Source organism: Triticum aestivum, chromosome 4D (assembly GCF_018294505.1).
Source record: "Triticum aestivum cultivar Chinese Spring chromosome 4D, IWGSC CS RefSeq v2.1, whole genome shotgun sequence".
Lineage (NCBI taxonomy): Eukaryota > Viridiplantae > Streptophyta > Magnoliopsida > Poales > Poaceae > Triticum > Triticum aestivum.
Genome location: NC_057805.1, coordinates 323691362 through 323763101, shown reverse-complemented (window position 1 = coordinate 323763101; position 71740 = coordinate 323691362). Strand labels below are relative to the sequence as shown.

The window sequence follows — 71740 nt, the reverse complement described above, 5'->3', positions numbered from 1 at the left end:
GGTCTTGATGGGCGTTTTAGAGAGAGTTAGAGTGAGCTGGGTGGGTCGATGGGCTGCAGCCTGTGGTGTGTTGTTGTCGGGTGCACCGTGCATGCTATAACGCTATGACGTTATTGTGTTTAGCGAGATTTAGCGGTGCTATAGTGCACTTAGAGCATCTCTAGCAGATCCACTAAAAGCCCTCCGGCTTAGAAAATTCCGGCCAATATGCGGTTTTTGCCTTCCATACATCCCGAACAGGCACCGTATATCAGCTCGGTTCGAAAAAAAATATCGAGGGATCCAGATATGTGCCCCCTCCGCCGACGGTACCGGGGGCATTTAGGGCTACCGCCCCCCCCCCCCCCCCCGCGCGCGCGCGTTCCCCTCCGCCGGTAGGCGTAGCCAATGTCGGCGAGCAGTTTCTCGCTCCTCTCTACTTTTTCTCCGTCTCCGGTAGATCGATGGTCGACGGATCCAGCCGCGGTCGTGGCCCGAGTGAAAGTCGTGGCAGCCACGTCCGTGCGCTGTTGAGCAAGCATGCCTGCCACGACACAGAAGCTGGAAGCTCCACCCGCGCCATGGTGATGGTCTCCAGCTCCAGCGACGATGAGCACGAGGCACGACGCAGTGGAGATCAACGCAGGATGGTACCACACCCGACTCTACTGGAGCGGCAGGCGAGACATGTGGGCCGACATCTTGCCCCACATCAAGAGGTGCTGCGGCGCCGCCGCCGAATACGTTACCAGCGCGCGGCGGCGAACTACGAAAGAAGGTGCTCAGGGCCTCCTCGAAGCCGCCAAGAAGGAGCACAAGCTCGCGTGGGCGCTGCGCAAGTCTGTCGTCAAGCACTACCTCAACTATGATGAGTGAGCACGGCGGCGAGAAATTTTAACAAACTAGGGTTAGGGTTAGGTCTCCATTAGTATGTAATCCTTTCGTATGTTAGTATGAACTCTGCTTGATGAACTCGTTTTCGCTTGTGAATTGTGTTCGTGATGAACTGCTGCATGATCTCACTAAAAAAATCGCGTGAAATAGGTTTTTGAATTATCCAGTGCCATTTTGTGTATCTGTTCTGCGTGACGAATTTGCAACACGTAAAACCAGTTTTACGGTTTGGGATTTTTAGGAGATCTGCCCATTAGGGAGACGTTATAGCGACGCTATAACAGCGAAATAGGGCGCTAATTTTTCCTTTGCTAAAACACATTTTCCATCGAGAGGCGCCTTCTGCACAGCGAAAACGCCTTCCGTATTCCGGTTCATCCAAGCAACACAAGACATACGAGCTCCTGTCGAGCCCTTCCCCCGCAGCCAGCGTCGGAGTAGACGGGAATGGCTTCCCGCCTCATAACCAGATCAACGGCCGCGGCCCTCCTCTCCCACCTCCGCTCCAGGACGCCGAATCCTACCCACCACCTCCCCACACATGGAGCTGCCATGTCCTCCCTTCTGGGACCCACTCACGGCCTTCGTGCCACCGTCGGATCACGCCCCCTCCTCGAGCCGACTCGGTGGTTCTCTTCGCCGGCGCCGGTGGTGGAGGCGCCGAGGACGGTTGACGGCCTGACTGTGGACTCTATTGCCGACAAGGGCTGGACGATCCTCGCCGACGCCGAGAGCGACTGGCGCAGCCACGCCGCCGCCGTCGCGCAGTCCATCAGGCTTATTAAGAAGCGTCTCAAGGTCCAATCTTGTACGATACTTGTTGCTCTCTGTCTTTCGTACTCGAAATCGATCAGGGCGTCGAGTGTTATTGATTTCTAGGGCTGGGATGTGCATCTGATGTGCTTGTTTCTCTCGGGCATATCGACAAACACCTACCGTTCGTTCTCAGGTGCACGCGTATGTGTGTGGGCTTGTGCAGCGATCTCTGTTCACGCACATTTTTGCATAGTTCCAGGCAGAGTGGCGCAGGATCAGGTGTTGGAATATGTTTATGTGGACTTACACATTTTTGCATAGTTGCTGGTAGAGTGGCGGTGGATTTTTTGGATAAAGGGCGATTTTATTAACTCAAAAATGTAGCATCAAGTGGATACAAAGCATTATGAGCAACACCCGGCCTCTGCCGTTCGTTCTCAGGTGCACGCGTATGTGTGTGTGCTTGTGCAGCGATCTCTGTTCAAGCACATTTTTGCATAGTTCCAGGCAGAGTGGCGGTGGATAGGTGTTGGAATGTGTTTGTGTGGACTTACCGCTGTAAACTTCTTGAATTGGGTTTTAATTTCGCAGTGGAAATGGTTACTGGAGAGGTCGAAGCAGTTGGCTGTGGTATTGGAGAAGCCAGACCTTTGGGAGGATCCAGTTTTTGCTGGGAATGTTAGTCGTGAACAAGGCGAGCTCATGGGCAAGATTAAGTCAGTGAACCAATTTGAGCAACAATTGATGGAGCACATCGACATGTTGAGGCTTGCACGTGAAGAGGGTGACAATGAACTCGAGACGGTGAATACATTGCTTCTTTTACATAATTACATTGTATTGAGCTCCAAACACACTTACATGGATCTTTGCTGGAACCCTTCATGGTGCAAGCTAGCTGCTTATTTTATAGCCCGGTTAACTGTCCTGTGCAGGAATCCATGAGAGCATTGGCCGATATGAGAAGAGATGCAAAGGAGAAAGAACTCAATGCATTGCTTTCTGGAGATAATGACGTTTACCCTTGCTTCATTGAGGTATGTTCTTCACATTATCTTAAGCAATTCCTATTTCTTAGTGCAGTGCTCACTCTATAACTCTGTAGACTGTACATTAGCCCGAAAAATTGGAACAGTAATGTTTCTTTTAAGCTTCATAGTGATGTTATTTGTGGCATTCCTTGCATGATCCCATAACCAGGTCCAAGCAGGAGCCGGAGGTGTTGAGAGCATGGATTGGGCTGCCATGGTTATGAACATGTACAGATCATGGGCTCAGCGACGAGGATACAGAGTCACTGTAATAGAAGAAATTCCTGGTGAACTAGCAGGAATCAAGGTTTGCTTGTTTTATTTTTTCATTGCTTCCCATCACTCAATCCAGTCAGTTCACCACTTAATGCATAATTAGTGCCAGTTTTATCCATTTCTAGAGATGAAAACGAATGTGAAATCAAGCCATGTGCACATTAAGCTCTCATTTATTTTTACAATCTCTTAACTTTTCATTTGAGGACGATTTTAGCAAACTGTTGATCTTATACCGAATACCTGCTATTCCAGAGGGCTACTATCAAAGTTGATGGTGAGTATGCATTTGGATATGCCAAATCTGAAATAGGAGTTCACAGATTAGTGCGGATTTCTCCATTTGACAGTGGAAAGCGGCGGCACACTTCCTTTGCTGCTGTTGCTGTAATACCTATTCTTGGTGAGGCCTCTAGCCGATACCAGATAAACGAATCAGATCTTCGGATTGAACGCTTCCGTTCTGGTGGACCTGGCGGCCAGCATGCCAACACCACAGAAAGTGCTGTTAGAATTGTGCACATCCCAACTGGTACAACGGCAACTTGTCAAAATGAAAGGTAGTTTTGATGCATTTAGAATTCAAATATTTAATCATAGCTCAAGAAAAATATATTTATAAATCTGTTGAATATAACCAGCACTGTTATCATATGCTCCCTCTGTCGGGAATTACTTGTTGTAGAAATGGATGTATCTAGACGTATTTTAGTTCTAGATACATCCATTTTTATTCATTTCTGCGACAAGTAATTCGGGACGGAGGGAGTATCTCTTAACTGGTAATCAATAGGGACTTCCTGAATCCTTTGCTTGAGTAGAACATATGTGTACTGACTTGTTTAAGAAAAATGCAGGTCACAACATATGAATAGGGCATCAGCAATGGCGGTGCTTCAATCTAGGTTGGACCAGCTTGAGATTACCCGTCAAGCGCAGATGAATGCAGAGCACACACAATCACTCTCTGAAATAAGCTGGGGAAACCAAATAAGATCGTATGTGCTACAGGTGAGGCTTCCATCTTTTGAGATTAATAAGATTAGGTTAACTTCTTTGGCAAGGATAAACTTAGAACTTTAGCTTGCATTATCTACTCCTCTGCATTCATCAGCCCTTTTACATTGTTTGCGTCATCACATGCTGTTGATTGAGAATCAAGAAAGAAGCTGCACCGTACAAACTTTGCCATGCAGCTACATTGCTCAGTATGTGTTTTACTTCAATTTTCTGCCATGAAGCTTTATAGTAAATAGAAAAAAATGCGAAAAATATCATAGCGTTTGGCTATTAAAATAGTGAAACGAGTTAGCATAGAGTGTAGATAGATGTTCCTGAATGTAAAATCGTAAGCTTGTGGCATATTTTTATCATTGTTCTTCAGATCAAACTCATATGTTTTCCTTTTTTGTAGCCATACCGTATGGTGAAAGATCTCCGGACAAACTATGAAGTGTCTGATCCCGATTCAGTCCTGGAAGGCGACCTGGACGATTTCATACTGAGCTTTTTGTCATTATCATTGAATAAAGCTGATGAAAGTGTCTGAACACAAACCATGTTTATCATGTATTGTTAGCACCAGCAGACTGTGACAGTGCCCAACTGACAGTAAGAGGGGCTATTATTTTCTTTACTACACTGACAAATACAACGGACATCTTGAGTGGCGAAAGGTGCGGAATAATTGTCAAACGCAAAAATCAGAGCTAGTTTCCTAGTACGAATGTTTTAGTCTATATCCTGGTAGTTAGGGTAGGTAATGTAGCGGAAATGTGGTTGATTAGAGAGGCAATATAATGAAACTATGATTGATTGTTGGCCTATATTTTCATTTTATATTGCTGTTGCGAAGGGTGATCGAACAGTCTTTATTCCAGTTCTACATGAGTCATTCCCCTGCAAATATTGTGTTACAATTGCAAGGAGGTGCTGCTAGTGATCTGACTTGAAACAAAATTTGATTTGTCAGGTTCGGTGTCTGGGATAAGGTGCCATTTTTTTTTGCTCATGTTCAGATGCATGGAGGCGACCATATACAGTATTTTCTTGTACTGTACTTCATAGTATCAGTAGTTCCAGTATTCATCCTGCCACTCTGCTTACCAATGTAGCTTTTCCTTTTTTGCATTGCCGTCTGAAATAAGCTGCAAGCTTTCTGTTGCTCTCGCTGGAGGTGAAGAATGAAGCATGCGTACGAGTGAGCACAGCAGCATCCATTTGAATGCTACTAACATGACTTACATTTCACAATGGTGGCGGTGGCTACAGCTACATCTTACATAGTCTTAGACAAAATCTTGTCTGTAAAGTAGGACGTGTTGCATGTTCTGATCTCTTCACGTTCATATCCAAACCAATCCAAGGATCGAGTTGATCATTAGACACTAGGGCTTGGCGGCCCTGAACTCTGGGTGCAGGAGGCGGCCGATCTGCTCGTCGTCGGCGTCCAGCGGCCGCCCGGTGTCGTTCCTGACGCGCCGCACGGCCGTGGTGTTGAGCGACTCGTGCTGGAACCCGTAGAGGCCGAGTATCTGGTCGTCGGCGAAGTTGAGCGCGCGCTCCATGCCCTGACGGCACCGCACGGCCCCGTAGCTCGCGCTCTGCTCCCCGCACGGCTTGCACCCGACGAAGTGCGTCACGAGCGGCCACCGGTTGTCGCCGAGCCCCGGCCGCCCCTTGCTCCGCATCTCCTCGTACCGGTCCACGATCCCCTCCCAGAACCCGTGCAGGAGGTAGGAGCTCTCCAGGAACACCTTGCCGCCCCACCTGCCGCGCTCCGTCACCAACAGGTACACCAGCGCCGACTGGTCGTCGGCCTCGTAGGCCCCCCGGTTGGACAGCGCCTCCGCGAAGACCTTCCCGTACCTGTCGCGCACCGGGCCGCGCGGCCCCATGCGCGCCCACGCGTCCAGGAGGTCCAGCGACCACTGGCAGTTGCGGATCACGAAGCTGCCGGCGTTGGTGCCTAGCCAGTTCTTGGCGCCGTACACCACGTCGTCCCAGCCGTGGAGCAGCAGGTTGTGCCGCGCGTACTTGCCCCACGGCGGCTCGAACAGCATGTCCGTGAACACCACGTCCGAGTCCACCCACCAGAGGAGCTCCACCTCCGGGTGCGCCACCATCAGCGCGCGCAGCAGCGGCAGCTTCGTCCAGAACCCGTTCATCTCGGCGTCCAGCACCGCGTTGCTGTAGAAGATGTCGAAGCCGTGGACGCGGCAGTAGTCCGCCTTGTTCTTGAATGCCCGGAGGAGCACGTGGTCGCCCTCCGGGTCCTTGCACCGGCGCGGCGACGAGCCGGTGACCACGAGCACCCGAGGCCGCCCCGGCGCGACCAAGGCCGGGAACCGAGGGTGCGCCGCGAGCCAAGCCGCTCTGCGGGCGTCGTAGTCGGACACGTTCGGGCCGAGCGAGTAGGGCCGGTCGGTCAGCTGGCGCAGCGGCGGGAGCTGCTGTTGCTCCTCGCTGGGAACAGCCGCCACCGCCGTCGCTAGCGCACTGGCCGGAGCGTCCCGGTCGCCGTCGCGGCGGGCGTACTCGATGCGGATGCGTGGGAGCGCCAGGTCGGCCGTGAACAAGAAGAGCGCGCACGGCGCGACGATGAACATGACGATCGGGATGATCGGGACGGCGAACAGCAGCTTCTGCCGTGCTCGCCTCTCGGCCGACACTTGCTGGTCATGCTGGCCGCCGGCGTGCTCCTCCGCCATCGCCGAGGACGGAAGAGGCATGCATGCGCTAGCGGCTGCACCCTACGCGCTCGACTACTCTATGCATGACTATGACGCTGCACCACTCCTGGTTAAATCAGAGAGGCGATGACGCGTCGGGTTTGGAGGTTCCGTTGTTTTTGCGACGGCGGCCGGCGCCGGCTGGTGTTGGAGTCTTTGTGAATGCCTGCCATAGAAGAATATGCTCCTGCACTCCTGCTCATTGCAAGTAGTTGTGCACATGTAAAAGTGGTAGGTGCATGTGCCCGAATGGCGCACCCAACCAAAACAAGTTAATCCATTTCCTAATTGCACAAGATGCGCCGCTTGAGCAATGGTAATAACCCATATTTTCCGCGTTGACGGCAAATGCTGTCGTTGCAATCCTAGCTAGTTTTCACTGTAGCGGTTTCACCATGGATGTTTGTATATGGAATTATGGATGCGATTGCTAGCTGTGGACAAAAAGGGTGCACATATGGGCTGCCTAACTAGGTCTCTGTTCATATCTCGTGACAATCCACACGAGGAGAATGTCCCAACATAACCTTCACAGCTCGGATTAGCCAACAACAACGAACATGTGTTGTCCTTCAAGCCTTTGTACTGAAAGAAGGTGATTTGTCATCCGGATCATCGCTTGGACTTTGTCTTGGTAGGAAGCAATCATTGATTGTTTTGAATTTTTAGTCTTCTCATTATTATTGGATTTTCCTAGATCAACCACATTTTGCGAGATTGTTTTGTTGGAAGGGAGAGAGGGATTGTTGCGGAATATGATGGATGTATTATTAAGCCTCGAGGGCGAGTATATATTGAGTACAAGATTTGGAGGGTAAGAAGCCTCTCCTGAAGATAAGGTAGGAGAAGGATTACAAATCCTAGACTACCAAATACAAGTAACCCAAATATATCTCTAACATCCCCGGCAGTCGTAGCGGTAGCGTCGCACACAACAGTAACGTCGCAAACGGTCAGACCGGAGAGAATAGCAGCCGACGGGCTGACATCCTCCCGCAGTCGTAGCGGGAGCGTCGTGGACGGTGTCGCGCCACGGACACGTTGACTGTAGAGGAAGCCGACGAGTTGCTCAAGCGGATGATAGCCCTTTGTGCCGATGTCGAGGTAGCCGAGAGCGTAGGGTGGTGTATCCGTGGTTGAGGTAGCCGTGCGAAGAACGCTGTGATCAATGTCGAGTCGGGTAGCCGGTGTCGAGGGAGTCGCCGTGTAGGCGCGGACGCAAGGAGGCGCCGAGTTAGTCATGGGCGCAGTGGTGTCGAGGTAGGGGTGCACCGGGAGGTAGACGGTGTTGACAAAGCATCGCGCCGAGTTTGCCAAGCCTGAGGACACGTCGTGCACGAAGGCACGCATCGTGTTGCCAGCACCGGGCATGGGTAGACGAGGGACCTGAATGAGCTGTACGCCATGTCGGAGAAGTCAGAGGGGCCAGCAGAGAAGAACTCGACGATGATTGTGGCGTCCATCGGCGCGGGGCCGATGTCACCAACGGTGGTCGGGGTAGATGACGGCGACGGGCTGGTGCTGGACGAAGATGAAGGGGGTGGACGGGCAGCGGTGGCGGCTATGGAGGTAGCGGCGGCAGCGGCCGAAGAAGAGCGGCGGCGGCGGCCTGACGGCAGCGGTAGCGGCTAGGTTAGTAGTGCGGCGGCGATGTTCGAAGTAGGCGAGGAACCCGACAGCGCGAGAAGACTGGTGCGGACAGCGTTCCCATGCCAAGGGAGGCTGATACCATGTTAGAAGGGAGAGAGAGATTGTTGCGGAATATGATGGATGTATTATTGAGTCTCGAGGGCGAGTATATATTGAGTACAAGACTTGGAAGGCAAGAAGCCTCTTCTGCAGATAAGGTAGGAGAAAGATTACAAATTCTAGATTACTAAATATAAGTAACCCAAATACTCCCTCCGTCCAGAAATACTTCTCCGAGGAATGGATATATCTAGATGTATTTTAGTTCTAGATACATCCATTTGTATCCATTTCCACGATAAATATTTCCGGACGGAAAGAGTATATCTCTAACATGTTTGTCATTTTGTTTCTCCATTTTGATGGTGTGTCATGGTTTTGATGTGCAAGTCCTAGTTTAAGCTTTCTTTTGCCTCATGTGTCGCCATTTGTCCAGCACATAGGGGCAGTGTGGCTAGCTTGTTCCATGTGGCGTGCATGCTAATTAATTTGTCCGAAATTGTGTGCCAATGGCACTTATTTTATCCGTAATATATTGTCTCCCAAATGAAGTGATCATGCTGATAGCTCCAGCTCGATCGTGAACAGTTGACCTACGTACAAACATCTTTTTTTGAGCTATGCCTGAACGAACATCTTTTCTTGGAACTAGTATGAATGAACATTACAAACCAATTTGTGGTTGGATCGTTAGGAGTACAGTGATATCCCGAATCCGCCAGGATTCAAGTCCTGATGCTCGTATTTTTCTGAATTTATTTAATTCATTTTAAGATTTTCGGTGATATGCATTCAGTGGGAGAAGACGTTCTGGTCGACTACAAAGCGCCTACGATAAATTGGTAAGTCTGTCTGAGGTGCTCATAAAGGTAGGGTGTACGTATGTGCGTTCATAGGGATGATTGTATGTGCATATATATGAGCGCTTGTGTCTGTTCTGTGTAAAAAGAAGTACATATTCCTAGTGAATGTGGTTATTGTATGATTCGTGTACTATACCTTCCTTTTTTTATCAGCCCTGTTTATTATTTATTTTCTTCCTGTTCTTTTATTTTTACACCTTTTCATTTTTATACCTTTTTGTACAATAAATGTTCATATAATACACATGAACATTATTTGAATATATGTTGAATATGTTTTAAATACACATTGAACACTTTTTAATAAACATTGAATATTTCTTAATATACGATGGACTTTTTGTATTATATGGTGAACACTTACTAATATATGATGAACATTTTTCTAGTACACCTTGACCTTTTTTATAATATAAAGTGAACTTATTTTAAATACTTATTGATTTTCTTTTGTAAACACACATTATTATTTTTGTTAGTATACGGTGCACATTTCCTTAAAAAGCAAAGACCATGAAGACTTATTCACCATGAATTTTTAAAAGTTTCATTGTATGTTAACGTATTGTTTAGCGTGTGTTGACAAATCAAAACAAACAAATGTTCATAGTGTATTAACGAACTGTTCACAGTGTATTAAAAAATTGCTAGCCAGGTATTATAACAGAAAAAGAAATCGAGAAGAAAAAGAAAAGAAAACCGGAAATAAGTAGTCAAATAGAAACCAGAAGAAAAAATCCTAACAAAACCAAAAAAATAAACAAAACTAAATAAAGCAATAAAAATAAATAAATAAACGAAACAACAAACAAACCTGTAGCGTGCACTGCCACGAACTGGGCCGGCCCATCTACAGGCGCTGGGTGCGAAGCTACCCCTATTTGCCGCCCGCAGTCGGCATAAAGGATCTGTCAACGCGTCGGTCACATTGCTCCTTTTATGGCTCGGGCAACCCGCTCGTTAGTTAGGTTCACGTTGCTTCGTGTCGGGTTTCTATATAATTTTCTTTCTTTCTTAAAAATCACTAATTAAGGAATACACTTTACAAAGGTCACTCTTATCTTCTTTGATGGTGACAAGTAGCGTACTACATATGCGTCACTTATCGCAACTTGAGAAATTTGCCCTTTTTCGTTGTTTCGCTTCTTTAAAATGTTTTGTCGCTTAAAATCTTCCCAAATCATAAACCATTTTCGCTGTTGGATTTCTCATGTCGAGTTCTTCGAAACTAGATCATGTTAAAAATATAATAAAAGTTTTTTTAACAAATTTCCAAAATGTATACCCTAATTAAGATTTTTCATTTCTATCACACCGTCAGCCTCCTGTTGGACGAAGAGGGACTCTTCATTCTCGTGTTGACCGAAGAAGAGGTCTTCGTCCATTGGCAGGTCGAAGAGCCGTCTTCGTTCTATGGTGGGCCGAAAAGAGGCAGAAATGAGCCGAAGTCTTCGTCCATTTATATGTTTTTCTTTACTGATGAAAAACCATGACTAGGCGCGAAAAAAATGTGTCCTAAGAATAGAAGTTAGTTTTTTTAGTCACAACTATTTGGTCCTTAGAAAGAAACTTGTTCCTCTTATTTTTATTTTTTATCTTTCTTTGAGGTATGATATGGACATGTCTGCTTCCGATATGACCAGAGATATTATCTGCGTACATATATTTCAGGTATTTTTTGTAATTATAAAATATATTATTTTATTGTTGAGAACAAAAGACTACTATTTTTATGTTTGTGCGAAAGAAAATAAGATGGAGATTTGTACACGGCACAAGTCGATATGAGTAATTACCAGCTATGTTTGCGAACTATTTCTAATCAAGTCACAATCAGGAATTCTAAAATAAGATGAGCTTAGGCTCGTACTCCCTTCGTTTTTATTTACTCTGCATATTAGATTTGACTGATGTCAAACTAATATAATTTGACCAAGTTTATAGAAAACAATATATACATTAACCATAATAAATGTATATGATGTGAAAGTATATTCAACAATGAATCTGATGGTATTGGTTTGTTATTGCATATGTTAATATTTTTGTTTATAAACTTTGTCAAAGCTAAGTTGAAAACTAGGAGGACGCTTCGTACGTTGTTTTCCGCTCGCGAACGGAAAGTAAGCGGTGGCGGTTCCGGGGCGCCCGGCGGTGATTCCGCTGCTCTCCTTCCTCTCTGATTGCTTTCTTGGCATCACGAGGGGAGGAGAGCCCCAGTTTCCTGTTCGGGTGTGTGTTTTAGTCCTAGGTTTCTAGGTTTTCGAGTTCCCTCCATCGGCGTCAAGGTGGGGCTGATGTCAGATGGTGCTCATAGGAATAATGGTCTTCCAGCCCGTGCTCCTGCTCGTCGGAGGTGTTGCTGACGCCGGCAAGAGGCTCGTGGAGTCCAAGCTATTCTTGGAGTACGATGGTGATGACTGTTGCGGATATGCGGAAGACGGTGGAGGATCCGGCCGCCTGTTGATGGGCAGGTTGGTGTTGGCCCCGGATCCGGCGTTGAAGAGGCTCGGAGGGCTCCTCCGGCCAATGTTCTTTATCGGGCTAGATCCAGCCTTCCGGGGTCGTTAATGCCTCCTGGCTTTCTTCAACGTCAAGATGTGGACCAGTTTCTCGTGCTCTTCTTCTCTGGCGACAACGAAGGTCGTGGGTGCTTGATAGTTGCGGCGAGGGCGGTATGCAGCAGTACAACCGCTTGTATTCTTCTTGGTTTTTGTTGCCTGTATGTGTATCATCTATGTACCGTTACTATTATGAATACAAGTAATGTATGTCTGCAGGTGTACATCTTAAAAAAACAAAAGTTTTTTTTGCGAGAGAAAAAAACAATAAAAGTTTGCAAAGCTTGATTTTGACCAAAGCTAATACACGAACTAAATAAGAACGAACATAAGGAGTACATGTTGGGAGGGGAACTTTTGGTCTATGGGTGTATCTACACCCTATATGGAAAAATAATTTAGTAATTCAAAGAAAAGTCAAAAAATCTGAAAATATTTTTGAAATAAACTTGACCTTCCATTGTGCTTGTCAAAAAAATTCCACAAAAAGAAAACCAGCCTTTGACTTCTTTTTAAAAAAGACAATTTTTGGCCAAAGTAGTGTGAATAGTGACCTATAATAGCAATAAATTTTGTTTTTTTGCTCTGAAGTCAATGTTGGTTTTTTGTTCATGAAAATTTATATACTAGTGCAAAAGTAAGTCGAGTTTATTCTAAAAATACTTTTGAACTATTTTGACTTTTTATTTAATTATTAAAAAATCTCATATAGGGTGTATCTGTTGGGGAACGTAGTAATAATTCAAAAAAATTCCTACGTGTCACCAAGATCAATCTAGGAGATACTAGCAATGAGAGAGAGAGGGAGTGCATCTTCATACTCTTGAAGATTGCTAAGCGAAAGTGTCGTTGAATTGTCATGTCAGATGTCCTAGTGTGAGGACTTTGTCGTGGAGCCATCGCAACTAGGTTAGCTTAAAGGGGTTAAACGGGACAAAGGACATAGAGAATTTATACTGGTTCGGCCCCTTGCGGTGAAGGTAAAGGCCTAATCCAGTTTGAGGTGGTATTGCTTATGTCTCGATTACCAGGGAGCGAATACGCTTGACCTAGCTTTTGATCTCTTGTTTCTTGCCCTAAATCGCCGTCGAGTCGTCCCTTTATATACACAGATTGACGCCCGGTGGCTCAAGGAGTCCCGGCCGGCTCATAAACAACGTGTCCGTCTCAGTGACTAACTATACATGCCTTATAATACAAGTAATACATATACGGCGGTTTACACTTGTTTGGACCTTAAGTCGCCTTTGGGCTTCAGGCCCTCGATGAGTCTGCGCAATGAACTACCGTCTTAAGCATCTTCATGGGCTTTGTCTTGATGAACCGCCAGGGGCTTAACCCGGCCCCTCCTGGGCGGGTTAACCCCAATAGTTATATCCCCAACATTAGGCCCCAGGTTGATTTGAACTTGTTCATATCAACCTTCAACACTTAGAAAAAAATTCTTCCTCATTATTCTTGCGAAACCTTGTAACTCGCCGTGACGTCATCTTCTAGGATCATGGTAACCCGTCGTGACGTCACCTGTCATTAATATTGCACAAATCTCAAATCTTAATAAATCTTCTCTTTTAATGAATCTTCAAAAATCATGGCATCTGCACCATCATATCCATTTCTTGGCCTCCTTGACTCCCGCACATGTCACTTATCCCTTTGCCTTATAAATAGGGCTGGGGGTCCCTTTCACTTTCCCCCCTTGCCTCTTCGTCTCTGTCTTCCACCTCGCGACGCCCTAGCACTCAAGCTATGCCGCCGCCGTCGACCTTCACCTCTGCTCGAACAACGGCCGCTGCATCGACCTGTTCTGACCAGATTTCGTCTGCGCACCTCCGCTGTCCAAAAGCCCTGGTTAGTTCCCCCTCTCCCTCTTCTCATAGATCCGTTAGGGCTTCGACGAGTTCGTCAGAGTTCATCCTCGCTTTCCACTGCAGTTTGCGGTTTTGATTCGAACTTGGTACTCCTCCTATGCCGTGGTAGTTGTAGCATCCCCTTTACTATTTAAAACACCTCCTTTGCATAAGAAAACCGATCTGAACCCATGAACTGCTCGAGTACTGATATTTAGACCTAAATATTTTTCCATTAACTGAAGTGCCGTAGATCCGAAATCATAGCATCAATCTGTGAAACCTGTTTTTCTCACAACTTAGCGATTTTTCCATCCTCAGATATGTACTTTTAATATCTGTATGGGCGGCTTAACTCATTAATAGTAACCCTCCAGGTGTCATTAGTCCCCTTTTAAGCCGCCAATAGTTCCTTGTAACTTTGTAATGCCAATCGTCGGCTTAACACCTATGCTTCATTATTGTTTTCCTTTTAACCATAAGCCGGCTTAACCATGTAATCTTGAACCGGCATAACCTTTCTTTCAGATCACTGAGAAAATGGCTAAGACATACACGTCTTGCAATTGGGTCAAATCCCGGGTTACCGAAGAAGACCTGAACAACTTTCTCGCCACTAGCGCTTTAGCCAAAAAAGAGATCATCCATTGGAGAGCTCCTGATGGAGAAATTCCTCCTCAACCAAAAGATGAAGGAATTGTTTTTGCTGACCACTTGGGCCAAGGATTCAGCCCCCCCCCCCCCCCCCCCGCTCAAAGTTTTTCCGTGATGTGCTTCATTTCTTCCAACTGCACCCTCAAGACATCGGACCCAACTCCGTGTCCAACATCTGCAACTTCCAAGTATTCTATGAAGCTTATCTCCAAGAAGAGCCCACGGTTGACTTATTCAGGGAGTTCTATTACTTAAACCGCCAAACAGAGTTTGTCGATGGGCCATGCCAAGAACTTGGTGGAGTCTCAATTCAAAAGAGGAAAGAAGTCAGCTTTCCCCGTGCCAAGCTGCATAGTCACCCCAAAGACTGGAACCAAACTTGGTTCTATTGTCAAGATACATCTCCAGCCGGTGAGAATCCTCTGCCGGGTTATCGTGAACACCGACTTAGCAACACACATCCACTCCCCCAACGGCTCAATGCAAGGGAACGGGCCAAATACGCACCAACCTTTTCAAAGCTCAGAGCCTTTATGGCCAATGGCTTAACTAGCGTCGACCTTTTCCGGTGCTGGCTATCTTGGATTATCTTGCCATTAAGCCGCCGCCCCGGCTTAATGTGCGAATATACTGGTGACGTAAAAGATCCTCAGCGCCATTGTAACATTCAACTGTCTGATGCGGAAATCACTGAAGCCACCAAGAAACTGCTGAATGAACCTGTGAAGGGGTGCAGCAAAACCGGACTTAGTCCTTTCTGTACTTTCAACAAGCCGCCAGCTGTAAGAATTGCACATCTTCTGCTAATCCATATTTTGATGCCTACTTATGATCTTTTCAATCTTAACAGGCTGACGATCCATTTTGGAAGAGGAGAACGTAGGATAAACCGGCAAACCCGGCTCGTGTCAAAACCAAGGCCACCAAGAAGTCTACCAAGAAGACTACTGAGTCCGCTGATGATAACGAGAATAATGAGTCAGATGTAGAAACTTGACTCTCTTGGCTCCTTTTTTATACATCTCATTGACAATGATTGTTATCAGGACGACGCAGAGGCCAGCCGTGCAGGTGACACAGAGGTAATTACTCTTCCTTCCGGCTCAGAACCTCTGCCAACACAGAAAACCCGACAAGCAAGCCGGAAAGTAAGCTTTTCTCACCCTCTAGCTCACTTGGATCCCAACTTTCTTTTGAAGAAACAACAACACAAAGCTCGTCGGGTCACCCGGCATAGTGGTGGGCAGGTCACTTCTTCCGGCTTACCAAACACGCCGGTTCACAAACGTCGCCCAGAGGTCCTTCACCTTTCTGATATACTTTATCCCAAGGCAAGTCATTTCCGACAACCTCTTAACCCGTCTGATTCAAACTATCAGGGGACTTCTCATTTTTCCTCTGGCGAGTCATCAGGGACACAAATCCTGGTTTTCAAAACTGTACCTGGGTAAGGATATATTTGAACCATTCATACCTTATGCTTGATCATTATACTGACCTCTTTACACTTCTTATTTTCGGGGGCCAAGCCAAACCCAGCAAGAAAGCCAAGCTGAATAAGCCGGCCGAAGATTCTAACCCATCTGAACCGGAAAAACAACAGTCAGAATCTGCTAGCCCAATTGTTGATGCCACTCTTAATGATCCTCCACCACAATATCATGAAGTTTCTCCAGATGATATGGATGTTGAGCCGGCTATCTCTAAGCCGCCAAGCCCAATCGAACCTGCCAAGGAGAAGACTGATGACGTTGTTGTCATCGGCTTTGGATTCATAGCTCCGGGTCAACCTACTGTCTTATCTAAGCACAACGCTAAAGAAGAAATTTCTGCTGAAGATAAAGGCAAGTGGAAAGCAGACTTGGAGAGCTATACTCATTTTAGTGCTCAAGACCTCCATTATGGTTACTTAAATCGTCTGTACACCAGCCGTGACTTTGAAGCCGGCTTAGTGAACTTGATGAAGGAGCGCTATGAGGTAAACACTGCAATTCCTTGTTACATGAATATTCTTCCCCTTAGCCGCCAAGTTTATTGGACATGATTAGAATAACATGTGCTGTAAACTTCAATAGCTGCATAGATCAACTCCAGTAGCCCCCAAGGGCCGGTTTATACTTTCAATATGAACTGGCACTTTATAATACCAGCACTTCAACTTTGCATCCGTAGCCCCCAAGGATCGACTTAACAAATATGTTAAGTCGAGACTGTAACATGGCCAAAATCAACATTGCATCGTAGCCCCCAAGGGTCGGCTTAACAAATATGTTAAGTCGAGACTTTAGCATGGCAAAAATCAACATTGCATCCGTAGCCCCAAGGGTAGGCTTAACAAATATGTTAAGTCGAGACTTTAGTATGGCAAAAATCAACATTGCATCCGTGGCCGCCAAGGGTCGGCTTAATAAATATGTTAAGTCGAGACTAATCATCTTGCAGGAAATCCATAATCCTATTCATAGTCTTTGTAAGCCGTATCATTACCGTTTGTCCGGGTCAGCAAATGAGTTCGTCTTTGACAAGAGCAATATGCGTTAGCCCCCAAGTGCCAAGTATAATACCTGTATTGTGCTTGGGACTTCACAATATTTTTAAGAAGCAATAGACATTAGCCCCCAAGTGCTAAGTATAATACTTGTATTGTGCTTGGGACTTCACATAAATTCATTGCCATCTCATTAATTGTGTATCTCTTGTAGGCTGAGCTTAGCAGTAAAGAATCCCAAGTCGGCGACCTTCAAGAAAACATCAAGTCTCAACAAGCAGAAACCTCCAAAGCCAAGGATGAATTGACCAGTGCTTTAGCAGCGATGGAGAAATTGAAGGAAAACTTCAAAGCTGAACGAGCGGGTTGGGATACAGAGAAGTCAGCTCTGTTGAAGAGGGCTGGGGATGCTGAAGCGGCCCTTGAGCCGGTATCTGCAGAGCTTGCTGGCTTAAAACAGCAAATTAATGCCATGACTGCTGCCGTTTTCGGTAAAATAGCTTCCTCTTAATCTTTTTAACATATGTTATCCAATATGCTCCCGGCTTACAAACGTCCTTGATTATATAGGATCCCGGGTTACCCATCTTGGCTCTGACATGCGGAAAAAACTGAAGGCTGCTTACACGCTTATAGAACAGTTATATATTGGTGCACAACGGGTCATCTGCACAGCTGCTCGCAACAAACTGGCTCCAACCCTTATCAAGGATACGTTGGATAAACTATCTATGCTGCCTGCACGGATCGAAGAGTTAAAAAATCAGCTGCAAGAGCCGGTGCACTTACCGCACTAACCCAGGCCAAAGCTTGGCTAGTTGATCTTGACCCGACAGACTTGGCAAACGGTTGTCCAAGCATAAAAGAAGATGGGTCACCCTTCAGCGCGGACGACTTCGCTGCCCTTACGAGGGAATTGCGTTCTTTGGCTAGCAAGCTGGATGAAGACACTGATCTAACACATTACCAATCGGTTTATGATGCCAACAATAAGAAGGTGAAGGCGCCGACTCATGACGCTTCGGACCTGACTCCTCTGATCCGTAAGCACACTTATGCCCCTAACGTTGACCCATCTACACTTATAAGTGACAAAGCTGTATTCAGAGCTTTAACTGGAATCGACTGGTCGACCACTGACTTCCAGCCATTGGGTGAAGAGGAGGCAGAGGAACCGGTGCTGGACGAGCCGCAACCTTCAACCCAGCAAGGCCAAGAGTCATAAACCATGGGTCGGCTTAGCATCTGCTTTCTGCGAAACTGTTAAGACAATTATTCCTGTGGGGCATCGAATGCCTTTGTAATAGGCTAGTTAAACTCTTGATTTGTCATGCCATCGTGCATGTTTTGTTTTGTTTTGTTGTGCAAATACGGTTGATCCGCCAAAGGAAAATCTGCTACTTATGCTTATAACACCATCACTAGCATCTGGGTCCAGACGTCGGGAACCCTGGCGTCTGGCCCTGGAGTCTGAGAAGGACTCTTGCCTTTCGGGTGAAACCGACTTTGTGGAGGCTTTTACTCCAAGTTTCGACCCCAAGGCTCAACATATAAATAGAGGGGTAGGGCTAGCACCCAAGACAGATCAAGAAACACCAAGCTGTGTGCCGGCAACACCGTCCCCTCTAGTTTATCCTCCGTCATATTTTCGTAGTGCTTAGGCGAAGCCCTGCGGAGATTGTTCTTCACCAACACCGTCACCACGCCGTCGTGCTACCGGAACTCATCTACTACTTCGCCCCTCTTGCTGGATGAACAAGGCGAGGACGTCATCGAGCTGAACATGTGCTGAACGCGGAGGTGTCGTACGTTCGGTACTTGATCGGGACGGATCGTGAAGGTGTACGACTACATCAACCGCGTTGATAAACGCTTCCGCTTTCGGTCTACGAGGGTACGTGGACAACACTCTCCCCTCTCGTTGCTATGCATCACCATGATCTTGCGTGTGTGTAGGAAATTTTGAAATTACTACGTTCCCCAACACTTTACACCAATATGACCTAAACGGCAGTGCCACAAATAAGTTGCACTATCATTATTAAACTTATATCTTTTGGCTTCAATACTATGAACATGTGTATCACTACTATCAAGATTTAGTAAAAATAGACCACTCATCAAGGGTGCATGACCATAAAAGATATTATTCATATAAATAGAACAACCATTATTCTCTGATTTAAATGAATAACTGTCTCGCATCAAACAAGATCCAGATATAATGTTCATGCTTAACGCTGGCACCAAATAACAATTATTCAGGTTTAAAACTAATCCCGAAGGTAGATGTAGAGGTAGCGTGCCGACAGCGATCACATGGACTTTGGAACCATTTCCCACGCGCATCGTCACATCGTCCTTAGCCAATCTTCGCTTAATCCGTAGCCCCTGTTTCGAGTTGCAAATATTAGCAATAGAACCAGTATCAAATACCCAGGCGCTACTGCGAGCATTAGTAAGGTACACATCAATAACATGCAAATATACCTTTCACTTTGCCATCCTTCTTCTCCGCCAAATACTTGGGGCAGTTCCGCTTCCAGTGACCAGTCCCTTTGCAGCAGAAGCACTCAGTCTCAGGCTTAGGTCCAGACTTGGGCTTCTTCACTTGAGCAGCAACTTACTTGCCGTTCTTCTCAAAGTTCCCCTTCTTCCCTTTACCCCTTTTCTTGAAACTGGTGGTCTTGTTGACCATCAACACTTGATGCTCCTTCTTGATTGCTACCTCCGCAGCCTTTAGCATTGCCAAGAGCTTGGGAATCGTCTTATCCATCCCTTGCATATTATAGTTCACCAGGAAGTTCTTGTAGCTTGGTGGCAGTGATTGAAGAACTCTGTCAATGACACTATCAACTGGAAGATTAACTCCCAACCGAGTCAAGTGATTGTGGTACCCAGACATTCTGAGTATATGCTCACTGATAGAACTATTCTCCTCCATTTTGCAGCTGTAGAACTTATTGGAGACTTCATATCTCTCAATCCAAGCATTTGCTTGAAATATTAACTTCAACTCCTGAAACATCTCATATGCTCCATGACGTTCAAAACGTCGTTGAAATCCCGGTTCTAAGCTGTAAAGCATGGCACACTTAACTATCGAGTAGTCATCAGCTTTGCTCTGCCAGGCGTTCACAACGTCCGGCGTTACTCCTGCAGCGGGTCTTGCACCTAGCGGTGCTTCCAGAACGTAATTCTTCTGTGCAGCAATGAGGATAATCCTCGGGTTACAGACCCAGTCCATGTAATTGCTACCAATCCTCAAGTTACAGACCCAGTCCATATAATTGCTACCATCATCTTTCAACTTAGCTTTCTCTAGGAACGCATTAAAATTCAACGGAACAACAACACGGGCCATTTATCTACAACAACATGGACATGCAAAATACTATCAGGTACTAAGTTCATGATAAATTAAAGGTCAATTAATCATATTACTTAAGAACTCCCACTTAGATAGACATCCCTCTAATCATCTAAGTGATCACGTGATCCATATCAACTAAACCATGTCCGATCATCACGTGAGATGGAGTAGTTTTCAATGGTGAACATCACTATGTTGATCATATCTACTATATGATTCACGCTCGACCTTTCGGTCTCAGTGTTCCGAGGCCATATCTGCATATGCTAGGCTCGTCAAGTTTAACCCGAGTATTATGCGTGTGCAAAACTGGCTTGCACCCATTGTATGTGAACGTAGAGCTTATCACACCCGATCATCACGTGGTGTCTCGGCACGACGAACTGTAGTAGCGGTGCATACTCAGGGAGAACACTTATACCTTGAAATTTAGTGAGAGATCATCTTATAATGCTACCGCCGAACTAAGCAAAATAAGATGCATAAAGGGTAAACATCACATGCAATCAATATAAGTGATATGGTATGGTCATCATCATCTTGTGCCTTTGATCTCCATCTCCGAAGCACCGTCATGATCACCATCATCACCGGCTTTACACCTTGATCTCCATCGAAGCATCGTTGTCGTCTCGCCAACTATTGCTTCTACGACTATCGCTACCGCTTAGTGATAAAGTAAAGCAATTACATGGCGATTGCATTTCATACAATAAAGCGACAACTATATGGCTCCTGCCAGTTGCCGATAATTGTGTTACAAAACATGATCATCTCATACAACAATTTATATAATCACGTCTTGACCATATCACATCACAACATGCTTTACAAAAACAAGTTAGACGTCCTCTACTTTGTTGTTGCAAGTTATACGTGGCTGCTACGGGCTTAGCAAGAACCGTTCTTACCTACGCATCAAAACCACAACGATTTTTCGTCAAGTTTGCTGTTTTAACATTCAACAAGGACCGGGCGTAGTCACACTCGATTCAACTAAAGTTGGAGAAACAGACACCCACTAGCCACCTGTGTGCGAAGCACGTCGGTAGAACCAGTCTCGCGTAAGCGTACGCGTAATGTCGGTCTGAGCCGCTTCATCCAACAATACCGTCGAATCAAAGTATGACATGCTGGTAAGCAGTATGACTATTATCGCCCACAACTCTTTGTGTTCTACTCGTGCATATAACATCTACGCATACACCTGGCTCGGATGCCACTATTGAGGAACGTAGTATTTCAAAAAATTTACCTACGCACACGCAAGATCCATCTCGGTGATGCATAGAGACGAGCGGAGAGAGTGTGTGCACGTACCCTCGTAGACCGAAAGCGGAAGCGTTTAGTAACGCGGTTGATGTAGTCGAACGTCTTCGCGATCCAACCGACCCAAGTAACGAACGCACGGCACCTCCGCGATCTGCACACGTTCAGCTCGGTGACGTCCCTCATACCCTTGATCCAGCTGAGGCCGAGGGAGAGTTTCGTCAGCACGACGGCGTGGTGACGGTGATGATGAAGTTACCGACGCAGGGCTTCGCCTAAGCTCTACAACAATATGACCGAGGTGAAAATCTGTGGAGGGGGGCACCGCACACGACTAAAACAACTGTCAACTTGTGTGTTCTAGGGTGCCCCCGTATATAAAGGAGCAAGGGGGAGGCCGGCCGGCCCTCATGGGGCGCGCCCCAAGTAGGATTCCTACTAGGAATCCTATTCCTAGTAGGTTTCCAACAAGGAAAGAGAGAGGGGGAAGGAAGGAGACGGAGAGAGGGAGGGAAAGAGGGGGCGCCGCCCCCCCCCCCCCTCCTTGTCCAATTCGGACTCCTCAAGGGGGGCAGCCCTAAGGCTCCCTCCTCCCTCTCATAAGGCCCATGTTGGCCCATTAATTCCCCCGAGGGTTTCGATAATCCCGGCACTCCGATATTTATCCGGTGACCCCCGAAACTCATCTGGTGTCCGAATATGATGTAGAGCGAACCTCGAGATGAGGGTCGATCCGTTGTTGGCCCGATCTTTCACGGCACAAACCTTCATCACAGCAAGAACAAGTCGCGGGTTTACGAAGATGTTCGTAAATCCCACGGAAACAACACGCCAACCCCTCAACCGAAGGAATAACGTGGACAAACCGTATAGGCTCAGCTTGTAATCCCCTACGCGTCGCGTCGCAGAAACTCACATGCCAGTAGAGATTTTGACAAGAATTCTCTAAACTCGATAATGGCCGACGGCCGAAACACACGCGGTGTCTAATTCATTAAAAAATAACCTAACTATTACATGGCGCACGGACTTACAACTTTATAATACAAGCTGACCCTTGTAACTTGACTCACAAGAATTATACTCAATATCTGACCCTATCTCTAACTCACGGCTGAGAAGGAAATACACAAGCGACTAGTAGTAGAATTTTAAAAGGTAACTTTGGTGTGCGCCATCTCCTGATTCTGCATGTAGGTGGACCCCAGCCAACAGACTTTAAACATTGGAATAGATCCCACGCATAACATGTCTTGGATAAATAAGGTTGGTCTTTCTCTTTCCTTGGTAAAAACAGAAAGATAAATATTCTCTTGATGTCCTTCCGTTTGAACCAACTCTCATTCCTTTCATCCCAATACACGTGCGCATGCAAGGCCGTTGAACAAAACATAAGCTTGGTTGATCTTCCGATTGCACTAGCACATAAATAAGTAATATCATTTTTCCATCTGGCATGCGAAGCTACATGTTGGTATGAGTTTGCATGTGGGAGGTCTCTTCCAGAATTTGCATGCACCACGTCCTTTTCTTCAACGAGACTTCTTGATGCAGCTAACAAATCAACAGAAACAATATCAGTACTAGGGGTAGCCACGACCATATTAGAATAACATCGTCTAATATATCAATTTTTATGTCTCGATTATTTCGAGACTCCTCGTCATGTCCGTGATCACATCCGGGACTCCGAACTACGTTCGGTACATCAAAACACATAAACTCATAATACCGATTGTCATCGAACATTAAGCGTGCGGACCCTACGGGTTCGAGAACTATGTAGACATGACGAGATTCACTTCCGGTCAATAACCAATAGCGGAACCTGAATGCTCATATTGGTTCCTACATATTCTACGAAGGTCTTTATCGGTCAAACCGCATAACAACATACGTTGTTCCCTTTGTCATCGGTATGTTACTTGCCCGAGATTCGATCGTCGGTATCTTTATACCTAGTTCAATCTCGTTACCGGCAAGTCTCTTTACTCGTTCCGTAATGCACCATCCCGTAACTAACTCATTAGTCATATTGCTTGCAATGCTTATAGTGATGTGCATTACCGAGAGGGCCCAGAGATACCTCTCTGACAATCGGAGTGACAAATCCTAATCTCGATCTATGCCAACTCAACAAACACCGTCGGAGACACCTGTAGAGCATCTTTGTAATCACCCAGTTACGTTGTGACGTTTGATAGCACACAAAGTGTTCCTCCGGTATTCGGGAGTTGCATAATCTCATAGTCATAGGAACATGATAAGTTATGAAGAAAGCAATAGCAATAAACTAAACGATCATAGTGCTAAGCTAACGGATGGGTCAAGTCAATCACATCATTCTCTAATGATGTGATCCCGTTCATCAAATGACAAATCTTTGTCCATGGCTAGGAAACTTAACCATCTTTGATTACCGACCTAGTCAAGTAGAGGCATACTAGTGACACTCTGTTTGTCTATGTATTCACACATGTACTAAGTTTCCAGTTAATACAATTCTAGCATGAATAATAAACATTTATCATGATATAAGGAAATATAAATAGCAACTTTATTATTGCCTCCAGGGCATATTTCCTTCATTTCCCATAACAACTCTAGCGTCACCGAACTTTAAGTGTGTAGACCCGGTCTACGGGTTCGGGAACCATGCAGACATGACCGAGACATCTCTCCGGCCAATAACCAACATCGGGATCTGGATACCCATGTTGGCTCCCACATGTTCCACGATGATCTCATCGGATGAACCACGATGTCGGGGATTCAATCAATCCCGCATACAATTCCCTTTGTCCATCGGTATGTTACTTGCCCGAGATTCGATTGTCGGTATCCCCATACCTCGTTCAATCTCGTTACCGGCAAGTCTCTTTACTCTTTCCGTAACGCATGATCCCGTGGCTAACTCCTTACTCACATTGAGCTCATTATGATGATGCATTACCGAGTGGGCCCAGAGATACCTCTCCGTCATACGGCGTGACAAAAATCTCAGTCTCGATTCGTGTCAACCCAACATACACTTTCGGAGATACCCGTAGTGCACCTTTATAGCCACCCAGTTACGTTGTGACGTTTGATACACCCAAAGCACTCCTACGGTATCCGGGAGTTGCACAATCTCATGGTCTCAGGAAATGATACTTGACATTAGAAAAGCTCTAGCAAACGAACTACACGATCTTGTGCTATGCTTAAGATTGGGTCTTGTCCATCACATCATTCTCCTAATGATGTGATCCCGTTATCAGCGACATCCAATGTCCATGATCAGGAAACCACAATCATCTATTAATCAACGAGCTAGTCAACTAGAGGCTCACTAGGGACATATTGTGATCTACGTATTCAGACATGTATTACGGTTTCCGGTTAATACAATTATAGCATGAACAATAGACAATTATCATGAACAAAGAAATATAATAATAACCATTTTTTCTAGAGCATATTTCCAACAGTATCTACAACCAGCAAGCAAAGTGTATTTCCGGTACATGTTGTAGCATCGGTGGAAAGGCAAAACTTGCATGCATTCACTTGTTCGGGAATGGAAAATTTTGCATGCATCTGCGGCTTTGGATGCATGGTGCGTCGATGCATGCAAGAAACGGGCCCATCACGAGGCTTTTGATTGGCTCCTCCGGAGCGTGCAGACTTTGTCCATTGGATGTCAATCTAAGGGCGTAGAGAAAAAAATTAAATAAAATTTAGGCATCTGACATAGTGCTCCTTTTAGTTTTTTTTGTTTGTTAGTGTAGATGCAGGTCCGTCCTCCAGGGTACAATTTGAAAGGATGGTGTCACATAAGGTAAGTCAACTGTTATGTTTTGAGGAACATCAGCTACAGACGAGTGTGTACTACTCTTCATATTATTTATACTCTAGTACATACGCACCGTTTCTCTACCTCTTCGGCACCGTCTGTAGCGCTGCAGCATAGGTAGTCTGGGAACACGAACTTTGAACAAATGCACATGGGCAATTAAGAGCCCCCAGCCCTAGTATGCGTTGAGATTTGAACTTCTTCACTTCTAGAAATCACCTGCTCAGCATTATTACGTTATTTTACTATAACCTACGGTACCCCCTTCGCCCCTCCCTCATCGTGATCCCCATTCTTACTTGGTTCGTAGTGGGAAGTGGGAACAAGAGCGTGCCATGCACAACTCGAGCTCGACTCCCCTCTCCCGTTGACGTTTGCCAGAGCCAGATGATGGTTAAACCATCGCCGATGGAAGGTGCTTGCAACGCGCGGCGCCGGACAGCTTCTCTAGCTACCGATAGCATGGCAACGGTGGCTGAGCAGCACGACGGCAAGCCGGCCAACGGCCTGCGCTGGCGGGCGCATTACGGCTGCCCGGCAGCGGGAAGCACCACCATCCCCCTCGTCTTCCTTCTCTTGCTCACCGGCGCGCTGTTCCTCATCCTCGGCCCGACCGGCTCCGTCCTCAACCTCCCCAGCCTCCGCGTCGTGTTCAGCAACCCCATCCACATTGCCGCCGCAGCGCCGCCAGCGCCGCCGCCCGTAGCCGCCAACGTGAGCGACGAGGACATCGGCCTCCCGCCGCCCCGGCAGCTCACGGACCCGCCCTACTCGCTGGGTCGCACCATCCTGGACTACGACGCGCGGCGGTCCGCGTGGCTCGCCGCGCACCCGGAGTTCCCGGCGCGGGTACCGCCCGCGGGCCGGCCGCGGGTGCTGGTGGTGACCGGCTCCGCGCCGGCCCGGTGCCCCGACCCGGACGGCGACCACCTGCTGCTGCGCGCGTTCAAGAACAAGGCGGACTACTGCCGCGTCCACGGCCTGGAGGTGTACTACAACACGGCGTTCCTGGACGCGGAGATGACCGGGTTCTGGGCGAAGCTGCCTCTGCTGCGGTCGCTGATGATGGCGCACCCGGAGGTGGAGCTCCTGTGGTGGGTGGACTCGGACGCGGTGTTCACGGACATGCGGTTCGAGCTGCCGTGGGAGCGCTACGCGGCGCACAACCTGGTGCTCCACGGCTGGGAGGCCAAGGTGTACGAGGAGAAGAGCTGGGTGGGCGTCAACACCGGCAGTATCCTCATCCGCAACTGCCAGTGGTCGCTCGACCTCCTCCACGCGATGGCCCCCATGGGGCCCCGCGGCCCCGTGCGCGACAGGTACGGCGAGCTCTTCGCCAGGGAGCTCTCCGGCCGCCCGCCGTTCGAGGCCGACGACCAGTCGGCGCTCATCTACCTGCTCGTCACGCAGCGGGAGAGGTGGGGGGACAAGGTCTTCTTCGAGAACTCGTACGAGCTCAACGGCTTCTGGGAGCTCATCGTGGACAGGTACGAGGAGCTGCGGCGGACGGGCGCCTGGCCGCTCGTGACGCACTTCGTCGGGTGCAAGCCCTGCCGGCGGTACGCCGACAGCTATCCGGCGGACCGGTGCCGCCTCGGGATGGAGCGCGCCTTCAACTTCGCCGACGACCAGATACTGAGGTTGTACGGGTTCGGCCACGAGTCGCTCAACGGCACCGCCGTGCAGCGCGTCAGGAATGAGACCGGCGGGCCGCTGGACGCGGAGGACGAGGAGCTCGGTCGGCTGTTGCACCCCACGTTCAGGGCAACGTAGACGACGACTTGGCCTGGAATCGACTCTTGTTTTGTCGTGGCTGGCTTCTTCTTTTTCCATGGGAAAACGTTTATTTTCTACCGACTGATTTCTCTCGCTTGTAAGCCGCCTCTGCTTCCTGACACGTGTCCCCGTGGGCCTGGCCTGCCCACCGCTCGTTTCTCACCTTATCTCTTCTGATTCACCTGGACCAAGCCATCTTCTCCGCGCCTGCTTGCTAGCTCCACTAGTCTCCATGGCCGAATCTCGCGCTACAGAGCAGATTCACGCGCGCCACTTTCCTGCTCCTCCTTCACCCTTCCCCTCCTAGTCGCTGCCCTCGGTCATCACCGCTGACCAATAGCCACCGCTTCATAATGGGACACGGGGGCTGTGCTGTGACCCGGTGACGTGAGACGCTGCGAGCTGCTCCACGACGACGACCGGCGACGCGCCGGGGGGCCGGGCCTCATGCCGGAGGTGGGCTGCGATCCCTCCAACCACCGTGTGTCCTGGTGCCACTATTGCTGCAAGATGGCCGGCGTTGGGGGAAGATTTGGACGCCGAGACGCTGCATCACGACACAACATCCATGGCGGAGATTGGGGGCAAGGTTGGCGACGGCGCTGGAACGCAGCATCCGTGGCTCTGCTCGCTGGCGACGGTGCTACAACGCAACATCACATCGCCTGAGTGTGCAGCCGGCCGGACCCGGGGGTCGTGGCGGTGTCGCAATAGGGGGCTGACGACGCTCTGTCCATGCTTCAAGCGAGCGACGCGGTGGCTCGCCGGTTTTTTCCAGCAACTCCCGTGCTGCCACCCGGGGCTGCGTGGTGCTCCAATGGAGCATCGCCGGGGACCCGTCGGTGCTGCAACGAAACATCGCCGGGAACCGTCGTACTGCGTTGGAGCTACGTCAGGCTGCAATGGAGCTTCGTCAGAGTTGCAATAGAGCCACGGGTGTTGTTGGAGCTCTGATGAGGTTGCAATGAAGCATCGTCGGGTGCCGCCGGATCTGCAGTGAAGCGTCGCGGGGCCGTTGGAGCTCCGGGAAGGTTGCAATGGAGCTTCGCCGGAGCTTCAATGGAGCGTGCCGAGGGCTGCAATGGAGCACCGCCGGGGTCGTTGGAGCTCTGTCGTCGCTGCAATGGAGCGTGTCGGGGCTGCAATGGAGCACCGCCGGGGTCGTTGGAGCTCGCCGACGCTGCAATGGAGCTTCACCGGAGCTGCAATGGAGCGCTGCCGGAGTCGTTGGAGCTCTGTCGCGGCTGCAATGGAGCTTCACCGGAACCGCAATGGAGCGCCACCTAGGGCTCGAGTTTTTTTCGCGCTGCGGTGATCGTCTGAGGCTTGCCGTCGGTTTGCAACTGACCAGCTACTTCAACGAAACAACTCCGTTTGCGGCACCTGCTGTTTTGCAGCATCGCCGTCGGGCGCTCGAGCTGACAGGGGGTGCCATGGCGCTGCGAACTGGGGCTGCTGCTTTTTCTCTCCGACGCGAAGTGTACGCTGTTTGCAGCCGCCAAAAGAAACGCGAAGGGAAAAGCTGAGTGGGCTGACTCGATGGATCCCACGGCTGATGTCGCTTCCTGATGGCCCGATCGAGTGGCTAACGAGGCGGCTTAAGTTTGGCTCTTATCAGCCGGCTTACGCCTAGCATCCGCCAAACATGTTGCTTTCAGTCTGATGTTTAGTTTATTATAGAGAACTCAAGAGTAGGACTCGAGTCCAGGGATTTTGCCTTCTCGTTATCGATGATTTACTCGGTCTGCTATACAAATCCAGTGATCTGGTAGGGCATTTCCTTTACCATATTCTACACGTTAGCATTTTCTTTCTCTAACAAGGCTCTCAAGTTCTTTCTTCACGGCAAACAAGGGTCAAATGGTCAGGATTTCAATTTGCATCAGTAAACCAGGGATATCAGATCAGATAGTTTCAAAATGTTGGGCTACACAAGAAATCCCTCCCAACCTGCCAACTATTTTGGCTCATTCCTCTTAACAAAAACATGCTTCTGCGACGCAAACAGAGGATCATCTCACGGGATGAGTGGCAAATTCTGCTAAAAGGGAAGAATGCCTGCTGCGCACAGAGCACCTCCCCCTATAGTGATAGAATCTTATCTTGGATCCACTCAGATAGCTTGCGGATCTTTTTGGTCATTTCGCCGCTCTTTGAAAAATAAGACTTGGCATTGGCAAGCATCACAGTGGCATCATGTTTGACAGCCTCCAGAGTTCTGTAGTAATCGCTCTGTAGTCTTGCTCTGATCACCTCAATGGAGAATTGGACAGGGAACCTAGAACGCAAGTTGCATACAGAGAAAAATCTTTTAAGACAGGCGTTCCTTCATCATAAATAAATAAATAAATAATGATACGCTTCCAGTGTATGCATTGGTTGAATCTTTTTTGACCTTGTTAATGAAAATCATCAAATCTGCATTTTAACAAATATGGCCTCATAACTGAAATGGAAAACGGGCCTTGTAGGGGTACAGCCATATATACCCAAAAACCTTGTCAAACACGCATTTATTTGACGAGATTTGGAAAATGGGCCTTGTATCAATTAGCAAATTTATGTTAGATGCTCGCTACGAGATTTGCCAACAAAAAAGGTAGTTTTGTAAAGAGGTTGGTTGCTATTATTTTCTAAAAAGTATGTCACCTACAAATCATGAATAAAGAAACCACATTTTATGTTCCATATATCTTTAGTTCGTTAAACCTTCAAACAAACATAGGCGTGTTAACCTCCAACAGAAATAAGGTATTTTATGTTCCATATATCTTTAGTTTGTTAAACCTTAAAACAAACATAGGCATGTTAACCTCCAACGGAAATAAGGTAAACTTTTTTACAAATACATGGTATACTGCATTATCTACAGATTATATGCCTCATGAGGATTATTTCACAGCAGTCATCATTCTCACTTTTGTTATAAATGAAAAAAAACATATAGAAGCATCTGCACTGCATACTTTTATACAAGAATTACCTGTTTATGAAATCTGATTTTCCTGCAACAGTATCTAACTTCAGAACACCATAGCGATCCTGAAGACCCGTACAAAAATATGGTAAACAGTCAAAACAACAACCCAAGAGTGTAAATTTTGAAAATAAAACGTACCTGATTTCTGAGAGACTTTTCCTGTAAACCGGTCACTGCTGATAACAATTTGTTCCTGGTACTGGGATCAATATGTGGACGCTTCCATGGAACCAATGGGTTATTAGCATCATGCACCTCCCAGGGGCTATGCGGATGTTCAGAACCATCAGTTTCATACTGTATGACATATTTCTCCCAAGGGCTCTCAGGAAAATCAGGTGACTTAGGTCTTATTTCCAATACTCGTCCCTCCCACCAACTTCCTCCATCCTCTCCCTCATCCATCCACCAAACTTTGCACCTATCAGCGATGCTCCAGTTATACGTGGTAGTAGCTTCAAACCGTGTTCTTTCCACAAGAAAATCAGGGAACGTAACTAGCTCACGCAATGTGATTACAAACTCTTTGCCAAATCCACTTGAAGTGTGATCAATGAATTTAATAGTTAATTCACAGCAGCTTTCACCAGACCCTCTATCTGGCTTGTAATCAAGACCCTTAATTTCGCAAAGCTCAGCAGCTTTAAGGCCTTTGATCCGATTTGATGGGCAATTATCCGATGATTGCACTTCATAAACATATTCTTCATGACCCTAAAAATAACAAGCACGCAGAAAGTATGATAAGAGGCGCTTCATAAATACTATTTTACGAGTCACAATGGTATATATGCTCGTATGTAACTTGCTACGCACGATTTTCCCACCATCAACTAGTATACCTTACAACTGGGCAGGAGGGGGAAGTGGCAACAGAAGATTTATTATTATTATTATTTTAGTATGTTTGCAGCTGAAAGCTGCTTGCACCAAAATCATTTCCGTACTTTATACACACAATGCAGCGAAAATAAATAAATACCTGTCGCAAGTACATAACCTCATCGCCAAGTTGAGGAATATAACGGTAGATATCTTCATGCTCTAGCAACATCAACCATGGCCTCGATACTTGGTGCTTTTTCTCCAATAGATGTGTATCAGGAAAGTTGCAACTCTCTCTTTTGTTCATAGAAGACTTTATACCAGCAGTCTTTGATGTTGATCCCCACATTACTTCACGCACATTTGCAACAATTTGTCTCCCACTAGTTGCTGCTTCGAGGGAAGAACTTTGCACATGAGAGATTGCATCCCTTCCTCTACCATAATCAGTGTATGCACATGACCTCCTTTCGTTTCTTCGTAAACTACCAGTAGGTGCAACAGGACTGCAGTCTGGAGGTTGATGTCCACCATCATCATTGGAAACAGAAGTATTATGTCCATTTCCAAACGCATCCGAACCCAATCTTTTCCTGTGCTTACTTGGCTCTGACCTTTTGTACACGGTGCCGTATGTCTTCGCAGATTCAAAGTCCTGGAAACGTCTGGACACACTAGGGAAGTCACTGCTCCTATGTTGACTGGTGGCAGAAACCTCATCATGCTGCATTGGAACTTTAACATGGTTGATGTCACTCCCTACTGCACTAGTCTTCGATATGTCTGATGAACTTGCTCCATCTGCAAAGCCTCTTGGTCTGGACAACTTCAGTTTAAAGGATATAGACCGAGTGCTGTGGAACTGCTGATCGTGTTCCCTGTTACACGATCAGTTTAAAGGATATAGACCGTGACCTTTTGTACACGGTGCCGTATGTCTTCGCAGATTCAAAGTCCTGGAAACGTCTGGACACACTAGGGAAGTCACTGCTCCTATGTTGACTGGTGGCAGAAACCTCATCATGCTGCATTGGAACTTTAACATGGTTGATGTCACTCCCTACTGCACTAGTCTTCGATATGTCTGATGAACTTGCTCCATCTGCAAAGCCTCTTGGTCTGGACAACTTCAGTTTAAAGGATATAGACCGAGTGCTGTGGAACTGCTGATCGTGTTCCCTGTTATTTTCTTCCTCTAGATGAGTATTCCTGTTGTCAGTTATCCATTCTTTACCAGGCAAATTACCTTCACTATAATCATCAGTATTGTGGTTTTCATGGATGCTATCCAGATAAATTGCACGTTGTCTTTTCTGTACATTCTGCTCAACCGTTTGTTGGACGCCGTTATCATATTGATTAGGTGTTTTCTGACTACCAGACCCATAAACATCATGCGAAAGTGCATTATTTGAAGAGACCCACGTGTCTCCTGAAGAAGAGTCCCCGAACTCGCAATGCTTTGAAGGTCGCAGCTTAAGCTCACACCCTTTGATTGCGCCATTACTGTGAACAGTACCCGCATCATGTAGACCGGAGACCAGAGGTGATTCAGACTTGCAAGCAGAGGAGTTTCCAGGCTCAAAAGCTAGTTCCGGCTCAGCGTCTTTGTATCTGGCTGCTGGAAGTGACAGCACTGCATAATGAGGTGGGAGTTCTGGATTTACACTTTCTGAAGGAAACTGAACTTTTAGATCACGGCGTGGTATCCTCAGAATCAGTTTTCTACTATTTGCAGAATGTTTTCCCTTGGTTTCAGTGAACTGAGAAGGTCGGGTAACATCTTCGGAATCATATTGGTTGGTTTCTCTACCAAATCTTGGCAGGCCATGCCACGCTGACTGCTCAGCTTCAGTGCTTTCTGTGTTGAGTTCGTTGTCTGAAAGACTGCTCGCTGATCCATCTTCCTCTTCTGTTGAAGTTTCAATCTTCAAGAAAAAACTGTGTGTGCTGTGAGTAGCACGTCTTTGAGGTCACAATCTCCTAGATTTAGGAGATATTTTCCTTTTGGTAGCACGGCCAGTCTTAGACTTCCTGCCTCTATGTGGCCTTGACGGTGTAGCCACACCGTGCCCATCCAAATTTCTTTTCTTAACTCGCCGATCAGATGAAGTAACAAGATCAGCCTGTAGAAGACGTAATAAAAGGAAAATAAGCTGAAAGGTTAGAAACCAACATAAAGGAAATGGAATGATCTTAATGTCGCCTCTCACATCACATCTTTTCTTCTTTCTTCTAGATCTGCGGAGATTAGCAGTACTGTTAAGATTAGATCCATCAATCTCTGCACTTGAGTATGAAGCACCAGAAGCATGACCACCCCAAATCCCCTGTTCTCCTTCACTAGAATAGTCATCCATGCCATTGTACTCGGAATCAGTATCATCAGAGATCGCTTCATTTTCTGGTTCAAGCTCGATGAAGTCTGTTATCTCTGGAAGTGGTTCCCACCTATCTGGATCAGTAACTGGGATGATTTGGTACTCGCCAGTGGTTGCATCGTAAGTGGGCCCAACAGCAAAATTTACTGAGGGAGGTCGCCATTCAATACCCAGGATACCTAACCGGTATTTCTGGTACATGCTCTGAAAAGGCTCTGGGTAAGGTATCATACCTTCATTGGCAATTAGCAACTAACAATTATAATCATGTGCGACCAATAAATTACTAAATTATACCTTGGTTAGAAAGATAGAGAAGTTGCATACCCGAGTCGCACAAAAGGTCTTGAATATTTCTCCTATAAGGTGCAAGTTGTGTTTCCTGGGTACAGTAAGAAAGGCATCATAAAGAAAACTTGATAGCTCATGATGCACTTTATGAAGAGAAAAAAAAAACAGTTCCACATAGGCAAGTATGATCAGGGACAGGGTTCCATATCCCCTTTCTTGGGAAATACCAGACCCAGCAGGCGTCCAGTAGTTTTTCAAACCTGGAGTTCTGTGTTTTATCATGTTTCAAGATTCCTTAGTCTTGCAATGCTTACTTGTTTGTTGGCTTGAATAAGCACCAGAATTTTTTTTTAAAGAGAATAGTTACTGAAATAAATTACACCCTTTGTATGACTTCTGATGAGATGGTACGAGTAGCACCACACAAACGTCTGATATATAGAACATACTCCCTCCATCCCAAAATTCTTGTCTTAGATTTGTCTAAATACGGATGTATCAAGTCACATTTAGTATTAGATACATCCGTATCTAGACAAATCTAAGACAAGAATTTTGGGACGGAGGGAGTATTATATATTACAGCTACTAAGAAAACACATTCAGAGGTGATCGGATGATTGTGGTACGGGATGCTTGTAACTTATAAAGTTATAACATACTGTAGTAGGGAATAACAAAACATCAATGTTGTGCACTTTCAAGACTGCCATTCAAGTCAAACTTCCTGCCAATCAGCAGAATGTTCCTCGCTCGATTTGACAGCACATAATCCACCTATACTTAGCTGACGAACTAGCAACACTTCAGAAGTAGACTGCAATGGTGGTAGTCCGTGGCATTCTATATAAATACGGTTGGCAGCCAAAAACAGACTAACGAATAGCTAGTTCGAATCATCTGATACTACCTATGTAAACAAACGTAGTGACCTAAAACGTCTTATATTTGTTTACAGAGGGAGTATATTACTACACCAACCAGTAAAACATATACCATCACAAAAGCAAGTCTAGGACTTCTCTTAAAAACAGTACTTTTTTTAGACAAAAAAACAATACGTGATACCTATACAATTCCGCTTGTTTAACAAATATTCAGAAAATAACAAAATGAAAAATTCCACTAAAACGGTTTTTGAAACAGTTCACTTGATGAATCTTATGGTAGAGTTAGTTGCAGAAAATGACTATAACGACATTATACAATTCAATCGGCTAATGCCAATGCAAAGAACAGATAGCTCATATCCTCAGACGAACCTGATCAATAGCACTTCCATTTGTATCATGAACAAGGGGCCGGTAGTCTCCAAGAAAGAACTGTTTGAAAACATGAATAGTGAGCATCAATGATTGCATACAAGGTGGGATATTTCCAAAACAGGAGGATTATCCAGCGCAAACATATCTAGGTAGAGTCATGCAAACTCTCAAAGCGCCACATGGATGAATAATTCTGTGACTAAGCACCAAGGCCCTGACAGATTTGTTAGGAATAAGCAACTTGTATTCCCATGAGGCCATAGGCCGATATATATATACGTACAGGTGTGGTACATATGCAGGAAACCCCTTATACAACGGGATAAATACAAAGGGGTATACATGACTTATATTATAACTCTAACACCCCCCCTCAAACTCATGGTGGAGGAACAACACTGAGTTTGGAGAGATAAAAGCCATGTTGTGCTCTAGTCTGGGCCTTCGTCAGGAAATCCGCCAACTGTAACTCGGAAGGCACATACTGAAGAGCAACGACCTGATCCTGCACAGCAGCGCGCACATAGAAAGCATCAACACCAATATGCTTGGTGAGCTCATGCTTCACAGGATCGCGCGCAATGCTGATAGCACCTGTACTGTCAGATAAGAGCATAGTCGGTGTAGTGACAGAAACACCAAAGTCCTGAAGTAACCACCGTAACCAAGTCACCTCTGCCGTCAAAAGAGCCATAGCTCGCAACTCAGCCTCAGCACTCGAACGGGAAACTGCAATCTGTTTCTTCATCTTCCAGGCAATGAGAGAACCGCCAAGAAAAACACAGTAAGCAGAAAGCGAACGGCGATCAGAAGGATCACTAGCCCACGTAGCATCCGCATAGGCCTGAAGCTGTAAAGAACTGGAGCTAGGAAAGAAGAGACGGTGAGAGATCGTACCCCGAAGATATCGGAGAACACGAAGGAGATGACTATAATGAACCGATGTGGGAGCAGAAACAAACTGACTCAGGATATGAACCGGATAAGAGATGTCCGGACGAGTGACAGCTAGATAGACAAGACTGCCAACGAGATGACGATAACGCGTCGGGTCAGGGAGAGGATCACCATCAGTAGCACGAAGGTGAACATTGAGCTCCATAGGAGTCTCAACAGTGCGCTCGTCAGAAAGAGCAGCACGAGCAAGAAGATCCTGGATATACTTTTCCTGGGATATAAAAAAGCCATCAGAGGTAGAAGAGACTTCAATCCCAAGAAAATAGCGAAGAGGTCCAAGATCAGACATAAGAAACTGCTCACTAAGACGGGCCTTTACAAAGGCAATATACTCGGGGTCATCCCCAGTGATGACCATATCATCAACATAGAGAAGAAGAAGAGTCCGACCACGAGGAGAAAGGTGAATAAACAATGCGGGATCATGAACACTTGCTGAAAAACCAGCAGTAGTGACCACAGAAGCAAAACGCTCAAACCAGGCACGAGGGGCTTGCTTAAGGCCATAGAGAGAGCGACGAAGACGACACACCATGCCATCAGGAACAGAATACCCAGGTGGTGGCTGCATGTACACCTCCTCACGCAGCTCACCATTAAGAAAGGCATTCTTAACATCAAGCTGAGAGATAGACCAGTGGCGTGCAGAGGCAACGGCAAGAAGTGTACGAATAGTGGTCATATGGGCCACAGGAGCAAAAGTCTCGTCATAATCACGACCATGCTCCTGCTGAAAACCACGAGCCACGAGACGAGCTTTGTGACGCTCAAGAGAACCATCGGAGCGAGTCTTAACCTTGTAGACCCACTTACAAGTGATGGGACGGACTCCGGGAGGAAGAGAAACAAGATCCCAGGTACCGGTGCGTTCAAGAGCAGCAATCTCCTCCGCCATCGCAAACTGCCATTCAGGATGAACAATAGCCTGACGGTAAGAAGTCGGCTCAAGAACAGCAGCACCAGCGGTGGGAAATCCAAAGCGATCAATAGGCGGACGAGGACGAGAACGCAAACCATAAGTAGGTTGAGAGGAAGAGGACGACTCATCCAAGGAAGCATCCACAGGTCGGGAACGACGAGTGTAATGCTGCAGAAGAGATGGAACAAGAGAAGGAGGAATCGCCAAGGTAGAATCAGGGGGTGGCGACGAAGAAGTCACCGGAGATGAAGGTGTAGAATCCGGTGACATGCTAGGTGAGGAGACCGGGGAAGATGGTGGCGGTGAATCGACGAGGGGTGGAGAAGCAGAGGGAGTGGGACGAATAGGTACAGGCGCGACGGGAGGAAGAGGAGAGTCAGGAAAAGTGAGAAAAGAGATATCCTCCACTGAAAAGACCGTGGAAGATGGTCGTGGGTAAAAAGGACGAGACTCATCAAAAGTCACATCACGAGATACGCATCCGAGGACCGACAGGATCCCAACAACGATAGCCCTTATGCTCATCACTGTAGCCTAAGAAGACACACTCAACAGACTGAGCGGTCAGTTTGGTGTGTTCGCGAGGGGCAAGAAGAACATAGCAAACACAACCAAACAAGCGAAGCATCGAATAATCGGGAGAGCGATCAAACAGACGCTCAAAAGGAACACCACCCTGCAAAGCAGCAGATGGCTGAAGGTTGATGAGATAGACAGAAGTGGAGATAGCCTCGGCCCAAAAATGAGGCGGAAGAGAGGCGGCGATCATCATAGCACGAGCCGTCTCAAGAAGGTGACGATGCTTGCGCTCAGACACACCATTCTGAGCATGAGCACCAGGACAAGAGAACTGGGCAAGAGTACCCTGCTCAGCAAGGACACCACGCAACATCTTAGAGATATACTCACCAGCGGAGTCAGCACGAAAAACACGAATGGGTGAAGAGAACTGAGTATGAACCATGGCAGCAAAACGCTTATAAATAGACAACACCTCACTACGTGAAGTCATGAAATAAAGCCATGTGTAACGAGAAAAATCATCGATGAAAATAATATAGTATTTATGACCACCTTTCGAAGTGAAAGGAGCCGGACCCCATACATCAGAATGGACTAAATCGAAAGGACGCTTAGACACTGACTCACTATGGGAATATGGTAACTGAATCTGCTTGCCAAGACGACAACCCTGACACTCTAAAGAGACATCTCCTGAGACAGACCCCAGAAGACCTCGACGAACTAAAGACGATAACCGAGAACCACACAGGTGACCAAGTCGATGATGCCACTGCTTGAAGGAACCAGTAACAGAGGCGACAACAGCGGAGGGACTGGCGATGGTGGTGGCAGCGGAAGGAACATGAAGCCAGTCCAACTCCCAAAGACCCTGAGAATCACGGCGGCGAGGGCCAGCCCCAACCAGAGTGTGCGTGCGACGATCCTGGACAGAACAAGAGTCAACATCAAGGATGACACGACAACCAGAATCAGTAAGTTGACCGGCAGAAAACAGATTCATGGTAAGTCGAGGAACATGAGCAACATCAGGAACAGAATAAGAAGGAGTAGAAAGATGGCCTCTACTGGCAACAGAAAGTGGAGTACCATCAGCAGTAAAGACATGAACAGGAGAATCCAGCGAGCGAAGAGAAGACAAAGCGGAAGAATGAGAAGACATATGAAAAGAAGCTCCAGAATCCAGAACCCATGGGGATGTACCTGACTGTGTAGAGGGCGGGTGCTCAGTGCGGGAAGCATCAGTCACAGAACCAGCAGTACCCATCGAGGAAGAACCTGAAGCCGCGAGCAGACGCTTAAGTCTCAGAATATCCTGCTCGGTCAAAGCAATGGCTGAAACTGGCAAGGGAGATGACGCAGTCCCTGATGATCGCGCCTTGCGCAGGTGTTTCCGCTTGGTGTAGCACTGGGACTCAATATGACCATCATTCTTGCAGTAGTCACAATGTGAACGGGGGCGACCTGAGCCTCCAGAAGGAGTGGGCAAGAGCGGCGGAGCACTCGAGCGAGAATGGGGCGGTGCAGCAGGTGGAGTGGAAGAAACCCGAGTAGCGAGCACAGAGGGAACCTCCAGCAAACCAGCACCACGTAGGCGAGTCTCCTCAGCACGAATCTCTGAAAGCGCCTCCATGAGAGAAATACGGCCACGAGCAAGCAACTGAGCACGCCGGGGCTCAAACTCCTTACAGAGCCGAGACAGGAACTCGTAGACGCGATGAAACTCTAAATCGGCCTGGACAGCCTGGCAGCAGGGACAAGTACGACAACCAGCACTGCGGAGAGAATCAAGCTGGCGCCAGATAGCAGAACTCTGTGCATAAAAGGCATCAACAGTAGAGTCACCCTGCTGAAGAGCATGCTCCTGACGAACCACAGAAAGGTATAAGGCATCACCAGAGGGCTCATAGCGCTGACGAAGACAGGTCCACATCTGGAAGACAGTAGGAAGACCCAGAAACTCAGAAGCAAACTGAGGCAGAACACTAGCAGTGAGAACAGCTGCAGCACGAGCATCATCATCAAGCCACTGAGTGTAAACAGACAAAGCACCATGATACGTCTGAAGAGCCTCCTCATAAGCCAAAGCCCTCTCATCATAGGCACGATCAGCAGCCTCATCAGCAATCTTAGCCGCATCCTTGGCGGCCTGAGTAGCGTCCGGAGGAAGAACCAGTGGAGTCGGTGGAGTAGGGGCCACCGGAGGGACCGGACGTGGCGGACAGCAGACCTCGCCAGAAAGAACACCCCAGAGACGAATGCCACGCATGTGAATGCGCATGAAGCCAGCGAACTCGGTGTAGTTGGTACCATCGAAGATCACCGGACAGCGAGGGACAGCAACGTAGCCTGATGCAGCAGACATTTTTTTTTTGTGGCAAAGATCCGAAAATAGCAGAGGCCGGACGAAGACGACGGCTGGGAGCGAGATCCGGCGCGCAGCAGACCTCAGACAACACAGGCAACAGCAGTAGACGAACCCGGCCGGGAGCTGGCGAGCAAGCCCGGGCGGGAGCTAGCGAGCAAGCCCGGGCAGGAGCTAGCGGGCGGTCGGGAGCTGCGGACGGGAGCCCGTGCGGGAGCTGGCGAGCGGGCGACGGGAGCAGCGGACGGGAGCTGGCGACTTCGATCAGCAGGGAGGACGGGGCAGCCCAGCGTGGAGGAGAGGAAGCGGCCCAGCCCAGCGGGGCGATCCAACCAGCGCCGATCGGGAGGAGAGATCGAGAGGAGAGGCAGCGGCGACGGAAACTGCGAGCGGGAGGGAGCCGGCGGCTCGATCGAGACAGATCAGCACGAGTTGCAGCGTGCAAAAAATTGACCTAGCTCTAATACCATGTTAGGAATAAGCAACTTGTATTCCCATGAGGCCATAGGCCGATATATATATACGTACAGGTGTGGTACATATGCAGGAAACCCCTTATACAACGGGATAAATACAAAGGGGTATACATGACTTATATTATAACTCTAACAAGATTGAGAGTTATACATGATCAAACTGAATTAGAATATCAACTGTGCCTCAGCCAGCTGTACACATGATCACGGAGATAATGGCAGTTTGCATGACTGCACCCAACATTGGTTTGCACTAGGCATTCCCCCCAATAATCTGGTAGTTCAGTAACAATTTGTATACCTGATCATATTTCGCATCCTTTTGGGACTCGCCCTGCCCTGTACCAATAATGAATATTTGCCCAATTTCATTGGTGAGGACAAGTGATGTTCCATCCCTAAATGTCCATTCAGCAACACATCAAGACATCACGACAGACAAATAAACTCAGATTCATCTGCAATCTATGGTAACTGGTCAAATGGCAAAACTTCATTTTGGCATAATACATCCCAACACTACAGAGAAATAAGTAACGCCGTCAGTTGAATTCATATTATTTTGGCTGCACTATAACAGAAAACTGGAACACTAAGGATCATCTACTTTCGACCAGCATAGTTGCCATGCTGTAGCCTAAACAGTCAAGCGTTCCAGGGAGCACATCATGGAAGCTCGCCTCACCTTTATGAACAAGGCGAGTACCCAGAAATTCTGGGCAACCAAGTCTAGAGAGAGAGATGGAAACCTAGCTGCCATCGACAGATAAGTGCACTTTTCTCCCTGGTCAACCAGATTTCACCATTAAGTCATCCGTGAAACAAAAACAGAAAAAGTCAAGAAATATAGCAGAAAAGGGAGGGATCACTTCTGAACAGAACTTAAAAAAAAAAAAGCACACCACGATACATTCTCAGTTTTACTATGGAATATCCCTACCTTCTTAAGATTAATGGAACATCCATAAAATTTATAAGTAGTCCCAGGGTTTTTCCTGCTATTTTTCTTCATTGTTCTAAACATTTTATGGAGTATCATCTCAATGCAGGCGCGTTGTTACAAAAGAAATACAAATAAACTGTACATTTGCTTAAGGGCCAAAACAAAAATTCATGTTGTCGCGAATATGAAGAAATTATAGTGACACTTACGGAGAGAACTTGCCGTCAACAAGCTTATAGTGGTCAGTTTCGTAGATCTGTACAGGCTTTCCTTCCCATATCTGGATACAGAAATAGCGTATTTCAGGAATGAAGATAGTGACCAAGATTAAAGATATCTAGTTAGGAACTTACATCCCAGATGATTGTCTTTCCATCATACCCAGCACTCATAGCTATACGGGGGTTGAACGGATGCACATCAAGAACAAATGTCTGTTGATAATGAATGTGACCAAATTTAACAAGAGAACATTTGTTTATGCAAGGATCAACCTTTAAGAAAAAAGAAGTTGAATAACATAGTGCAGATGAATTATGAATGAGAATGGAAATCAGGATGTTGCGATCAAACAAAGCTGCAGGTGCTTGATTATTTAAACCAGTTCAATACATGCAAAAATTAGAAATGTATATGGAACTCATGAATCAAGATTGACTATAGCATAGGACAAAGTATCATTACACTATCACAAGAAAAAAGAGGTTACTAATGTGAAACAATTAAAGTTAAGCATAGATCAAACTGTACGAACATAATTGGCTGCCAATGCACTAAACTAGAAGTTAGCGCCACGATTGGGCAACAAGATATATGTGAACTGAGGTCAAGGACAATACTGCTACTCCCTCTATCCATCTATATAGAGCCTAATGCGTTTTTTGAGGCTAGCTTTGACCACATGTTATAGCAATAATATATGACATGCAAGTTACACAAAGCATACCGTCAAGTTTGTACGGGAAAGGAGCTTCCGATGATATAGTTTTCACACTATACATCTCATATACCACTAATCTTATCAATAGTCAAAGCCAATCTTGAAAAACGCATTAGGCCCTATATATATGGATGGAGGGAGTACTACTCCCTCCATTCCCTTATACAAGGCCACTATGAAAAATACATTTTGCATCTATACAAGGCCACTAACAGTAATCGAGACAAAATTTATTGATGTTTCCTCGTACTAGCAACTTGTTTAATGCTTGCATGCATGTAATCATAATAACATTGTGCTACTTTCTTCTTATTTCTTCCTTGCATGCAAGCGGACGTATCAATAATCCCGGTTAACGAGAAGAAAAGTTAGATTCAAAGCAATCATTAAGTTTTACCTTGGTACCTGTAATTTGAATTTGTGGCCTTGTATAAGGGAATGGAGGGAGTACTACTCACTTCAATTCTGAAACGGCAATAATTTTGCAACACACTCTGCCATACTCTTCGATTTCTTTTTGCTGAGATTAGCATCTCCTTTCCAGTTCCATTTAATTACCATCTTCAATACATGCTCTTTGACAGCATATTCACTAAGAAAATACGAGTTGCTTCATAGTTTTTTCACTAGTGATATGATGAATAGCATGCCCGTGATGAGTTGCCAGCGACGAAGTTCACACATATGCACCTAACTGATAGGAAAATTTCATGCACAAGCACAAACTAAGTTTCAACATGCAATAACAAGTTGTTAACGAAATCCAAAAGTAACTCTAATGCTAGACTGCATGGCGCATGCTTACTGATTCCTGATGGCCAATCAGTGAATGCACCAAGCTCCCATCAGAAGCATTCCAAACACAAATTCTGCAATCTTCAGAACATAAGACATGTTTAAGTGACATGAATACAAATGAGAACAATGAAAGATAAATTATCAATTATGTAACAACAAGATTGAATTTCTTCATGCTAGGAATACTAGGAACAACTCCGCCTATGTTGTCTCAACATAGCCGGTCCCAAGCCCGGGTAAAGGAGGAGGGTTGTGATAGGCTTGGCGAGCCAACGTAAAAACTCAGCCACTCTTATGGAGATGAAACCCAAAAGATTTTCGTTGGGGCGTAACCCTCTCAGCGACGCGCCACATCGGAACCCGGGTGTGGTGGAAAATGAGCAAGGGCCGGGCCGTCACCCCCCAGGTGGCGCGCCGTATCTTGATCCGGATACGGTGGCCAGTGAGCGAGGATCGGGTCGTCGCATCCTTAGTGGCGCGCTACATCGGCGCCCGGATGTAGTGGAAAATGAGCAAGGGTCTTCGCATTTGACTCGACGAGTGCGAAGGGTAAGGAAGCTAGCCGAGCCTAGGAGGATTCGCTTAGGTAGCTGGAACGTAGGGTCTCTGACAGGGAAGCTTCGGGAGCTAGTTGATGCAGCGGTGAGGAGAGGTGTTGATATCCTTTGCGTCCAAGAAACCAAATGGAGAGGACAGAAGGCGAAGGAGGTGGAGGATACCGGCTTCAAGCTGTGGTACACGGGGACGGCTGCAAACAGAAATGGCGTAGGCACCTTGATCAACAAGAGCCTCAAGTATGGAGTGGTAGACGTCAAGAGACGTGGGGACCGGATTATCCTGGTCAAGCTGGTAGCTGAGGACTTGGTTCTCAATGTTATCAGCGCATATGCCCCGCAAGTAGGCCACAATGAGAACACCAAGAGGGAGTTCTGGGAAGGCCTGGAAGACATGGTTAGGAGTGTACCGATTGGTGAGAAGCTCTTCATAGGAGGAGACCTCAATGGCCACGTGGGTACATCTAACACAGGTTTTGAAGGGGCGCATGGGGGCTTTGGCTATGGCATCAGGAATCAAGAAGGAGAAGATGTCTTAAGCTTTGCTCTAGCCTACAACATGATTGTAGCTAACACCCTCTTTAGAAAGAGAGAATCACATCTGGTGACTTTTAGTAGTGGCCAACACTCTAGCCAGATTGATTTCATCCTCTCGAGAAGAGAAGATAGGCGTGCGTGCCTAGACTGTAAGGTGATACCTGGAGAGAGTGTTGTACCCCAGCATAAGCTGGTGGTTGCTGACTTCCGCTTTCGGATTCGTGTCCAGCGGGATAAGCATGCCAAAGTCGCTAGAACGAAGTGGTGGAAGCTCAAGGGGAAGGTAGCTCAGGCATTCAAGGAGAGGGTCATTAAGGAGGGCCCTTGGGAGGAAGGAGGGGATGCGAACAATGTGTGGATGAAGATGGCGACTTGCATTCGTAAGGTGGCCTCGGAGGAGTTTGGAGTGTCCAGGGGAAGGAGAAGCGAAGATAAGGATACCTGGTGGTGGAATGATGATGTCCAGAAGGCGATTAAAGAGAAGAAAGATTGCTTCAGACGCCTATACCTGGATAGGAGTGCAGACAACATAGAGAAGTACAAGATGACGAAGAAGGCTGCAAAGCGAGCTGTTGGTGAAGCAAGGGGTCGGGCATATGAGGACCTCTACCAACGGTAAGGCATGAAGGAAGGCGAAAGGGACATCTATAAGATGGCCAAGATCCGAGAGAGGAAGACGAGGGACATTGGCCAAGTCAAATGCATCAAGGACGGAGCAGACCAACTCTTGGTGAAGGACGAGGAGATTAAGCATAGATGGCGGGAGTACTTCGACAAGCTGTTCAATGGGGAGAATGAGAGTTCTACCATTGAACTGGACGACTCTTTTGATGAAACCAGCATGCGTTTTGTGCGGCGAATCCAGGAGTCTGAGGTCAAGGAGGCTTTAAAAAGGATGAAAGGAGGCAAGGCGATGGGCCCTTATTGTATCCCCATTGAGGTGTGGAAAGGTCTCGGGGACATAGCGATAGTATGGCTAACCAAGCTTTTCAACCTCATTTTTCGGGCAAACAAGATGCCAGAAGAATGGAGACGGAGTATATTAGTACCAATCTTCAAGAACAAGGGGGATGTTCAGAGTTGTACTAATTACCGTGGAATTAAGCTGATGAGCCATACAATGAAGCTATGGGAGAGAGTCATTGAGCACCGCTTAAGAAGAATGACAAGCGTGACCAAAAATCAGTTTGGTTTCATGCCTGGGAGGTCGACCATGGAAGCCATTTTCTTGGTACGACAACTTATGGAGAGATATAGGGAGCAAAAGAAGGACTTGCATATGGTGTTCATTGACTTGGAGAAGGCCTATGATAAGATACCACGGAATGTCATGTGGTGGGCCTTGGAGAAACACAAAGTCTCAGCAAAGTACATTACCCTCATCAAGGACATGTACGATAATGTTGTGACAAGTGTTCGAACAAGTGATGTCAACACTGACGACTTCCCGATTAAGATAGGACTGTATCAGGGGTCAGCTTTGAGCCCTTATCTTTTTGCATTGGTGATGGATGAGGTCACAAGGGATATACAAGGAGATATCCCATGGTGTATGCTCTTTGCGGATGATGTGGTGCTAGTTGACGATAGTCGGACAGGGGTAAATAGGAAGTTAGAGTTATGGAGACAAACCTTGGAATCGAAAGGGTTTAGGCTTAGTAGAACTAAAACCGAGTACATGATGTGCGGTTTCAGTACTACTAGGTGTGAGGAGGAGGAGGTTAGCCTTGATGGCCAGGTGGTTCCCCAGAAGGACACCTTTCGGTATTTGGGGTCAATGCTGCAGGGGGATGGGGGTATTGATGAAGATGTGAACCATCGAATCAAAGCCGGATGGATGAAGTGGCGCCAAGCTTCTGGCATTCTCTGTGACAAGAGAGTGCCACAAAAGCTAAAAGGCAAGTTCTACAGGACGGCGGTTCGACCCGCAATGTTGTATGGCGCTGAGTGTTGGCCGACTAAAAGGCGACATGTTCAACAGTTAGGTGTGGCGGAGATGCGTATGTTGAGATGGATGTGTGGCCACACGAGGAAGGATCGAGTCCGGAATGATGATATACGAGATAGAGTTGGGGTAGCACCAATTGAAGAGAAGCTTGTCCAACATCGTCTGAGATGGTTTGGGCATATTAAGCGCAGGCCCCCAGAAGCTCCAGTGCATAGCGGACGGCTAAAGCGTGCGGAAAATGTCAAGAGAGGGCGGGGTAGACCGAATTTGACATGGGAGGAGTCCGTTAAGAGAGACCTAAAGGATTGGAGTATCACCAAAGAGCTAGCTATGGACACATTCGACATCGGGGAATAGAAATCGACCCGAGTAAAATCAAGGCCACCTCTCTTATCCTTCTCGGCTAGAAGTTACAAGTTTCTTGTTCCGGTTTCGGCTTGAGGGAAGTGCCTGAAATCGATTCAATTCGGCATAGGAGATATGATGTGTCGGAGGCAGAAGGCACGGAGAAGTCAAGATCTTCCAAGATAAACCCATTCCGATGCCTATAAAATCAGTCGACCAGTTTAGTCCTTGTACTTCGGTGGAACCAAATTCCAGTATATGGATTGCAAACCTTTTCTGCTTTGGGTCTTAAGTGAATGAAAGGGTGGGTTAAAAAACCATGGCCAGCCCCACTTTTGAAAGGCATCGGTCACCTTAAAAACCCCAAAAGTAGGAAGTCTAGCGTGCTGCTCTTCGATCAGATGCTTTCTCATTGAACGAGGCATATTAAAGTGCAAGAAGCGAATCGAAGTTATCTTCCGGTCAACTGTCCACCCAGTCAAGTGCAAAAAACACAGTGGAATCACGCAACGCACGCTGCTGGTGTGCGAAATACGAGCTTCTTTCATCACATCATTTTGCAACGGAGAAAAAAGAAGAACATAATAAAGTTTCTGAATGACTCTGGCCCGCCCAGCGGGGCCTGAGTGAGCTCAGTGGTCAGCCCCAAGTACTCTTGAAATCGCTACCCCCGGGATGGAAAAAGAGGCTCAGGTCACCTTAACGACCGAGCGAGGGATGAAATCTTTCGACGACTAGGGAGGCTTGAAAAGGGAAGGTTTTTTACGGCTAAGATGTTTCAGTTCGCCCCGACATGAAGCTACCACTTCTCTCCTATTGTTTCAAGCTGTTATCTCATTGCCCCCTTTTAGTAGCACCTTTGACCTCTATCGCCGAATTTGGTGGTTAAACTCTACTGCGGTGACGATACTGTAGGGGAGGTCCTGCGGCAAAATAGCTCGATGCCAGAATGGCAACTGCCCTAAGAGTTGTTCTTCTATCATCAGCGAGAGTTTACTTTGCTGTCGATGCAGGCAATAATAGATAGATTTCTGTACATAGTTGGGCCCAGGCTAAGAAATAAATAATAAATGGATTCCTCCGTCACTCAGCCAAAGCCCTAGTTCAACCAGAACAGTAGGGAAAGCGGTAGAGGCCGCTCCGTAGCTTTGGTTGTCGCACTCTAATCCGCTTTAGAAGAAGCAGCTATTCTATTTTTCCTTTGAATTAGTCTGGGGAAGGAATGGTCCCGGAGAAAGGAATCAGTCTCTTCAATCCGGCGCATGCCTCAAATTCATTTTTCCTTTGAATTACTCATTTTTTTGAATTTCGCACCGGAAACTTTTCTAGGAGAAGTTCGAATCCGGGCTATGCTCTTTCAACGGTTGACAGAAGAGGGGGGCGGGCAAGGATGATCAGACTGCTTGGTTCGGTTCATCAGAGGTATTAAAAAAACCTTCTTTTTGGTCTTTTCTTTCTTGCCGCCACTTTAACAGGTGCCGCTGCAATGAGAGCTCCGGTCTTAACGCCCCTACGGAAGCTGTGCAGCCTTTCCTCGGGTTCGTAGAGTCTGCAAGAAATAAATGAATTCCAAAGATCTTGGGCAAATCCAAAGAGGGTTTTCCCGTCCGCTCATCAGAGAATATTTCTAGGTCCCACATAGGACCCCGTCTCCCGTATCTTATCTTTTGCGCGTAGGAGATCGAGACACAGCCTTAGGGCTATGGGGAAAGTGGATCGATTGCCCTAGAATTACAACTACGTAGAGGGTCTCTACAAGTCTATAAATAAGTTCCAAAAAATTAATCGGTAGTAGTCCGGTCGCACCCGCTGGCTTGAATGCTGTCTCTCTTCTTCTTTGCTCGCGAGAGTGAATAAGAGTGCCATTTCGTGTTCAGAAGTCTGAAGCACATCATTTGCGGGAAGCAGCGAGGAAGAAAAGCGTACCGGACTTAAGGAAGCTGACTCTCGTTCTTTGGCCCAACCAACCGCAGACCGAAAATCCAAAAAGTGCGTCACTTTTTCTGGGGTGCGTGGAAGCTTGCTATCCATGTGCCAGAGCCATGAGTTAGTTGCGAGATCTTATGGGTTTCACCTCTAGCCTACCCCAACTTGTTTGGGACTAAAGGCTTTGTTGTTGTTGTTGTAGGAATACTAGGAACCTTAAATGGTAATACATGCAAATATAAGGAAAGGGTTCAGTCACGGTAAAAATATATAAAGCAGTAGACCAAAGATACCCATGATAGCAGCAAGCACAAAGCGATTGTCCAAACTCCAAACAATCATATTCACACCACGAGGAGTTGGATTGTATCTTTGACGTGGACCACCGCGAAGTGGTTGAGGAGCCATTGGAGGTGGAGGAACCTTGAGATGGTAAGCGCGTGTCCAGCGTCCAATCTTTCCCTGGGTTAGTGCAGAGAACAAATTGTGCAAAAAATTATAAATTCTGCCTAAGTAAACTATAAAACGAAATGCCAACTACATTTACCAGCACACACGCTAATACGACTGACCAGTTAGTGAACATGCATTAACTATCACGCAGGGCACACGATTAAACTGGCTGATGTGGCAAGTTGCTTTTCAGCCAGCTCTTACTACACACCTCTAGTGATAGCACTAATACAATAGGAAAATACAAAATAATCAGAAAATAAATATGAGTGGTATTAAGGAGACAATACAGATGACTGTAGCAGCAGCCGAAATCAGCAGTAATGCAAATCGCCATAAACATCATTAGTGAAACAATGTTTGTCAGGAGCAAAATTGGAGTTTTAGGTCCCATTAACTTACATGTGATCTCCGAGACCGTGGAACCCATATAATTGCGCTGCCATCACGGGAGCAGGTAACAATATTATGTGTGAACCTGGCAAAAGGAGACAAACTCAAATGATGTAGAACTGAAGCCAACAATAAACACCAGTTCAACATGAGGTTAAAGATGAATGAAGTACAGAAACTAGTAAGAACAGGTAAGACAGATAAGACAGGAGGTGAATAAACTGAAGGATATTACATAAGAACATGTGAATGATCATTCCGTAAGTACAAAATATACTGACCATGAATTTCTTAGCTTAAGGTTATTTTCTTCCTTACTGGTGTGACTGCTGTCAGATGAAAAGAATCTTGATACAACACATCCACTAAACTGCACGTAGTATACATCATTTTCATGACCTGATAATATATCCATCTCATGATTCGGTTGGTCATGTTCCTCAGAACAACTCTTGTAAGCACTCCACACCTGAAATCAACACTTCTGATGAGAAAAGGCACTTCACCTTTTCGTAGTAAAATCAGAAGCTCACAAGCGGCAGTAGATAACAACAACAAGAAAACGCACCCTCGCATAAGTGTCTGAACTGCCAGTAACAAACACGGTTCCATTAGCATTGAATGAACAACATAAGATTTGGTGATTTATTGGTTGAACTTGAACAGCACTGGAAGATGCATCACCACTCTTCCCTGGAATCAACAGCATGTGGTTACCATAAATAAATGTAAGCGTTACCCACACACACGCAATAGATATGCTTTAATGAACTAACCAGCGGCAACATCTGAAGGTTTTGGTATATATATTCGTGGAGATTGTTGAGAATGCCTAGCATCCCAAATCCTGCATGTCCCATCATCAGATGATCTGCTCATCAATATGATGTGACAGTTAGGGAGAGCAAATAACTTACAAAGTTATAATAGGATGCGAAAAATGCTATAACAATTGTAAAAATACATACATCAAACAAATGATGAGGTTTTATCCCAAGAACATTCAAAAAACGAAAAAAAAAAACATACATCTGACAGTATGCATAAGCAGTTAAATGAAATATGAAAATCTTAGCGCAATGCAAGGATCTACCATATGAAAACGGAAGGATGCACAGATAATACATGATACACCACAAGTGTACCGTTCCTATTACTTCAGGATATGGCGGAACTGTTGTAGCAGTGATATAACTTACATAAGTTTGGTGACTAGATGCTCTCAGAGTATAAAAAATGTAAGTAGAATGAAAATGAACAAAAACTGTTCGAGAGAAAAAAAATGGACAAAAATATTCACGATTCTTTCCAAGATTGGTTCAGGTTTCTCTAACTTGGACACATCTAATTCGTAATTAATCCTTGTCTTGTTTGCTTGACCAAACTGCAAGCGTGGAACTTTTTTTTTCGAGAAAACGCAAAAGACTTTTGCGTTTCATTGTATTGAAAAGAAGGGGTTTGGTACAATCCTCCTAGGAGGCAGATTTACAAGGTGAGTACAGGCACACTAGTGAACATCCCAGGTCTGTGGCAAGATGGCCCAGAGCCCGAAGGCTCCAGCTCTGGCCCAGAGTGCGGCCTCTTCCTTAATCCTAGCAGTTAGGGAGGTAACCGACGGTGGTGTGCCCTCAAACACGCATCCATTGCGATGCTTCCAGATCATCCAAGGGACGAGCAAGGCAGCGGAGGCCAATCCCTTGTGCATAGGTTTAGGGGTGTCATGTCTTGCAGAGCGCCACCAGTCGTGGAGAGTGGCATCATCATTGGGCAGCGGGCAGGAGAGGCGCAGCCATGAGAGGATCTCGTGCCACACTACGCGGCTGAAAGGGCACTCCAGGAGAAGATGATGAATCGTCTCCGGGGCCTGATCGCAAAGTGGGCAGCGCTGTGGGTGCGGCAGGTTGCGTCGCGCTAGGCGGTCGGCCGTCCAGCACCGGTCGAGGTTGGCAAGCCAGTGGAAGAAGCGCACCCTAGGCAGTGCCCAGCACTTCCAGGTAAGCTTCCAAGCCTGGCATCTGGTGGAGCCATGAAAAGTGGCAAGATATGCAGACTTGGCGGAATATTCGCCGTTCGCGGTCCACTTCCAGCGAATGCAGTCTGGTGCGTCGCTGAGGGCAGTTTCGGCGAGCATGTGCCAGAGGCGTAGGTATTCTCCAATCTCCGGGATGCCAATCATGCCGTGGATGTCCGTGGCCCATTGGTTCGCATGAAGGCCGTCCGCTACAGTTCTGGACTTGCGACGCCGTTTGGGGATGAGAGCATAAAGGAGAGGCGCGATCTCGCGGACCGCACGCCCGTTGATCCATCTGTCCTCCCAGAACAGGGCGTGTTGGCCATCGCCAATAGTCATGGTAGTGGAGGCGAAGAAGAGCGCGCGCTCCTCGGGCGCGAATTGCAAGTCAAGGCCGCTCCAGGCCCTGCTATCGTCGACTCGGCTGAGCCATTGCCACCGCATGCGAAGGGCGAGGCCGGTGCGCTCGAGATCGTGAACGCCGAGGCCACCGAACTAGATAGGCCGACAGACGCGCCGCCAGTTGACGTGGCAATTGCCACCATTGGCCTCGGCGCGGCCAGCCCAAAGGAATCCTCTCTCAATCTTCTCCAAGAGTTTGATGGTCTTCTTTGGCGGCGCAAGCACAAGGAGCTGATGTATGGGGATCGTGCTCAAGACAGCCTTGACGAAGGCAAGGGGACCGGCTTTGTTCATGAGCCAAGCCTTCCAGAAGGGTAGCTTCCCAGCGACCTTGTCGACGACGGGTTGGAGCTGGGCAGCAGTGGGGCCACGCAGCGTGAGCGGGATGCCCAAGTAAGTGAGCGGGAATTCGACGATGGGGCATCCCAGGTGCGCGACAACATGAGCAGCGTCCGCGGTGTCGCAGCGGATGAGGGCCGCAGCGCTCTTCTGGAAGTTCACGTGCAGGCCGGAGGCGCGCCCATAGAGCTGCAAGATCTCCTTCACCGCCGCAATATCATCAGGCGAGGGGTGGCATAGGAGAATTACGTCGTCGGCGTAGAGGGATATGGTAGGAATGGTGCGGCGCGGGTGGAGCTGCTGCATGACCCGGAGCTCGACCGCGCGATGGAAGAGCCTGCCCAACGTATCGACTGCCAGGACGAAGAGCTGCGGGGAAACTGGATCACCTTGGCGCAGTCCACAGCGGTGCCAAATCGCTGGTCCGGGGTTGCCGTTGAGGAGAACCTTGGTGCTGGCCGACGACAGGAGAAGGGCGATCCAATCAAGGAAGCGGTTGCCGAAGCCACGGCATCGCAACACCTCAAACAGGAAAGGCCACGAGACGGAGTCGAAAGCCCGCGCCAGGTCAAGCTTCAAAAGCACGCGAGGGGCACCAAGTTGATGCAAAAGCCGCGCGGATTGACGCACAAGGATGAAGTTGTCGTGAAGACTTCGCCCGTGGATGAACGCGTTCTGGACGTTGCTGACAAGATTGTTGAGCTTGGGGGCTAGGCGGAGCGAAAGCAGCTTGGCCAGGACCTTGGCAACAATGTGAATTAGGCTTATGGGCCTATAATCCCCCAAGCCATTGGCATCGGCGCGCTTGGGGAGGAGCGTAATTAGCGCCTGGTTAAGGCAGCTAAACCCTCGGCCACGCAGCGCATAAACCTGGTCAAAGACGCATCGGAGGTCGTGCTTGATGACTGGCCAGCAGGAGCAGAGGAACTCTGCGGTGAAGCCGTCAGGGCCGGGCGCCTTGCGAGACGGCAAGCTTTTGATGGCTTGCCAAATCTCATCTTCGCTGAATGGCGCGTTGAGGTCCTCCAGGTTTGAGGGCTCAATGAACTGCGACAGGTCAATGGTGCAGTCACGCGGCACGTCCGTCCCAATCCGGCTGTCAAAGTGCTCGAAAGTGGCCGCGGCCATGTCGCTAGGATCAGTGAGCACGGCGCCGTCGACAGAGATGCCATGGATCCAGTTCTTCTGCTTGCGGTACGTGCACTGGCGATGGTACAACGTAGTGTTCGCATCGCCGTCTTTGAGAGATGCAATGCGTGCGCGCTGCTGGGCAATCGTCCGCTCAAGGGAAGCAAGGCCAAGGTAGGAGAGCTTGATCTGACGACGCAGCCAGTCTTCATGCGGTGATAGGGCGCGCTGTTCTTGTGCGGCGTCGAAGCGGAGCAGCAGCTCGCGAGAGATCGCAAGCTGGTCTCGCACGTTACCAACGGAACGCGCGCTCCAGCTGGTGAGCTTACGCGCTGTGGCCTGCATGCGCCGTATGAAACGCCGGAACGGATCGGCGTCATCCACCGAATGCCACGAGGTCGCCACGATCTCCGGGAAACCGGCGAGGCGAGTCCAGTACTCCTCGAAGTGGAATCGCCGGTGCGCTGATGGGAGAGGCGAGCAATCGAGCAAAAAGGGGGAGTGATCCGAGACGACCGAGGCCAGGCAACGCAGGTGCCATTCGACGTGCAGCTCATCCCAGTCCGTAGAGCACAGCACCCGATCGAGATGGACCAAGGTGGGCGGGCTCTGCTCATTGGACCATGTATAGCGCCGGCCGCTGAGGTAAATCTCCTTGAGCGCGAGGTCGTTGAGGACGCGTCGGAATCGCCCCATCATTCTCCGATTGAGATTGTCGTTGTTCTTGTCCTCATCACGGTAGATCATATTGAAGTCTCCGCAGATGAGCCATGGACCGGGGCAGGCGTCGCGGATGTCGCGGATCTCCTGTAGAAAAGCGATCTTGGCGTTGTTGTCCTGGGGGCCATAGACGATAGTGAGCCACCACGGCACGCTTGTGCTACCAGGGGTCGTAACCCGGGCGGAAATGGTGTTGGTGGTGAACATCGGGTCCGTGATCGTCACGTCCCGGCTCTTCTACGCCAGCAGGATCCCGCCACGGGTGCCGCTCGCTAGGAGATAAACATATTCATCAAACTCAGATCCCAACGTCTCAAGGACAGTCGACGAGTAGACGAATTCCATTTTAGTCTCTTGGAAGCAAGCGATCGAAGCGCTGGAAGTTACAACTAGCGAGCGAACTGCCGTACGTCTGGCACGGGCGTTGAGGCCGCGAACGTTCCAATTGATGATTTTGAGGCCGTGATCCATTAGGCAGAGGTCGACGAATGGGCGCGCATCGGCGCGGCTAGGCCTCGATCGGGCTGCTCGAGATCACCGTGGTGACAGGCGCCGTGGACGGGTCGGCGGGTAGCACGCGGCCAACAAGCACGGCAATGGCCGTCAACACGGCATGAGAAAGGGGCGCAGCAAAGACCCCATCGTATGCCTTCATGGCCTCGGCGGAGATCACTTGATCGGTGCCGATGATGCCAAGGGTGCGCAGTATCTGGACCTGCGCACGACGCTCAGCGGTGGGCGGCACGCAGGGCTTGGCCTTCGCAGCAGTGGCAGATCGTCCGCGGCGCGGCGAGAAGTTCAGGGGCTGCCGGCTGTTAGAGTTATAATATAAGTCATGTACCCCTTTGTATTTATCCCGTTGTATAAGGGGTTTCATGCATATGTTCCACACCTGTACATGTATATATATCGGCCTATGGCCTCATGGGAATACAAGTTGCATATTTCCTAACATGGTATTAGAGCTAGGTCAATTTTTTGCACGCCGCAACTCGTGCCATTGATCCGCTCCTGCTGCCGGCCGCTGGGTGTTCATCTGCCCGCCTCCCCCCGCGGTCTTCCTCTACCCCTCCCGATCGATCCGATCGCGTTGAGCCGCCGTCTTCCGTTCCCCCGCCAGGTCTCCCGATCGATCCGATCGCTCTGCCCCGCCCCGCAGTCGGGCCTTGGGCCTCTGGTCGCCATCGCCCCGCAGTCACTCTGCGCGCAGGGTTGGGGAGGGCAGAGCAAGTCTGCTTGGTTGCCGCTGCGAGGAAGTCTCCAAGGGTCCAGGAGCTGACAGGGGCCGGCTGTCTGGTGCGTCGCAGAGTGATTGGCGGCGTGGCAAAACGCCCTGCGCTGCGCACCTGAGGCGCATGGGACACAGGGGTGGATTGCATCGTTGACGGGCTTGGGGAAGCGGGCCTGCTGGCATGGGCATCAGGAGGCGTGGGCCTTTGCAATATGCGTCTGGGTTCCTGGGCCGCGGGGGAGGGGCAACCCAAGTCAGCGTCCCCGATGGCGGCGGCAGGAGGGGGCGAAGGCGCGATGAATGGAACCACACGACCCGCATCCCGCGTAGCCGAGGAGGGGCTGGCATGCAGCTCAGCCAGGGCCACGGGGGTGGACGAGGGCGCAGCATCACGCGTCGCAGTGGTGGGGTCGGCCTGCAAAGTGGCAGGGCCGGCATGCAAAGCAGCAGGTACTTCATTGGCCACAGGAGCTGACGAGGGCAAAGCATCGCTTTGCCCCGACAGCGGATCAGCCTCGGGAGCCACAGGAAGCGAGTCCGGGACCTCACTGGTAGAGGATAAGCTGTCCGGATCCCCAAGCGCGCAAGCATTGGCTGTGGTGGGTCCATCGCCAGTTTGGCTGTCTCCCTGCGCGCACGACGACGCGCAAGACTGGGTCGTTATGGGCCCGACTGCAGGAGGAGTGTGGGCGGGCTCCAATTGGCTGTTGCCAGCTGTCGGGGTGGCAAGCACCACCGCTAGGGTGGGCGACCCGGTCGGCCTGGGATCCGCTGCAGCTGCAGCTTTGGCCAGCGCAGCCTGAATCCTGGCACGCTTTTTCTTTCCGCCCCGCTTTCCTCTTTTGGCTTTGCGACTAGGGGGGTGGGCCCCAGCATGCGGCCATGCATCCATGCATCTGGCACGGGACGGTACGGGCGGAGGCGCATGCGCAGCCGCGGCGGCGCGGGACGCCAGCCAGCCAGGGTCGACCGCCGCGCCATCGCCCCGTAGGTGGCCTCTGGAGCAAGTCCAGTCGGCGGAGTCTACCGCCATGCCGTCGGCGCGTCCGTCGGGGGCGGAGGTTGGGCGGCGACATTTCCGGCCACGGCGGCGTTGCTGCCCGCGTCCGTGGCCACGGCCAGCGGCGTCGTGCGCGCTGCCACGAGCATCGCCATCGCCATTGGCAGCGTCATCAACCGCCATGGGAAGGGCAGCGGACCTCACTAGCCGGATGGAGATGGGGTACTCCAGAGTGCGGACGGTCGGAGGCAGGTCAGGGCGGATGCCGGGGACGTGCTCGACAATCTCCAGGATGGCATCCCGGCGAATGGAGGCCAAGTCCCGCACGCGCCCGGTGAGCCGGAATGTGGCAAGGTCAGCGCGAGAACGCGTTTCCGGGTGCAGCCGCTCAACCCAACAGCCAGTCCCAAGGATGTGCTCGGCCGTGGCCAGGTGCCATGCCTGCGTCGGGATGCCGCGGAGCTCTAGCTGCACAGAGTATGCAAAGCTCCCAGCAGTGGCGTGGGCGAGCTTGCACCAAGGGCGGAGCAGCAGGGTAAAGTGGGCGGCGTTGATGAGGTGATCGCCGGCCATCCGGTCCATGATCAGCCGCGAGGAGAAGATAATGAGAAAGTCCTCCGGGGCGTGCTTGTGCACAGTGAAGTCACCAGGCTGCAGGTCGAACATGGCATGCAAGGTTGCCTCCACGTCGGCCGGGGAGACAGAGGGCCCGGTGCCGGTGATGGTGGCCACCATGCCGCGCGCAAGCACCTCCTCCGCCTCCTTCATCTCGATGGAACGAGCGATGGTGACACGCGCCGGTGCAGAGGCGGGCGGCGGGGGCGGCGGTGGGGTGTTGCGCGGCGGAGCGGCGTCGCGGGGGAGTTGGGGAGGGGGGTTGCACGGCGGGGTGTCTGGCCCACGACGGTGAGCCGCCGGAGGCTGCGCACGGTGGTCACCAGGCAGCAGCGTCTCGCAGCAGCTGGACTCGTGGCCGGAGATGAGGCAACGACGGCAGCGCACGGGGTTGGTGCAGGCCCGCACCCGGTGCCCGGCATCCAGGCACCTGAAGCACAGGCCGGCGACCTCCTCGGGCGACGGGTTGCGACGGCGGCGATGGGAGGGAGGGGTGGCCGCGCGTCGTGCGCGCGGGCGACGGTTCTTCCGCCGCGGCTGCTGGAACCCATCGGCGTCGAGCACAGGGCCTCCATTGACGCGATGGACCTCTAAGCGTGGTCCCAGGCGAGCGGCGGCCGGAACGCGGGTGGCCGGTGCGGTCGAGCGGAGCGGCACCAGGGCCGAGGAAGCAGGGGCCGGGCGCGGCGCCACCGGCGAGGGGGGGAGCGGGGGGCCGGCGGGGTGCTGACGACCTCGCGGTAGGAGCGCGAGTCAGAGGACTCGCCCGCAGAACCGCTCCAGCGGATGCGACCGTCGGGGCTGGAGTCGCCGGAACAGGCATCGGCGGAGGCCATGGCCAGGGGGGAAGGGAAGGGTAGGGGGGAGGGCTACCGGCGGGGATTCGACGGCGGCGAGGCTGGCGGGGGCTAGGCTAGGCTAGGGAGCGGGTGGGGGAGCGGGAGCGGAGCATCCTCCTCTTACCAGGAACATAAGATCATTTACTTCGCAAGCGTGGAACTTCACGAGATGAAATAGGGGAAGACAGAAGAGAACTTAAAAGGATAACTGAGGTAGCTTTAAACTGTGTGCAATTAAGCATTTCCTCCACTGAAACTAAAGCAGATTGGACATGACTTCTACTACAGACTTGTACTAGTTCCTTTTTATCATTTTGTACAGCTGCTGCCGTTCAGTTAGTACATATAATCATGAATTAAATAACTATAAAGACTATACTATCAGGAAAACAGGAATAAGAAAAGGAAACACTCACGACAACAGCTGGAAAGCAGCACCTGGCCTTGGACTAAATGCAATAGTTGTTACAACCCCAGTATGGCCCTTCAACACTGACATTGGCATGCCGTCGGGTATGCGCCACTGCTCAGTAACCAAATGCATTAGACGTATAGAAGGTAGAAAGAGAACTGTCATGATGTTTTATGTGGTACAGAAACTAGCAATCTTACCACTCTAATAATGAAATCATTGGAGGAAGATGCTACCACAGCATTATTGGAACTCACAGCGAGATCAGTAATATCACCCTTAATTTAGAAAATGAAAGGTAATTTAATGGAAGGTTGTGAATATTTATGTGTTGCATTGCAATAAGCAAAGCTTACTTCATGGCCTCGGCAACTAGCCAGACAAAATGCTGTTTCCATCGCCCAAATTTTGACAAGGCGGTCATCAGAACCAGTAATTACATAACGTCCTGTGCGGTCAAAAGTAGCTGCAGAAACAGGAACAGTAAAATCATTACAGCAGGTAAAAGGGAAAATGTGCAGATGGATAACTATGATGATTTGGACAAGAACAACCAAACAACTCATTATGAAAACAGTAAAATCTTGAGAAACAGAACAAGTGGCATGCATTTGGTAAACTTTCCAGTTAATATCACCAAGTAATTTCGTGGGTGCACCCTAACACATATAGATCCACTGTAGGAACCTCCTGAAACATTAAATAGGTCTTAACCAACGATTACGAGTCGAACGACTAGTCTAGACTAGTCGCTCGACTAGTCTATGAGTCGCAAACTGGCTGTCGACTCGGTTTCTCGTGTAGACTACTTGTACGAGTCGAGCCAGTCATCGACTAGTCGACGACTAGTCCAGACTAGTCGACATGTTCGAGTCGAACGACTCAAAAAACTGGGGGAGTATAAATACGATGCCTCATCCCGCGGGAGACCTAATCCTTTCTTTCCCCTCCTCACCTGGACGCGCCGCCGGCTGCTGGACGCGCCCGTCGAGCCCTCCTCGCGCCGCCGGCCGCTGGACGCCCGCCGCCGCGGATCTGAAGCTCCACCGTCGCCGGCCCCACGTCGCGGATCTGAAGCTCCACCATCGCCTTCGTCTCGCGCCCCTCCTGCTCCTTCGTCTCGCGCCCCTCCTCGCGCCGCCGGCCCCTCGTGCTCTTCTCCTCTTCAGGCAGGTGAGCCTCAGTGCTGCTCTGCCTCGCTGCTGGACTGCTGGTGCTGCTCTGCCTTGCCCCTCCTTTCTCCTCCTCTTTCTTCTTGGCTTGCCGCTGCTGTTGCTCTGCTCCGCTGCTGGACTGCTGGTGCTGCTCTGCTTGCTGTTGGTGCTGCTCTGCTCGCAGATAGACTGCTGCTGCTGCTGTGCTTGCTGCTAGTTGCCGGTGCTGCTCTGCCTCAGTGACTCCACTTTGCTTGTTTCAATTGTATACTGTACTTGTATACTTATATAGTGTAATACTACATACTACTACTAGGTATTATTAGTTATGTACTGTAAGTTCGGTGCTACAGTACCATGTCGACTAGTCTCGCACTAGTCTAGACTAGTCTATGAGTCTCAACCTTGGAACGACTCGTCGACTCTTCGACTCGTAAACGTTGGTCTTAACATTCAATTAGCACAAGTATCAACAGAACTCCAAACATAAAGTAAAATTTGGGTCCTGGATATTTTACTTGGATGCCAGTTGCTAAACCCACCAAGTAGTCATGATTAGCTCGGGGACACAACAACACTAGTGTCCAGATGAAACACACTACACTACTTACAATTTTGCAAGTGAAGAGGCTAAAAGATCATTTTTGCCCTCGGAACCAAACTTGATCCACCTGTCACTGTCAGTGCCCTCTAGCACATGGACACAACTTGAGGATCCATGTAAAGCGTGTTTGTGAGACAACTGGAGAATCCATATAGAGTGTGTTTGTGTGGCATGTGAGGGGTCACTGACAGGTAGGCTTAGTTCGATTCTGAGGCTAAAATTGACTATTTGACCTACCACTGTCTCCTAAAATTCAACAATGTATTACTGTAATGGCCAGAGTGTGTTCCACAAGACCGCAAAGTGATTAAAATTCTGTAGTGTCCCTGAGCCAAATCACGGCTGCATTTGAGCAAACATTGCCCAAGTGGAGTGTCCAAGAAGCGATTTTGCCAATATTTGCATACTTTCCTTGAACATAACTAAATTCAGAAAACGGAGAAGTTCAACGAACCACAATACGCAGCATTCTGATGTCCCCTCAATTTCTTTATAATCTGCATCTTTTCAACAAGGGTTGATGGCTTTGCAATGGCATAGCATGATGCACGTACAGAAGGAGCTCGATGATTCTTAGTGAAACCACCAATCTCTCTCAAACTTAAACCATGAACTTGATCAGCATGTATGTGTGGCCACCGGAGATACCTCGGCAGCCTGAGAGTTTCCTTATCTTGCTTGCACCTATCAGCTGAAGGATCCAAGTTTGCATCAACACGTTAAAGTAATAACACTGATTTACACTGAACATAAAACTAACTATCCAAACTTCAAAACTGAAACACTAAGTTGCAACAAATGATGTTATAAATAGCTCAAGAAATGGGGAAAGGAATACTTTAAAAACTAGATTTCAGAATACATACGTGCAAGAAGGGAAAAGGAGTTGGAGCCAAGAAGCGTTGGAACATCAGCAGCATTTGGAGATACATCTCTAACCAAGCTGTCTGGGCGGCAGGAAGTCATCATCAGTTGCTTTAACAGCTTCACCAAGTGGTCTTTACCAATGTGGGGGTATCTAAAAGCAGCATAAAACTAGTTAACAAAAAACTTATTTGCATTTGATTGTTAAGAAAAAAGCAGACAGAAGTTTATTGTTGATAAGGCCATAAGACCATTCTAAATATGTCTGCTTACCCCTTTTGCTAATTATTATGTGTTGTGCCTTTATAACATAATAACAGATTTCATAATCATTGGTTTCATCAGTTTTAGATTAGTCATACAAACACTGACTGAAGAACATCATTACCAAATCAGGAAGGGTGGAGGAAATACGAGCTCCAGAAGACAAAACAAATAGAGTAACGTATTTGTACCTCTCAACTAGCTTTAGGTAACCCAAAGGGAGCGATATACCATCATCATTTTCTTCGCCGCTATGAAAACCACCACGTGAATACCAAGCATGATATCTTCTAGGTAACAACTGATGCTCCAGAAGATCATTGCAGAGCTCTCCAGCAGCCCGCTTAAATGGACCATGTGATAAAAAATGCATAATGAGAAAGTAAAGTTCCCTCATATCAATATCAATAGGAGCCTCCGATGGAAAATCTGCTGACATCACTTGATTCACAGAATCAATATCCTCAAGCATTTGGCTAGGAAAATCCAGGTGGACCATACTAATAGAGGTTGCATTAGCAGAAGGTTGATGCTTTCGAAAATCCATGTCTACAACACCACCTGCAGTTAAAAACATAAGCTTAAATACAAGAATACTAGTTGATAAAGAGATATTGAGTTCTGGATCCCAGACAAGAGCTTAGCCAAGAGACAATGCAAAAACACAAGTAGAGAAGTCAAATATTGAATGCACATGAACGGAGCAGAATATTATACTCTCAAGTAACGGAGGATAATACATATTCCATAGTACAAGCACACACATAGAGGAAATTTTTTGGAGAACTAGCAGCAAGCTGGTAACCATGAGATGTGGAGAAAACAAATAGTTTTTAGGATGAATCTGAAATAACTTTTCAAGTGCAATTATATGGATGAACCAAAGTTTAACAGAATTGCGGTACAACTGGTCAGTTACTGCATAAAAGGTTCGTCTGAATAATACCTTTTGACAACCATAGACACATATGCAATGATGTGTGGCATTATAAAGACAGAACAGCCATACAAATAGAAAACAACAGCTAGATTATGGTGCAATTATGTGGAAGTTGAAATTCTAGTGCAAACAACAGCTAGGTTATCGATAATGCTATCAAGAACCTGGCCTCCACCATGAACCAACACACCACACATCACTTGATTTGCTAAAAGGTAACTTCATTTGCCAACAAATAGAAAACTCTACCAAAAGTTCATGACATGCAACTGATATAGTGGTATAGTACTAATGGAAGTTCTATACCATATACTATATAGTTAAATGTGTAATATAACTATTTGAATATATTCCTTTCAACCTTTGTCAGGACGTCTATGTTAGAGTTATAATATAAGTCATGTAAACCCCGTTGTATTTATCCTGTAGTATAAGGGGTTTCCTGCATATGTACCACACCTGTACATGTATATATATATCGGCCTATGGCCTCATGGGAATACAAGTTGCTTATTCCTAACATGGTATCAGAGCGGGAGGGAGCGTCGGCGGCGTCAGCAGCTGCGGGAGCGGGAGGGCGGCGGCGGACTGCGAGCGGGAGCAGCCACGGCGACGGCGGCTTCGAGCGGGAGGAAGACGAGCCAGACGCGATCGGGACAGATCAATAGCACGAGTTGCAGCGTGCAAAAAATTGATCTCCCGTGGTCTTCCGCCTGCCGTCTGATTACGGGTCTCTCCTAAAAAAAATGTCTGCTGCATCGGGCTATGTCTCCGTCCCTCGCTGTCCGGTGATCTTCGATGGTACTAACTACACCGAGTTCGCTGGCTTCATGCGCATTCACATGCGTGGCATCCGTCTCTGGGGTGTTCTTTCTGGCGAGGTCTGCTGTCCGCCACGTCCGGTTCCTCCGATGGCTCCTACTCCGCCGACTCCACTGGTTCTTCCTCCGGATGCTAATCAGGCCGCCAAGGATGCGGCTAAGATTGCTGATGAGGCTGCTGATCGTGCCTATGATGAGAGGGCTTTGGCTTATGAGGAGGCTCTTCAGACGTATCATGGTGCTTTGTCTGTTTACACTCAGTGGCTTGATGATGATGCTCGTGCTGCAGCTGTTCTCACTGCTAGTGTTCTGCCTCAGTTTGCTTCTGAGTTTCTGGGTCTTCCTACTGTCTTCCAGATGTGGACCTGCCTTCGTCAGCACTATGAGCCCTCTGGTGATGCCTTATATCTTTCTGTGGTTCGTCAGGAGCATGCTCTTCAGCAGGGTGACTCTACTGCTGATGACTTTTATGCACAGAGTTCTGCTATCTGGCGCCAGCTTGATTCTCTCCGCAGTGCTGGTTGTCGTACTTGCCCCTGCTGCCAGGCTGTCCAGGCCGATTTGGAGTTTCATCGCGTCTACAAGTTCCTGTCTCGGCTCCGTAAGGAGTTTGAGCCCCGGTGTGCTCAGTTGTTTGCTCGTGGCCGTATTTCTCTCATGGAGGCGCTTTCAGAGATTCGTGCTGAGGAGACTCGCCTACGTGGTGCTGGTTTGCTGGAGGTTCCCTCTGTGCTCGCTACTCGGGTTTCTTCCACTCCATCTGCTGCACAGCCCCATTCTCGCTCGAGTGCTCCGCCGCTCTTGCCCACTCCTTCTGGAGGCTCAGGTCGGCCCCGTTCACATTGTGACTACTGCAACAATGATGGTCATATTGAGTCCCAGTGCTACACAAAGCAGAAACACCTGCGCAAGGCGCGATCATCCTCCTCCGGGACTTCGTCATCTCCCTCGCCAGCTTCAGCCATTGCTTTGACTGAGCAGGATATTCTGAGACTTAAGCGTCTGCTCGCGGCTTCAGGTTCTTCCTCGACGGGTACTGCTGGTTCTGTGACTGATGCTTCCCGCACTGAGCACCCGCCCTCTACACAGTCAGGTACATCCCCATGGGTTCTGGATTCTGGAGCTTCTTTTCATATGTCTTCTCATTCTTCCGCTTTGTCTTCTCTTCGCTCGCTGGATTCTCCTATTCATGTCTTCACTGCTGATGGTACTCCACTTTCTGTTGCTAGTAGAGGCTATCTTTCCACTCCTTATTCTGTTCCTGATGTTGCTCATGTTCCTCGACTTACCATGAATCTGTTTTCTGCCGGTCAACTTACTGATTCTGGTTGTCGTGTCATCCTTGATGTTGACTCTTGTTCTGTCCAGGATCGTCGCACGCACACTCTGGTTGGGGCTGGCCCTCGCCGCCGTGATTCTCAGGGTCTTTGGGAGTTGGACTGGCTTCATGTTCCTTCCGCTGCCACCACCATCGCCAGTCCCTCCGCTGTTGTCGCCTCTGTTACTGGTTCCTTCAAGCAGTGGCATCATCGACTTGGTCACCTGTGTGGTTCTCGGTTATCGTCTTTAGTTCGTCGAGGTCTTCTGGGGTCTGTCTCAGGAGATGTCTCTTTAGAGTGTCAGGGTTGTCGTCTTGGCAAGCAGATTCAGTTACCATATTCCCATAGTGAGTCAGTGTCTAAGCGTCCTTTCGATTTAGTCCATTCTGATGTATGGGGTCCGGCTCCTTTCACTTCGAAAGGTGGTCATAAATACTATATTATTTTCATCGATGATTTTTCTCGTTACACATGGCTTTATTTCATGACTTCACGTAGTGAGGTGTTGTCTATTTATAAGCGTTTTGCTGCCATGGTTCATACTCAGTTCTCTTCACCCATTCGTGTTTTTCGTGCTGACTCCGCTGGTGAGTATATCTCTAAGATGTTGCGTGGTGTCCTTGCTGAGCAGGGTACTCTTGCCCAGTTCTCTTGTCCTGGTGCTCATGCTCAGAATGGTGTGTCTGAGCGCAAGCATCGTCACCTTCTTGAGACGGCTCGTGCTATGATGATCGCCGCCTCTCTTCCGCCTCATTTTTGGGCCGAGGCTATCTCCACTTCTGTCTATCTCATCAACCTTCAGCCATCTGCTGCTTTGCAGGGTGGTGTTCCTTTTGAGCGTCTGTTTGATCGCTCTCCCGATTATTCGATGCTTCGCTTGTTTGGTTGTGTTTGCTATGTTCTTCTTGCCCCTCGCGAACGCACCAAACTGACCGCTCAGTCTGTTGAGTGTGTCTTCTTAGGCTACAGTGATGAGCATAAGGGCTATCGTTGTTGGGATCCTGTCGGTCGTCGGATGCGTATCTCTCGAGATGTGACTTTTGATGAGTCTCGTCCTTTTACCCACGCCCATCTTCCTCGGTCTTTTCAGTGGAGGATATCTCTTTTCTCACTTTTCTGACTCCCCTATCACTCCCGTCGTGCCTGTGCCTATTCGTCCCACTCCCTCTGCTTCTCCACCCCTCGTCGATTCACCGCCACCATCTTCCCCGATCTCCTCACCTAGCATGTCACCGGATTCTACACCTTCCTCTCCGGTGACTTCTTCGTCGCCACCCCCTGATTCTACCTTGGCGATTCCTCCTTCTCTTGTTCCATCTCTTCCTCAGCATTACACTCGTCGTTCACGACCTGTGGATGCTTCCTTGGATGAGTCGTCCTCTTCCTCTCAGCCTACTTATGGCTTGCGTTCTCGTCCTCGTCCACCTATTGATCGCTTTGGATTTCCCACCGCTGGTGCTGCTGTTCTTGAGCCGACTTCTTACCGTCAGGCTGTTGTTCATCTTGAATGGCAGTTTGCGATGGCGGAGGAGCTTGCTGCTCTTGAACGCACTGGTACCTGGGATCTTGTTTCTCTTCCTCCCGGAGTCCGTCCCATCACTTGTAAGTGGGTCTACAAGGTTAAGACTCGCTCCGATGGTTCTCTTGAGCGTCACAAAGCTCGTCTCGTGGCTCGTGGTTTCCAGCAGGAGCATGGTCGTGATTATGACGAGACTTTTGCTCCTGTGGCCCATATGACCACTATTCGTACCCTTCTTGCCGTTGCCTCTGCACGCCACTGGTCTATATCTCAGCTTGATGTTAAGAATGCCTTTCTTAATGGTGAGCTGCATGAGGAGGTGTACATGCAGCCACCACCTGGGTATTCTGTTCCTGATGGCATGGTGTGTCGTCTTCGTCGCTCTCTCTATGGCCTTAAGCAAGCCCCTCGCGCCTGGTTTGAGCGTTTTGCTTCTGTGGTCACTACTGCTGGTTTTTCAGCAAGTGCTCATGATCCCGCATTGTTTATTCACCTTTCTCCTCGTGGCCGGACTCTTCTTCTTCTCTATGTTGATGATATGGTCATTACTGGGGATGACCCCGAGTATATTGCCTTTGTAAAGGCCCGTCTTAGTGAGCAGTTTCTTATGTCTGATCTTGGACCTCTTCGCTATTTTCTTGGGATTGAAGTCTCTTCTACCTCTGATGGCTTTTTTATATCCCAGGAAAAGTATATCCAGGATCTTCTTGCTCGTGCTGCTCTTTCTGACGAGCGCACTGTTGAGACTCCTATGGAGCTCAATGTTCACCTTCGTGCTACTGATGGTGATCCTCTCCCTGACCCGACGCGTTATCGTCATCTCGTTGGCAGCCTTGTCTATCTAGCTGTCACTCGTCCGGACATCTCTTATCCGGTTCATATTCTGAGTCAGTTTGTTTCTGCTCCCACATCGGTTCATTATAGTCATCTCCTTCGTGTTCTCCGATATCTTCGGGGCACACTCTCTCACTGTCTCTTCTTTCCTAGCTCCAGTTCTTTACAGCTTCAGGCCTATGCGGATGCTACGTGGGCTAGTGATCCTTCTGATCGCCGTTCGCTTTCTGCTTACTGTGTTTTTCTTGGCGGTTCTCTCATTGCCTGGAAGACGAAGAAACAGATTGCAGTTTCCCGTTCGAGTGCTGAGGCTGAGTTGCGAGCTATGGCTCTTTTGACGGCAGAGGTGACTTGGTTACGGTGGTTACTTCAGGACTTTGGTGTTTCTGTCACTACACCGACTATGCTCTTATCTGACAGTACAGGTGCTATTAGCATTGCGCGCGATCCTGTGAAGCATGAGCTCACCAAGCATATTGGTGTTGATGCTTTCTATGTGCGCGTTGCTGTGCAGGATCAGGTCGTTGCTCTTCATTATGTGCCTTCCGAGTTACAGTTGGCGGATTTCCTGACGAAGGCCCAGACTCGAGCACAACATGGCTTTTATCTCTCCAAACTCAGTGTTGTTCCTCCACCATGAGTTTGAGGGGGGGGGGTGTTAGAGTTATAATATAAGTCATGTAAACCCCTTTGTATTTATCCCGTAGTATAAGGGGTTTCCTGCATATGTACCACACCTGTACATGTATATATATATCGGCCTATGGCCTCATGGGAATACAAGTTGCTTATTCCTAACAATCTATATGTTTCCGATAAGTCAAAGTCCCATGTTACAATTGAACATCAGCAGATGGAACTTTGGATTTTACATAATCGCCCCTACAAACACCTATCTAATGCTTGAAATTCACAAAGTAAACAAACCAAGTAAGATTTTTCTTTTACCTGCACCAAGTGAGATGTTAAGCAAGTAAACTACATATCTAGAGTGCGCAATCACCAAACACTACATAAACACAACCACCTCGCCTTGCATAGATCTCGTTTGAAATGCAAGCATCTCTATAAATTTATCTAAGGCACATGGCAGAGGTACTTACTATTCAACCTCTTCTGCTAACCAACCACTAAAACCTAGAACCTATAAGCAGGAGATCTATAAGAGAAACTACCTGATACATATTTGTACCCTATATTTGCACCTCCCAGCTTCACAAACTGATTGAATCATGCAAAGCATCCATGACTGCTACTCGCATCGGTTCAAAACTGATCCTTGCACTCAATACAACCATATTTTTTTATGGCAAACATTTAGCTTACCATCACTACAGCCCTAGAATTCACAGCATTCAAACTGAGCAGATACAATGCCAAAAGCGCACAATCAAATACATTCTACTAAAGCTCGTTATGCCACAAAGCTCATCTACGAAAGCATCACAGGGGAAAACTCAGATGAGGCTTAAGCCTACAAACCTAGCTGTAAAACCTGTGAAACTTTTGAATTTTTTACAAATTAGAACTCCGAGACATTTCATATGCTTGCCACAACCGATATTACTTACTACAGCTTCTGCATGACATTGAACACATCAACAAGCACAAATCTACCAATCTGGCTAAGAAGTTCGCAAAGTCTGAACCACCACCGCGAAAACAGAAAGGGCAATATGGTCATAATACGCGCCGGAAGGGGGCTGGTGAGAGATCCACCTACTATACTCAGCAGTGCATTGATTTCACAAATGTGAAGCGATCATGTAACCGATGAGTGTAACAATTAATCAGGAGATTCATTGATAAACACTGACCAGTGGCGGAGAGCAAGTGATTAAGTGACCAGTGTTCTGTAATTGCCTTCCGTTGACGCACTGCTGCAGCCTGCCCTGGCCTGCACGGCTGCACGGCACCGCCGCCTAATGCGCCGCTGCGGCCCAATCCCTCCTCCAGCCGCACGCCAGTCGACTGCCGCGGCTGACCACCGCTCGCTGCCCCTCCTCCAGCCGATTCCTTCGCCCGCAGCGTGCCGGAGCGAACCGGCCGACGAGCCGCTTCCTTCGCCCGCTGCCGAGAGCTCCCTGCACCACGCTTGCTTCGCCCGCTCCCGAGAGCGGCCGCCCTCCCACGGACCACCTCCCCGGACACCCTAACGCAGCTTGGGCTCCGGCCACTCTCGCTTTTCTCAGTGTTGTCTCACGCTGCATTCGATCGATTGAATCAGTCTGGTCGAGCCAGCCAGTAGCGACCGAGGGGGGCATAATCGTCAAACGAATAACCAGACGTTCCCCATGCGTTGTCGTGGAAACTAATTGCATTATGTTTCAGTGAGATTTGATTTTGTGAAACATAAATATTTTGACTAATATTATAAGAACTGAAATTATATGTATGATTTGTTACTAGCAAAAATGACCGTGTGTTGCAATGGGATAAAAAATTACAGATAAATTATTCCCAAAACGACGAAGAATTATGCTTTCAACCATACAGGTTTTGCAAAACCGTTAAAACATATATGCAGTTTGGTTTTCCGAATTTCATTCTCGCCTCCATTGTTTTAGATGCAATACATCCATGATGGTGTATTAGTTGTCCATGGGGAGGAGACCACAGAAGTAATGTTAATGATCGACACTCGGTTTGTGATGACGGTGATAGAGCTTCGTAGACCAGACTAACTTGAGGCTCACTGGTCTAAACTCATACGGACGAGGTTAACAAAGTGACAAAAAAGTTTACATAGGACTGACATTCCAATGCCAGCGTCGAGGTGATGCTGCATTATGCAACATCCAGTTCACATCTATGGCTAGCATGGAGCTATTCTTTTAAATAATACATTTTTTATTAATTTATAAAATTAATACACGGTTTAGATATATTTCACAAATAATACGGTGTCATCTTCGGGCAAGACGACTGGAACTAATCGTCTTACTGGTAGATGATTAGTGTCCAGTCGTCTTCCCTGAAGATGACTGGGCAGTCGGCTGAACAAGGGCTTCCAGTCGTCCTCCTCAAAGATGATTAGCTCCAGTCATCCTCCTCAAAGATGATTAGCTCCAGTCATCATCCCCGAAAATGATTAGCTCCAGTCATCCTCCCCGAAGATGATTAGTTCCAGTCATCCTCCCTGAAGATGATTGGAACATAACCGTCCCTCTCCCGCCAAACCTGCCTTCCAAAAAAAGGCATGCGCAAAGCATCTAAAGTTTTGAAAACCTTTTTGGGAAGACGAAAAGCAAATATAAAATAGATCACTTGAGCTTCGAGAATCGAAGAGACGAGTGTGAGCCACCTCCCCACCCCCCCCCCCCCCCCCCGCGCGCGCGCGCGATAGCAGTCCAGTAACCCAACCAAGGACATATCTACGGAAGATGTACGTCTATGATGGGGGCAAAGGCAGAGGTTGGTAGTTTTGCGGGCGGCAGAGGCAAACCTAAGTATAGTAGAGGAAATGATTCATGTTAGCATGTGACGGTCGTGGCAATTAACAAGGTCAATGCATGTTCTGAGTGGATTGGAAGACATGCAATTTTACGGAAGTTGATTGAGAGGACAGTTATGAGGGCAAAGTCATCAAGGAACACTTTAGGGTGAGTGCGGCAACAATGAGTGTATCATTCACGTATTGTAGGGTGAGCGGAGGTTTTGTAGCAGTCTTTTGACAAAAGATTTGAGGTACGAACGCTTATTCCACTATACATTACAGCAGGGCGGCAACAATAATGAAAAGATGGTGGGAACAGAAGGGGTGGCGGGAAAGAAGTTGGCGGGAACATAAGGGTTGGCGGGAAAGATGATGGCGGGAACAGAAGGGTTGGCGGGAAAGGCAGGTTTGGCGGGAAAGGGTTCCGAGGAACACGGTTATGTTCCAATCATCTTTAGGGAGGATGACTGGAACTAATCATCTTCGGTGAGGATGACTGGAGCTAATTATCTTCGGGGAGGATGACTGAAGTTAATCATCACAAGGAGGACGACTGGAAGCCCTTGTTCAGCCAACTGCCCAGTCATCTTCAGGGAAGACGACTGGACACCAATCATCTACCAGTAAGACGATTAGTTCCAGTCGTCTTGCCCGAAGATGGCGCTGTATTATTTATGAAATATATCTAAACCGTGTATTATTTTTGTAAACTAATAAAAAGATGTATTAATTAAAAAAAGTTTACATATGACTGACATTTCAATGCCCGCGTCAAGGTGATGCTGCATTATGCAACATCCAGTTCACATTTGTGGCTAGCATGGATCATGGTGCATGCGTCTAACGACAACAATCGGACCAAGAACAAAGTCTAGGAAAGTGACAACATCTACATTATATTCTAGTAACTGGAAAATCTCTTACTGACCGCGACATAGTCTTTGCGGCGGTTGGTATAGATTGAACGCGGAAATTCATCATTCCGGAAGCACGATCAAGCCCTGCTTCATCTGAATGGATTATAATTCTCAATGCGGCTGATGGTGTGTGGGTTCAGCCAAAGAAACTCCGATGAGTCAAGGGTGACAAAGGCGGTGGTAGCTTAGGGCATTAAAAATTATGTATCCGGAAATTGCAAAGCTGAAAAAATTGGAATCTTTTTCACCCGTTTTGGCCTTACAATGTTTTTTTCCAGTCTGTCATGGCCTTACAATGTGTCCGTGATGTTGCATTACGTTAGCTCTTTTTTCTTTGAGCGGGGCTGTGTTACTTTGTTTGAATCCCCTATGGCAGCAACGTCCCTCCTCCTTCAGGCTCACAATCGATGGTTCCCTTTGTTCGAATCATAAGGCGGTACTTCCCTCCTCCTTGAGGATCACAATCGTGAAATCTATCCTCCTCATGTAGCGTGCACGTGCATCCATACTTGATAATTAAATCCTTGCAAGTCCACAATCTGAAATCCAGCCCCATAATTTCCTTTTGAAGGACGGAATCCTTTCTTTAATACCCCTCCCTTGAGGCAGCCCACAATTCCTGATTATTTGCCATGCAAAGTGCACGCCTGCATTCACAACTGTTGTAGTTATTTAGGCCTGTTGTTGATATTTCAAAAAACATGTGATCCTATATAAACTGGTCGCAGTCTACATAAAGGAGCGAGGTGGGATTATCTTTTTTCATGTGACTTTTAGTCTATAAAAGAAGGCCCGTCCGTGTCCCATAAGAAAAGGCCAGCCGACAATTGTGGTAAAAAAAAAAGCAACATTGCCCTCACCTAAAAAAAAGCAACATTGCCCAATACGGAGGCGTGCGTGCGAGCAGAACGAAGCGTTTTTAGTATGATTTGTTTTACATACGGATAGAAATATTAGTGATTTTATTAAAAGGTAAAATAATGACGATGAACCGACAGAAGCAATCCATGCTTTATTAGTAGGTAAAGATAATTCATTAGCTCAGCTTGTTCGGTTTTAAGTTCTAACTTTGGAATGGGTGCTCGCATTTTACTGAATTTAGTTCTAACGATGTTTGTTTAGTGGGAGACGACATTCCTGTCGACTATGAGACACACGTGACAATTTTGTCAGTCTCTTGAAGGAGCTCATAAAGATAGGGTGTGTATGCGTTTATAACAATGAGTGTTAATACTGTATGTAAGTATGTGCATTTGTACTCTGTTTCCTAATATTGAGTACAAGGAGCATTATTAAATGCAAATTATTTAATTGTTTTCCTATGATGGCTGCATCTTAAGACAAAAAAATGACAAGACATTTTTAGGCATAGTTACATGTTGAAGGGAATAGGTTAATAAGATCATCTATTTTGGAATCACTTAGTTTGGAGGATTTTCACGAAAAACCTTCAGGAATGAGGTTTCAAAAGAAGAAGAAAAATAGAAGACGTTTGGTAGTCTATACACTTTTCGCGTTTTGCGAGAGC

The 71740-nt window shown here is 48.0% G+C and overlaps 3 protein-coding genes and 1 pseudogene across 4 annotated transcripts; 2 read left to right on the top strand and 2 right to left on the bottom strand.

Annotated features, from left to right (window-relative positions):
• Nucleotides 1-1240: 1240 nt before the first annotated feature.
• LOC123097685 (peptide chain release factor PrfB2, chloroplastic) lies at nt 1241-5082 on the top strand. Of its 2 annotated transcripts, XR_006447403.1 has the most exons (8): nt 1241-1671; nt 2221-2433; nt 2565-2666; nt 2830-2967; nt 3192-3496; nt 3794-3947; nt 4351-4612; nt 4909-5082. XR_006447403.1 is itself a non-coding variant. In XM_044519496.1 (7 exons), exons 1-7 carry the CDS (start codon nt 1321-1323, stop codon nt 4483-4485), a joined length of 1398 nt encoding a protein of 465 aa, XP_044375431.1. In that variant the 5' UTR covers nt 1241-1320; the 3' UTR covers nt 4486-4762. The 2 variants fall into 2 exon arrangements, 1 of the variants encoding a protein (XP_044375431.1); XM_044519496.1 differs by lacking the exon at nt 4909-5082 and having other exon boundaries at nt 4351-4762.
• A 61-nt stretch (nt 5083-5143) lies between these two features.
• On the bottom strand, nt 5144-6667 carry LOC123097686 (probable glycosyltransferase 4). The gene has a single exon (XM_044519497.1). It carries the CDS (start codon nt 6665-6667, stop codon nt 5324-5326), a length of 1344 nt encoding a protein of 447 aa, XP_044375432.1. The 3' UTR covers nt 5144-5323.
• Nucleotides 6668-25543: 18876 nt separating this feature from the next.
• LOC123097684 (probable glycosyltransferase 5) lies at nt 25544-28813 on the top strand. Its single transcript, XM_044519495.1, has one exon. It carries the CDS (start codon nt 25637-25639, stop codon nt 27020-27022), a length of 1386 nt encoding a protein of 461 aa, XP_044375430.1. The 5' UTR covers nt 25544-25636; the 3' UTR covers nt 27023-28813.
• Nucleotides 28814-28886: 73 nt separating this feature from the next.
• Nucleotides 28887-68080, bottom strand: LOC123097682 (bromodomain and WD repeat-containing protein 1-like; annotated as a pseudogene).
• Nucleotides 68081-71740: the final 3660 nt, after the last annotated feature.

Excerpts from the sequence above, each read along its gene's own strand:
- LOC123097686 (XM_044519497.1), bottom strand. The coding sequence starts at position 6,667 with ATGCCTCTTCCGTCCTCGGCGATGGCGGAGGAGCACGCCGGCGGCCAG.
- LOC123097685 (XM_044519496.1), top strand. The coding sequence starts at position 1,321 with ATGGCTTCCCGCCTCATAACCAGATCAACGGCCGCGGCCCTCCTCTCC. Across the intron at positions 2,434-2,564 it reads GTGACAATGAACTCGAGACG|GAATCCATGAGAGCATTGGC; the intron begins GTGAATACATTG and ends TGTCCTGTGCAG. Across the intron at positions 3,948-4,350 it reads TAAGATCGTATGTGCTACAG|CCATACCGTATGGTGAAAGA; the intron begins GTGAGGCTTCCA and ends CCTTTTTTGTAG.
- LOC123097684 (XM_044519495.1), top strand. The coding sequence starts at position 25,637 with ATGATGGTTAAACCATCGCCGATGGAAGGTGCTTGCAACGCGCGGCGC.